The sequence below is a fragment of the Sphaerodactylus townsendi genome, linkage group LG01 (genome assembly GCF_021028975.2).
Source record: "Sphaerodactylus townsendi isolate TG3544 linkage group LG01, MPM_Stown_v2.3, whole genome shotgun sequence".
Lineage (NCBI taxonomy): Eukaryota > Metazoa > Chordata > Lepidosauria > Squamata > Sphaerodactylidae > Sphaerodactylus > Sphaerodactylus townsendi.
Window position 1 is genome coordinate 16177977 of NC_059425.1, and position 70146 is coordinate 16248122.

The 70146-nt window shown below is 46.0% G+C and overlaps 6 protein-coding genes across 6 annotated transcripts; 3 read left to right on the forward strand and 3 right to left on the reverse strand.

Annotated features, from left to right (window-relative positions):
• Window positions 1-6240: 6240 nt before the first annotated feature.
• On the forward strand, window positions 6241-9844 carry LOC125438773 (serum amyloid P-component-like). Its single transcript, XM_048507300.1, has 2 exons — window positions 6241-6470; window positions 8977-9844. The coding sequence occupies exons 1-2, from the start codon at window positions 6407-6409 to the stop codon at window positions 9609-9611; spliced, it is 699 nt and encodes a 232-aa protein (XP_048363257.1). The 5' UTR covers window positions 6241-6406; the 3' UTR covers window positions 9612-9844.
• A 16510-nt stretch (window positions 9845-26354) lies between these two features.
• Window positions 26355-29981, forward strand: LOC125439165 (C-reactive protein-like). The gene is given in 4 exon segments (XM_048508104.1): window positions 26355-26485; window positions 29183-29413; window positions 29416-29741; window positions 29743-29981. Coding segments are annotated over 4 exon segments (690 nt in total). The 5' UTR covers window positions 26355-26421; the 3' UTR covers window positions 29812-29981.
• A 7639-nt stretch (window positions 29982-37620) lies between these two features.
• On the forward strand, window positions 37621-39923 carry LOC125440807 (C-reactive protein-like). Its single transcript, XM_048510819.1, has 2 exons — window positions 37621-37706; window positions 39060-39923. Exons 1-2 carry the CDS (start codon window positions 37643-37645, stop codon window positions 39683-39685), a joined length of 690 nt encoding a protein of 229 aa, XP_048366776.1. The 5' UTR covers window positions 37621-37642; the 3' UTR covers window positions 39686-39923.
• An 8853-nt stretch (window positions 39924-48776) lies between these two features.
• Window positions 48777-50436, reverse strand: LOC125436799 (serum amyloid P-component-like). Its single transcript, XM_048504113.1, has 2 exons — window positions 50350-50436; window positions 48777-49408 (listed from the first exon to the last, which is right to left on the reverse strand). The coding sequence occupies exons 1-2, from the start codon at window positions 50411-50413 to the stop codon at window positions 48777-48779; spliced, it is 696 nt and encodes a 231-aa protein (XP_048360070.1). The 5' UTR covers window positions 50414-50436.
• A 3517-nt stretch (window positions 50437-53953) lies between these two features.
• On the reverse strand, window positions 53954-59368 carry LOC125436807 (serum amyloid P-component-like). Its single transcript, XM_048504125.1, has 2 exons — window positions 59308-59368; window positions 53954-54585 (listed from the first exon to the last, which is right to left on the reverse strand). Exons 1-2 carry the CDS (start codon window positions 59366-59368, stop codon window positions 53954-53956), a joined length of 693 nt encoding a protein of 230 aa, XP_048360082.1.
• Window positions 59369-64738: 5370 nt separating this feature from the next.
• On the reverse strand, window positions 64739-66828 carry LOC125442098 (serum amyloid P-component-like). The gene is made up of 2 exons (XM_048513243.1): window positions 66697-66828; window positions 64739-65592 (listed from the first exon to the last, which is right to left on the reverse strand). Exons 1-2 carry the CDS (start codon window positions 66758-66760, stop codon window positions 64961-64963), a joined length of 696 nt encoding a protein of 231 aa, XP_048369200.1. The 5' UTR covers window positions 66761-66828; the 3' UTR covers window positions 64739-64960.
• Between the last annotated feature and the right edge of the window lie 3318 nt (window positions 66829-70146).

A 70146-nucleotide genomic window follows, 5' to 3' on the forward strand; every position in this document is an offset into this window, starting at 1 on the left:
GGGTGTTTGTTGTGAGGGGGGAAGGGAAAGGAGATTGTAAGCCCCTTTGAGTCTCCTACAGGAGAGAAAGGAGGGATATAAATCCAAACTCCTCCTCCTCCTCCTCCTCCTCCTCCTCCTCCTCCTCTTCTTCTTCTTCTTCTTCTTCTTCTTCTTCTTCTTCTTCTTCTTCTTCTTCTTCTTCTTCTTCTTCTTCTTCTTCTTCTTCTTCTTCTTCTTCTTCTTCATGAGAAGAACTAAAGCACAATCCTTTACCTGGGAGTAAGCTCGGTTGCTGGCAATGGGGCTTGCTTCTAAACCCTCCTAGGGTCGTGATTCACCCATTCAAAGTGTTGCACGATTGCTTCAAAGCAAAGCCACCGACTACCACCAAGCTTACTCCCGAGTAATGCGCGCCTTGGAGCCAAACGTTTTTTCTAAACTAAAACCTCAGTATTCAGGTTAAATTGCCGTGTTGGCACTTTGCGATACATAAGTGGGTTTGGGGTTGCAGTTTGGGCACTCGGTCTCGAAAAGGCTCACCATCGCTGCACTATAAGAATCCTGGACTTTGCCCAGGAGTTGGGCAGTTGCTGCTGGAGGCTTGCTACTTTGGGTCTTCTGTCAAAAACTCTCCCCTCCGCTGGGCAGGGGTTGCTGCTACCCGGAATGAGGAATAAATTATTTTACTTTATTTTATAAAATTGTGTTCTGGTTTGATTAATTGTTGCCCAAGCAGCGGGCAACTGGGCATCATAGTCACCATCTATTGCAGGAAAGCCCGCGGGAGAGTCTCTGCCAAAAAAAAAACCTTTCTCGCTTTCAGTACTTTTCGGAGGGGATCTCTTCCCTCATAGTGGCTTTGAGTGGATGAGGAGCACATGCAAAAGGAAGCTCAGGCAGTCTGGTGACTGTGTGGCCTGCCTGTGTGTATGTGCATGTCTGCGCCTGTGTATCTCTGTGTCCACATGAGCGGTGAGCCGAGCAGGCAGGCGATAAGCAGGGCGAACAAGTGAGCAGGATGGGCAGGGGGCCAAAGACTCAGGTAAGTGGCCCCTGGGGCTGGAGCCCCCTCCTGCCTTCCCCCAGGTACACCATTAAGTTGGGAGTCTTAGGTCAAATCCCCACTACTGTCTTAGCCAGGTTTCAGAACACAAACGAAGCAGGTTTGAGGGACGACCTCCCCATTGCTTGTGTGGCAGATTCCATTTCTGGCGCTCATTCTCCCTGTTAATCCGTGTTCTGGCAGGACCTGGTTGCAAGTGGCATAAACCCCATTAACACGGTTCAGAGCTGATCCGAGGGGAGGGATGAGGGTTGAAACCCTGACTCGTTTCCCACCCTGGAGTGTGACGCGGAATTCAGGCAACCAATCAGCGCTGCGATGCATGCGCAGCCTTTCCTTGGTTTCGTTTTCGCTTTTGCGATCGGCCAGCAGAAGGGGATGCAAACGTTAAACAGTCAAACGCGGTAAAATTTTGAATCGTTAATGGTTTACACAGGTAACGATTAACTGTTTGCACAGTTAAACAGTTAAACGTTAAACTTTTACATGCTGGTTTTTTTGATCATGCCCCTACAATGTACGTTTCCGCAGTGGGAAAAGGTCCCGCCCCATCAAGGCACGCCAGCCAATCAGGGGAGACGGGCGAAGCGAGCTCGCCTGGTAGTGGGGATTGCTAAGAGTTCTGCAACCGGGTGTGTCTGCTGTGTGCTCGCTGCGGTGGGGAGGGAGAAATTCCGAAGAAGAGGACACGGTTTCACAATGAACAGGTTTGGATCTGCGTGCAAATTTCAAGTGGGGATTCGACCTTAGTAGGCTACAAACTGAACATGAGTTAGCAGTGTAATATGGCAGCTTAAACAGCCAATACAAATCTGGGCTGCATCAATAGGAGTAGATCAAGGGAAGTAATAGTACCGCTCTATTCTGCATTTGTCAGAACTCACCTGGAATACTGTGCTCATTTCTGGGCACTACAATTCAAGAAGGATGCTGACAAGCTGGGACAGGTCCAGAGGAGGACGACCAGTAATGGTAAAAGGTCTGGATTCCATGGCCTATCAGGAGTGGCTTAGGGAGCTAGGTAAGCTTCGTCCGGAAACAAGAAGGTGAAAGGGTGACATGATAGCCATGTTTAAATATTTGGAAGGGATGTCATGTTGAAGACGGAGCAAACTTGTTTTCTGCTACTCCCGAGACTAGGACACGGAATAATTGATTCAAAGTACAGGAAAAGAGGTTCCACCTAAACGGTAGGAAGAACTTCTTGACCGTCGGGGCTGTTCAATAGTGGACTCTGCTGCCTCGGATGGTGGTGGAGTCTCCCTCTTCAAAGGTTTCTAAACAGAGGCAGGATGGCCACTTTTCAAGGTTGCTTTGGTTGTATATTCCTGCATGGCAGAGGGTTAGACTTGATGGCCCTTGTGGTCTCTTCCAACTCTAGGATTGCATGATTCTATGATTCTAAATGGGCTTGGACGAAGTGTGGCATGAGAAGAAACAGAAAGGAAGTTTTCCCCCCTAGGTGTAGCAATCTATGCCTCAAAGGGGTAGTGTCAGATCAGGATATTAAAAATGCCCTTCTGTCTGACTGTCTAGTTAAGTCCCCCTCTGAAGTCTGAGGTTAAGAGCGTTTTCCCACTTACCTTCTGCTGGACTCTACTGTAGCCAAGTAGCGCGGGGTCCCCCGGCACTCCCCACTACAGGGGCGGCGACAACGCAGCCGCCCCGACGCTGCCACTGTCGCGCTCCCTCAGCACGCGTCATTCCTGGCGCTCTTCAAAATGGCGCCTTTTGATGACCCCGTGCAGAGCGCAGGGACGTGGGGAAGCCCGGGCGCGCATCAGAAATGACGCGCGTTGAGAGTAGCCCGCGGCATAGGGGGCTCATGGTAAGTGGGGAAACGCTCTAAGAAACACAGCAAAATCCTTCCCTTCCAACAGATCTAACCATGGCACATGTACTTGTGAGTATGCAGAAATTTTAATGTCTAGTTAGACTGTGAGTTGCTTTCGTCCAGCGCAAAGGTATGTTTCATTTGGCCGTGGCCTGGAGTAAAATCTAGGCCCAAAGTTCAGATTTGCCCAAAGTCTCTTAACTACTGGTCTGAATGTCAAATATTATTGTTGGGACTGAAATTCTGCAGAGGGTTTTCATGATTTTGGATGCCTTTCAAATTTTTGACTATGCCGTTTCTATGTGTATACAGTCACTCCCCCCACCAAAAGCAGTGTTTGAAAGTCAAACTTTAAAGTATCATACTCTTTAAAAACCACATATTCTCAGGAACTGCTGATATGATTTTTTTTTAAAAAAATCTTTCCTTACCTGATAAGAGAAACACAAGTGTATCACATGCAGCTTGCCCTTCCTGGGCTGATAAGAGATTGTAGACAGATTGTGTTATGTAAACCTCTGTGCTCAAGTGTAGAATTGGGGGGATTCCAGGCGGACCAAAGCAGCATAAAGAGTTCTGCAGAGGAAACGAACTGTTGTAGCTACCCTCTTTTGTGAAAGTCAATAGGAGCTCATTGGACACAGGGTCAGTGGTCTGGTTCAAAATTCTCATTTTGCAATCTTCAAACAGTGGCTTGGAGTGTATTGTTGAAACTTTTCATGACCTGAAACGACTGGCTGGCCAATTAGGCGTGGCAAAGTTCCTGCGACTTCAGAGAGAATTGGCCGCGGAGTCTTTGTTTCATGGCATGTTCGGCATCAAACCTGGTTCCCAGATTAGTCCGTAACTCTTAACCACAGGTGTCAAACTCGCGGCCCTCCAGATGTTATGGACTACAGTCCCCATCATTCCCTGCCAGCATGATCCTGGCAGGGGATGATGGGAACTGTAGTCCATAACATCTGGAGGGCCGCGAGTTCGACACCTATGCTCTTAACTGTCACCCTACACCGGCTCTCAGGTGGGTTTTGAACTATGATGTAATAGTTATACCAGCTCCCCACCCCACAATCTTTCTGAGCAGAACGTTCCTCATTATCCTGTTGTATGGAACTAAAGGTGGGTTTCATGATGAATATTTGTGAACCATTTGGCAATGCTTATACTGTCCATTGATGCTGGTCAGCCCATCCAGAAACTTTCCTCATTGGCTGAGCTTGCAGACCTCTCTGAATTGTATTCTTGACCTTCAAAGGTTGAAGATGGTGATGAAACACAATATATTTTTACAAGCTTAATGCTTCTTCCTCTCAGTTGCTGGAAACAAAAGAAAGATTTCACCACTCTGGTGAAATGCTCTCCTGGCTGCGGAATACGTATCGATCTTTTCCTTATTTGAACTTCCTCACCCCGGATGAAAAATGCATTCATTGTACCAGGTAACCCAAACTTCTTGCTTGGTGACACTGGCAACAGCTTTATTGTTTCTGGTATTGACGTCAAGCTAACTTCCCCAATACACAGCCAGGGGATCACTGACCTCATGAAGTGGTTCTTCCTGTGGTGTAGGAGATGTGTGGCATAGGGGGTGAAAGGTTGAGTTAGGATCCGGAAGCCCTGAGTTCAGATCCCCACTCAGCCATGAAGTTCTCTTGGACAGTCCACTTTTCTTGAGAGGATTGGACAGAATGGAAAGCCAAGAAAATGTTGCCTGGAGAGGTTGGTTGTTTGAGACACAGGAACACATGAAGCTGTCTTATTCTCAGCCAGACCCTTGGCCAATAATGTCTGCTCAGACTGGCAGCTGCTCTCCAGGCTCTCAGATGGGAAGCCTTCTCATCTCTTGATCCTTAACTAGAGGGGTTCTGGCTCCAAGCTATGAATATGAGAATGAAGTTTCTCTCTTCCATAGAGAGCTCTGGGCTATCAGTGGCACTATGGCCAGGCCATTATGAGAATGGATGGCTCCAGGCAACAGATGGAAAAATAAGAATGTTAGGAGTAGAAATGGAACCCTGCAGCTATCTCCTTGGAAAAGCGAGTGATAGAGTTAGACAGGATAAGGACATCCCCCAAAGCATGCAGGGTTCGTTCATTATTTTCAGTGGGTCTCCGAATGCCCTTCCAGCCCATTTGAAATATTTAACAATCCCCACCTATGGCCAAACCTTTTTACAAGCCAGGATGAATGTGCTCCCCTCAGCCACTTTATTTATTTATTTATTTATTTATTCATTCATTCATTCATTCATTCATTCATTCATTCATTCATTCATTCATTCATTCATTCATTCATTCTTTCGATTTCTATACCACCGCATCCCCGAGGACAGACATTGCAGAAGTGGATGGAGAGAGCTTGAGACACTGGATTGAGACACTGGATAATCCCATCTTGTTTTGCCCATTGTATAATCTATATGGAGCAAAATGCTCCATTTCCAATCCTGAGAGATTTAGGATTTGTTGATACAACTAAGTTGGTACCCTTTAAACTAAAAAGTTGAGGATCCAAGGAGCCAGGATGGAATTCTTCTCAGTGGTGATTACTTGGAAGAAAAAGAAGAATTTTTAAAGATGGAATTAAGAAAATGTATAGGGTTAGTCTCAAATTTAGAAATAAAATTGAATTTAAAATACATGGACGTATATACTAGTAGTAGTTAAGAATTAACTAACTTGAGATCTTGGGTCAAGTGAGTCCACCACTAAAGATAATGGTGGACTCTCCATTATCTTTAATGGTGGAGTGGAGTAGTGGTTAAGAGCGGGGAGACTCTAATCTGGAGAATTGGGTTTGATTTCCCACACCTCCACCTGAGCAATAGACTCTTATTTGAGGAACTGGATTTGCTTCCCTGCTCCTCCACATGGAGCCTGATGGGTGACCTTCGGCTAGTCCTGGTTCTTCATAATGTTCTCAGCCCCACCTAATTCACAAGGTGTCTGTTGTGGGGAGAAAAAGAGAGGGAGTTTGTAAGCCCCTTTGAGTCTCCTTACAGAAGAGAAGGGAGATATACATCCAAACATTTCTCCATAGTTAGAGATGACAAGGATTGAACGTGAGACTTTCTCCATGCCAACGAAACACACTACTACAGAGCTACATCTTCTCCCCTGAGGAGGAAACATGTAATAGAAAACCAGGGTATCACAGTCCCGTCCCTGTGTTCATCTGTGAAATGTCTGTGGGTTTGCATTCCTTCATCAATGACCTGAAAGAATTCTGGAAGTCCAGAGGGGAAAAGAGAGATTTGTGTTTGTGCCTGAAGGCGTTAAAAAAAATATCAATTGGCCATTGAGACCACTCAGGGATTGTGAAGAGCATTCTCAGTGATTTCCTGGGTAATTCCCCTGGGCATCGGGTGCCTGGAAATTCTTGTCCTGCCCTTTTGGACTGCAGAATAAATTCTGCGGAGAAGCTGCTGAGCTCTCGCAGTTGCAGAAGTGATTCACCCAGGAAAGAAGCCTAGATCCAGCTGAACCTGTCGAGTCCTTCCTTCCTGTGTTTTCTGCATTCACCCACCATGGCGATCCTGCACGCCCTTCTCATCATCCTTGTGGGCTCACTGGGGACTCTGGCTTTGCAAGGTAGGTGCTGGTTTGGGCTATAGGAACAAATGAAGCCCAGAAGAGCCAAAGAGGTGTAGATTGCAACGGGGTGTGTGTGGGGGCGTTGTTCCTAAGGAGGTGTACAGAAAGAACAGAGGTGGAGATTCCCTAGCATCGTGTCTAGACTCTAGGAGTAAAAATCTGCACCTGAGGGAAAGTTGTGCTTGAAAATTCCTGTTCCCCTCTGATATGAGGCTCCAGCTGATCCACTGAAATTGCCCAATCACAATCGGTACTGGTTCATCTTGTGGAGAAATGCTTTAGACCAGTGGTGGCGAACCTATGGCACGGGTGCCAGAGGTGGCACTCAGAGCCCTCTCTGTGCGCACGCGCAAACAGAGTCACCCCCCCTCACATCTAGGCTGGCATGGGCTGCTGGGCTCGATTATTAGCATTAAACCTAAGATCGAGTTTTGGGGAAGCAGTCTAGGTAACCCTGTTAAGTGCTGTTAAACCCCGCTGATTTTCATGCAAAGTACTAAAGCGCAATCCTTTACCTGGGAGTAAGCTCAGTTGCTGGCAATGGAGCTTGCTTCTGAGTAAACCCTCCTAGGGTCGTGATTCACCCGTTGGAAGAGTTGCACGGTTGCTTCAAAGCAAAGCCATCGACTACCACCGAGCTTACTCCCTAGTAACGCACGCCTTGGAGCCAACCATTTTTTTCTAAACTAAAACCTCAGTATTCAGGTTAAATTGCTGTGTTGGCACTTTGCGATAAATAAGTGGGTTTTGGGTTGCAATTTGGGCACTTGGTCTCGAAAAGGTTCACCATCACTGCTTTAGACTGTCTCAGATAAAGATGTTAGTAAGATCAGTTGAGGGGCAGCGGTCAAGGATATTGTGCGCTTCCACATTATAATATAGTCCCGAACAAATTTGAACATTATCATCCATTTCTATGTGGTGCCTTTGTCAAAACCATTGTTGTGTGCATTACTGAGCATGGTACTTTGATACAAGAGCGTGAATGCCAAACTTTATTTTTACTTTCAAGCAGATGTGGCTTTGGTCTGGTATTTTTTGCTCCTAACATTTTGCCCGCGTCTATAGTTGGCATCTTCAAAGGCGTGTCATGGCAAGATGTAATAAAAACACACATTTCACAGTGACTTGCCGCTGAAGATGGAAGCCATAAATGCGGGCAAAACACGAGGAGCAAAAACTTCTAGACCACAGCCACACAGCCTGGAAAACCCATAACAAAGTTCATTCTGGCTGTGAAAACCTGCGACATTATATCTTAATGTTATTCTGATAAATACACAAGCATGTCCCGCTTTTAAAATTTCTAGAGTACTATAGCTTTCCAACCATTTTCAGAGAACCAAACTTCTAAACATGACCAAGATTAGAGATCACATACCTGCTCCTTTTACAACTAAACTTCATTCAGGTGTATTGTTGAAGATTTTCATGGCTGGAATCACTAGGATGTTGCGGGTTTTCCGGGTTGTATGGCCATGTTCCAGTAGTCTTTTCTCCAGATTAGAGTCTTAACCTGTCCTGGACTGCCAGTCTCACAGAGCGTTGGGTTCCAGCTGATAGGAGGCACAGATGCAAGAAAGGGATGTAAGAGAGCAGTCTTACTCTGAGTCCAGAGAAAAAGTCATAGCAGGTCTGTTAAGAGGCAGTGAAGGGTCTAAGAGAGGTTAGGTCAGGCAATGACTGGGGGGGGGGGCGGCTGTAGGCAGGAGGGCACCTGGAGGAGATATTGCCCCTGGGTGCCATTTCCTTTCATACATTTCTGGTCATACACCACAGTCCCGGTTTGGCTATGGCGCCACCAGGTAGGCTGTGCAAACAAAAATAGTCTTGCAAAAAATAGCATTGCGACACTGCGTGCTATGTGTATCATGATCCCTGATTGCCTGAGACTACATCTATGGCTACCAATCTTGATCCTCCTTGATCTCAGATTGCAAATGCCTTAGCAGACCAGGTGCTCGGGAGCAGCAGCAGAAGGCCACTGCTTTCACCTCCTGCAAGTGAGCTCCCAAAGGCACCTGGTGGGCCACTGCGAGTAGCAGAGTGCTGGACTAGATGGACTCTGGTCTGATCCAGCAGGCTCGTTCTTATGTTCTTATGTTCTTACATTGTGATGAAGCAGAACCCATCACAATGAGCAAAAATGGCTCTGAAGCATCTGCACAGTACATTAACAGGCCCAAGAACAAAACAGGTTTGATGGGAGTCTTTCCATGAACATTTTGGTCCCCCTCCAAAAGCTGTCATTTGGAGCTGAAAAATGTTCACTTGCAAACACTTGTCTGTATTAAAAAGGATCCCTGATTGGCTGGCCCGTGCAAGCGGCCGCCTTGATCTGCAGTGTTCTACACTGTGTCTCTATGAACTGGAACAAAGTATCTGCCTCACACGCTTGCAAGTGCCAGACAATCGGGGATCCTTCTCAAAGGCAGTCAGCCGGTCTCAGAACCAGCTAACTTGACGATGCATGGAAACTATTATTTTCTGGCTTCTTTTACAGACCTTGAAAGGAAGATCTTGATTTTCCCAGAAGCAACCAACACAGCTCATGTTGTTTTGAGGGCTACGAGTCAGCAGTCTTTGACCAGCTTCACTGTGTGCCTCAAATCCTACACAGACCTGAGCCGTGCCTACAGCCTTTTCTCTTACGCCACCAGAAAGTCTGACAACGAGTTCCTTATCTTCAAACCCAAACCCAACCAATACAACTTGTATGTGGGGGGATCCATCGTGACCTACAGTGTAGCAGACAATCGAGTCCCCAAACCACAGTGGGAGCATATTTGCATGAGTTGGGAGTCTGCCACAGGAATAGTGCAGTTTTGGTTGAATGGGGAAAGCTTGCCCCGCAAGGGTATGAAGAAAGGTTATACTATTGGTTCTGAAGCTTCAATCATACTCGGGCAGGAGCAGGATTCCTTTGGAGGTGGCTTTGACATCAACCAATCCTTTGTAGGCGAGATTGCAGACCTGTATTTGTGGGGTCGAGTGCTTTCACCGGAAGAACTGGTCCTCGTTGGCAACGGTGGTCACCTTTCTGACTACTTGATCGATTGGCGATCCCTTAATTACGAAATCAAAGGCTATGTGGTGGTTAAGCCCTCCCTGTTTCACTCCTACAGAACCCCCATGTAACTCTGCAAAACACAGAGAACAAGGTGGGGGGAGGGGAGGATCATAATTACCATAACTAATGTTTCTGCATGGTAATGAGACGGCATTTCTAAGGCTATTTTCCTGGGAGTTAAGTCCCGCAGAATACCACAGGACTTACTTCTGAGTTGACCCGCTGTGGCTTGCTCTTTTAGTCCTCGATCTGTTTGTTCAAACACATAAACCTGTCTTCTTCAATAAAATATTTCATGTTCTCCCTGTGTTCTGCCTTTCCTTGACATCTTCAACAGTCCAGGCAGGAAGGAGAGATGTAGAATTCCTCCTGAGTCAGTCAACAGGCCAGACAGGGAAGACTGTGTTTTGTTGGTTTTGTGGTAGTCTTTCCTATGAGCAAAAACTACCAGACTAAAGTCACACAGCCTGGAAAACCCACAACACCTAGTTGATTCAGGCTGTGAAAGCCTTCGACTGTATAGAAAGGGAAGATTTTTGCCTTAGATCTCCTTAAGGCAGGGGACACATTTTGCACAAGGAGAAGGGCTGCATTTTAGAGGGCTTCCACACTTGCATATAATTACTCTGAGCTCCAAGAGACAGGTGTGATATTCCGTTGCTCCATTATCCCCATAACCCTGCAGGTTGACCATCTGTTCTCCCCAAGGTGTCCTGTACCCATCCCTGCTTAAATGAGGCAGGAGGAAATGAAGAGGGAGGGACATTGATGTCAGAATGCCCTAGGAATCCTCCAAAGCTCTATGGCAAAACTGTGGAGTTTGGGGGAGTTCCTAGAGTACCCTGACATCAATTGATACTTTTTGTTTGTTTAATTTCTAGGCTGCCCTTCTCTAGACATGTCAGGACAACTTACAACCAGAGGCGTATGGATGGGAAATGGTGCGTGGAGACAACCCCTTCTCCTAGTCCCCCCCCCCCAGCCTCTGTGCAGGCCGGAAGGGCCTGGGAAGGCTGGCACGGAGGCCGGGGGCGGGGCTCAAGGGGCGGGCTGCCCACTGCCAAGCTCCACCCCCAACCTTCATGCAGGCTAAACCCTGCTCCCACCCCCAGCCTCCGTGCAGGCTCGGTGGCAGGCTGGCAGGGCCTGGGGAGGGGCTGGGGAGGGCTGCATGGAGCCTGGGGGTGGGGCTCCACCATGGCAGGCAGCCTAGGAGGGCGCCATGGCTGCCCACCTCTGACCCCTGCTCTTTCCCTACCTCCCTGCAGTTGACTTAAAGGCATGCGCCCGGGGACATGTCCCTATAGGCCATACGCCTCTGCTTACAACCATATAATAAGTGAAAAAAAATCAATAAAACCATCACTTCAGTCCCGTTTTAAAATTTGACGGCTAAAACAACCAATGACCCCCAATACCAACATATATCCACAAGACAGTATAATGAAGGAAGCCAAGGGGAAAATGGAAGGGGAAGGAAGGGGAAAGCCTTGCTTGCCCTCAACCATAGGCCTGGTGGAACAGCAATTACAAATCTGTAAATGTCTCAGAAGACACCATATATTACAATAATACATATTGGTTCATGCATGGAGGAGAAAAGATTGGGAATGGTATGGAAGAGTCGTGAAGCGGTAGACTGACTTCTGCAACTTCAGACTGCTAGAGGTGCATTTTCAGTTTTATTTGGAGATGCCAGCAAGTGAACCTGGAACTTTTGGCATGCGAAGCAGAAGCGCTATCAGTGAGCCATGACCCTTTGCCATTTACTCAGGTCTCCTCTATTTGATTCCTCTGAGGAGTGTGAATTGCAAGAAATACTGCAAAATACTTCAAAACACAGCCCTGTGAGTCAGAAATTCCGGCCTATGAAGGGATAATTTACCACCATTAGGACAAACCACAAATAAGTACCTGTTGAAGGCGGGACTGAAGCATTTGTTTATAAGGCTCTGACAACACCATCCACTGACCATTGCTGACAATTTTATCTGAGGTACTTTGGAATTGATGAATCATTTGCTTTAGAAATATTTCCTCCATTCAACATAAATATTCATAAAGAATCCAGCTGCATGAGGCCGAGGGTCCACTATTTTCAGCTCAGTATTTTCTCTCAGTGGCCAAACAGATGCAACCAGTTGGTGGGATTCAGCCGGTTCGCACCACTTCGGCAGAACCAGTTGTTAAAATGGTGCTTGTGAACAACCAGTTGTTAAATTATTTGCATCCCACCACCGGAACCAGTTGTTAAATTATTTGAATCCCACCACTGGATGCATCCCCAGAAGGACATGGAGATCAATACCTTCCTCTATTGTGCACCCCAAGTAAATGTTAAAGTGAGATATAGTGACCTTGAACATGGAGATTCCACATAGCTAGGATGACTGATAGCCATAAGTGGAATTATGTTCCGTGGAAATCTTAATTATTAATTGAGACCTTGGCTTTTGTGGTCTCAAACAGTGTTAAGAAACGACAAGCAAATTCCCCCATCCATCTTTGCACCCACTGAAGGAAGGCCCACACACCCTTTAGTTCTAGGTCCTTGCCCCGCTCAAGGAATTTTGGGGGTTGGAGATTTGTAAATGAGGGTTGTCAATTCCATAGCGAGAAATTCCAGGGGATTTTGGATGGAGCCTAGTAAAGCGGGGTTGGGGATGAGAGGGACCTCAATGGGATATAATACCATAAAGTCCACCACTCAAAGCAGCCATTTCTTCAGGAGAACTGGAGGTTGGCATCCCTACTGCATGTTGTTATCTCTGGTTTGAGATTCCTTTGAATTACAACAGAGTGCACAGTGGCAAACCACGGGGCACAAAAGAAAGTCCTAAAGCCAGGCTGTAGTTTCCAACAAGGACTGATTGTCGTGAGTGATTGTAGGTTGGCAGTTTTTGCCCCTAACGTTTCGCTGGCATCTTCAGAGACCTGTCACAGTAAGATGCGTTTCTGTCCAACATGACATGCTCTGAAGATGCCAGTCACAGATGTGGGTGAAACGCTAGGAGCAAAAGTTACCAGACCATGGCCACCCAGCCCGGAAAACTCAAAACAGCCAAATTTTTATCCTTGAGGCAACTCCGTAACAATCTTAGGAACCCCACAGTGTAACTGTGAGCTCCTTCAGGAAATTCCAGTTCTGAGCCAGCTTTCCCCACAATCTCAGCTCTGAGACTGGTACAGTCTTTTTTTAAAGCATTCACTAAATTAGCCTGTTTTCCCAGAAGTTAGACTCCGAGTCTCACTGGAGGTAAGTGTCTGGAGATACAAACACTATCTGTCCCCGAAATGACAGTTTAACAGATTTCTTCTCCATTCCCCCTTCCCATTTGACCTCTCCGGATGTATTTCTCTCCATAGCTGAAGATGTCAGCCATAGATACAGGCAAAACGTCAGGAGCAAAAACTACCAGACTACAGCTACACAGTCCAGAAAACCCACAACAACCAGTTGATTCCAGCTATGAAAGCCTTCTATCAGTGGCGTACCGCCAAGGGGGCAGCCGTGGGTGGGCGCACGACGCACCGGACGTGCACCCCTGCAGGAGCATGGCGTGGCGGGATGGGGCAGGACAGGGGTGTGGCAGAGCGGGGGCATGATAGGGGCACGGGGCGCGACCGTGCACTGGGCCCAGTTCCTCCTTGCTCCGCCCCTGCCTTCGATAATGTAAGAAGTCTCTCTTAGAGAACTCCATTCTAGATAGGAAAATGAAGCCACAGGTTTTCTCAAAATCTAACTAGCTGGATGGAAAGATGCTGCCCGCATCTCCCCCCTCACGCTGCAAGATGGACAAGTGTGCAGGCGTGAAGAAGTGTGGTGTGAGAAGAAGCAGGAAGGAAGTTTCCCTGAGAGTAGAAATTGACACACGAGGGAGAGCAGCAGAGAAAGGGAGCCCAATGTCTTGACCCTTCTCTCTGACACTCCAGTTAAGTCCCCTTTGAGGCAGGAGACAGCGCACAGTTCTTCATTTCCAACACTGCAAACATATTGAGGAATAATTTGGACAACCATTAGGTGCCCATTCCATTCTAAGAGTTCCAGGGAGAATCTTCTGGAGTGCATCATGGCCCAAGGAATAGCAGTGGTGTGGTATCTTGAAGACTAAACACATTATCTCAGCAGCAGATTTTGAGGGTTAGGACCTGCTTGAAAGAAGGGGGATCTTGTCCATGGAAGCTCATGCAGGAACAAAAGGTTGTGAGTCTATAAGGTCCCATTAGACTCCTGTTTATTTTGCATCCTTGCAAAATGTTCTACCCACCATCAATCTGTGATTTAGTGGCCCAACACGTTATGCATTCTCGGTTCATTCCCGGTTCATTCTCAGGCATCTTTGGTTCAGTGATCTCGGTTTACAGGGTGCTGGAGAAGATCTTTCTCTGCTGAAAGCCCTGGAGAGCTCTCGGATTCACCTTGAATGAGATGGACCACTGATCTGAGTTTGTGGCCCCGTTCACATGTTACAATGAATGCATTTACATTCTGCATGTAACTCTGTTTGCAAGAAAGAGCCAACGTGCACTTGAAAAAACAAGGAGTTTCAGCAAAAAACTGTGGTATTGCAAGAAACTTACAAGGAACTGTGGTATTTCAGCAAAAACTATGGCAAAAAAATGGCTTCCACCATAGAGTTTTTGGCCAAATCCCAGAATGTCACTGAGGTAATGATGTCAGTGTATTGATGTTGTTGTTTCTGATGCACACCAGAAGAGATGTCATCGTATTACCTGCATGGGTTGCCTAGGGCTCATTCCTGCTAAGTTCCCCCCTCACCGGTTACCAAGGAGGACCTGGAAAACCTAGACTTCACCAGCCCACTCCACCCTAACTCTCCAAATATACCAGCCAACTCTACCTCCTATGGTAGTTCAGCCACCATCCAATCGTAACATCTGTCACTTACCCATCCAGCGTCCGACTTTCTTAACTTAGATTTCAAAGCGTGATAAACATATGTAAAAAAAAAAACCCCGCACATTAATTCTCAGAAATAAAACACACTCAAAATATTTCCATAGCAAAACATTGCAGTGCATTGCCTAGCTTTTCTTTTATTGATATAAATGGCTGAAAGCAGGAATTGGAAATGTATCTTGTGGGCTGTTTTATTTTATCACAAATATTTGTTTGCACATTTGATTAAATAAAGTTTATTTTGGCCTCCAGCCTAGACAACCAAACAGAACGAATTTTGTTTCCTCGTTTATGCCTGGAATTAACCCTCAGTCCTGAGGGGAAATGGTGATATCCCTCCCTCCAGTATCTCTGCTCTTCTAAGCTGATCAGATGCTGCTCAAGATTTATCAAGTTTTTAAAAGCAAACAATATCCAAAAGGGCAAGATTTCTCACAATGAAATCAATGCTTTCACTGAAGGACGGCAACGAAAGGTCTATTTGAAAAGACGGTCCCCTATTAATTCAAGAAAAGATCATAAAATGTCCTGGAGTGCACAGGTTATGAATTCACTGGTTTAAATAAAAAGTACTAAGACTAAAGACAAAAAAAATATTTATATGCACACCCATCATCCAGTAAAGCCAAAAAGGTACTCAACTAGAGTTAAATCCCGATCTAGATATTGATTGGTTTGGAAAAGGATTTAACTAGGAATGTTCCAGCTGTTTCACGGTCTTTGGACAACTGTTTGAGAATTTAATAACCCCCCTTGTAATTATACACGTGCCTGCTCATTTGAGAGTATTCACCCAGAACCATCCTGGTATGCACAGGTAATTGATTCCAGTTATCCCCTATCACTGCCAAAAGCGCGATTCACCGGTACATTGATGGTATGGCAACCTTTGGAGTGTATCCCACAGTCCGGCGATGGGTTCAGAATGCATCACGGGCTAAGACTTTTATCTTTGCGCGGGAGATGAAGCCTCTGTTCCCATGGGAAGCAGGAAGGGGGGATGGGGTGCCTGGTATTATAACCTGGTGCTTCTGGCATGGGGAAAGTGGTCATTCCACTGCCACTCGCGTACTTTGCCAGGCTTTCTAAGATGTCTTTAATAAATGCAGACTTTTACTACCAGAAGCCTTTTATTTCAAGCGCCTATGGAATTCCCTTACATTGCATGTGCAGGAATCTTAATGGTCATCTCATTGCATTCCTGTGCAGGGACCCTCTTTGTGCTCTATGCATGGAGAGGTTGAATTTTACTATGGAAGGCGCGGTAGCTGACCTCTAAAGAGGTCTTTAATCTTCCCTTCTGGATCTGGAGGAACCAGCAGGAGAACGAGCCTCGCTTTGTGGCTCTTTCCGCCCTGCGTGATCCAGCACGGAAGTCTTCCTTTACTCTCGCTTGGAACGAGGGATCGGACGCATCAATTACATGGGGACTTCCGTGGAGTCGCTTTGGGGCTTCGTCTATGGATCGAAATGCCTGTGGATCGGATTTCTACCTGTTCTCGTGTGGGATTACAAACCCTCAGATGCAACCTGTCATGGAGGAGACGGAAGCTTGACCTACCTTTCATGCGGCAACCCAGGAATCCATTGAACGCATTCTCTGGACTTCGTGATTTTGGTGATGCTCCCAAAGAACCACCGTGGGCACAGCATCGTTAGCCCGGCCCGTCAAAAGGACACCCCGGACTCAAACCTTCGAATTGGGAGGGGTATCCGTATTCTTTCCTACAATCGGACCCCCCATCCGGTCCGTCGACGGCGTATCAGCATCTGAGGTGCCTCTTTCGGGAGCCACCGCGGTAACGGGCGGCTTCACGGGTGTCTCCGAGGGCTCCGCTTCCTGATGACGAAGAGTCTCGAGAAGAAAGCCGGCATTCTATCTGGACTGGTTTCCTCTCCCACCGGAAGACTGTTATCATTGAGATGAAGAAATGGCGACTTCGAGATGCCAAAGCGCATGGCATGGAACGTGAGCAAACGCCAGCTATGGAGAGGAGTGAACGGGCACAAGTTGCAGCAAGATGGCGAAACCCTGCAGAGGGACCGGAACAGCAACGCGAAAGAAGTCCAGCTTCGAAAGTTGGACCGCGCCAAACGACGCCTCCAACGGCAACCATATGCCCGGAATCTGTCAGTCCGATGATAAAGTCCTGGAACAGTCCAGACTGGATTTTACAAGCGGCAACGCCAAAAGGCGTTTCAGGTCATGCCGCACTAAAGTGAACTCAATTGAAGCCCTTAAACGGGATCGAACTGCTTAAATTAGAATGCAGAAAGCTGCTTTGCATGCCGCACTAAGATGCATTGGACTTGCAAGGCGAGGGAGTTTGGAACTGTCCTTGGAGAGGGAACTAAGAGGCAAAGTGGCACCAGGGGCCGTCAAGTTGGAACCTATAGCTGTTGGGGACTTCGATCATGCCGGGTGAACCAGGGGCCACGCATTCCGGTCCTGCCACCCAAGCGCTTCAGCGCACCGCAGCCAGCCCCATTCCAGCTCCTGGTACCAACAGCCGCCTGCCCAACCTGCTCAGCCAGCGCAATCCACCTTCCCCAACAGGCGCTAAGAGTCACGGCGGCCAGCTTCCGCCGCCCCGCTACCAAGTCTTGCTTTTGATGGGACCGCCTCCAAACTTCCTCTACTTCATCTTGCAACTCAATGCCCATAATTTGGAAGACTATGGATGATCTATACCGGTCTCGAACGCTGAAGTATCACGGACATCGGGCTCAGTCCTAGATGCGTGGACGGCTGCAGAAACACTGGTGTCGGACAGGATCGTTTTGATTTGCAGGGATGAGGGACTCTCGACGAACAGTGCCCGTGACGATTCCTCCAAGCCTTGAGATGCGCCAGCTTTCAAGATCCAGCATACGCTCGAATGAAAGTGCTATCCGCACTCATCAAATCCAGCAAGGCAAACGGCTTGCAGGTAATTTGTCCAGGACCGGCATGGGCGGCTTGCCTCTCGACTTCCTCCTGAGGGTCTGAACGCGATGAAATCACCTAATACTTCTCGATGCTGTGGATAGCAAGCCACGGAAACGGTGCTTTTAATTCGGGTTCCTCGCATACCATTGCAGATTGGATCCAGATTTGAGTCTCGGGCGGAAAACGCCCCGTTTGAATATCACGGCTTCGTCAAGGAGTCACCCACTTCAAAACCACTCACGGGTGTCCACCAAGTCAAGCTTCCTTCCAGCCGCTCCTACCAAAACCACCTCTGAACGCCGCTGTTGCGACTTCTGGGTTGTGCTCTTTTACTGGGCGGAGGAGCCAGGTCATTCCAGCCGCCAACTGTCCCAAGAAGCAAAACCAAATCCGCCTCCAGGCCCATCGGCATCTGGGCTTCCGCCGCCTTAAACCAATTACGCAGAGTCAGGGCCGCCTCCCACTGGCCTTTCGCTCATAAAGCGGTGACCGGTTACGCACCCAGAGGAAGGGGAAGCAGCCGTTCGTCTTTCTTCAGCCCGCATGGACATGTGGGTCCACTCCCTGACAGCGGTGAGTGAAGGCAAGCGCTCCCATTACCAAGTTCAAGCATTTCCTCTGGCCAACCCCGCTTAAACACACTCTCGCGTATTATAGCCTCGTCTTGTGGGATTCCGGGTTGCTCCCATCGCTTAATACCGTCCTTAGGTGCAGAGGAGCTAGGTCTGACCGAATTCCCCTGGTTAAGCCTTATACCATTCACTCCAAATGGGATGGCAGCCCCCTCTGAAACGTAAGCGACCGCCTAATACAAAACACACAGCCGGTTCTCCTCCCAGCTATACACCGACTCATTGGGAGAAAACAGCTTTCATTTTAGGCCATAGTGGCTAAAACACTCCATAGTTTTGGGCATGCCTTTGGTTGTTACATGAACCAAAAAATTCATTTGGAAGCAGAAAGGATCCTAGAATTCACTGGACCCTCCCCATGGCCGGAGGAACACATGAATTGGGAAGAAAACCTAACGCCTCCTGACACTCCCCCCCTCTCTGGCTTCCTCCTCAGTGATTGCTCCCATTCTGCATTGACATCCCACCTGCATATCAGGATCTAGCCAGAGTTTTTCAGGAGCAGGAATGCTAACAATCCGTGCCACCCCACAGAGACACTGACTGGTAAAATTGTCCATACAACCAGGGGGGCGAACTGTCTAAGGAGTAGAATCTACCGCATGAGTCCCAATGAGGAGAAGGTTAACTTCGTGCTTTCTTAGACAAGAACCCGTTGCTTTCCGCTGCCTTCATACGGGCGGTTACCAAACACACAATAACGCCAAGCTCCCGCGTTTTTGTTTGTCAAAAGAGAAAGATGGGTTCTACGGGCTTTGCACAGATTATGTCGAGGTCTCACGCGGGGTCTCCTGTCCATCAAATATCCTTTTGCCTTTGATCAAGGACCTTAGATGCTTTTCTCGCAAAGGGACGCATTTTTACTAAATTAGACTTGAGAGAAGCTTACTACAGAGTCCAGAATTGCTGAAGGATATGGAACACCTGATCATGCTTAATACTAAAGTTTGGACAGTTTGAATATTTAATAATGCCATTCGGGTTAAGTGGGGTATCGGAGCTTTCATGGGTCTCTATCAACGGTTCTCCATGATTTTACTGTACAAAAAATAAGGAGTTGTTGTATATTTAGATGACGCTTTAATTTACTCAAGCCAAACTATAGAATAGCATGAAATAATATTGGTCCGAGAGAGTATGTTGAAACGGCTTGCTTGACATAGCTCTCTCTCTTTGCCAAACTCTCCAAATGCTGTTTTCATCAGGACCTCCAATTGACTATTATTTTCTTAAGTTAATCGATCCTCGCCTCAGGGCTTAAAATGGATCCCAAGCTAAAATTGACTTGAGTCCTCCAATGGCTATTCCGCCCCACCAACCTAAAGAACTCCCAGTCGCTTTCTTGGTTTTGTTCAATTTCTATCGTGATTTTATACCCCCAAATTGCTGAGACTGACTCTCCTCTCACAGCAGGTGACCTCTTACGCACCTGCGGTAAAGATTCACTCTCGTCCATAGCCAAGCCCGGCCCCTTTGTCTGGTCTGAGGAATGTCAAACGAAGCTCTTTTCAACTGTTAAAATCTCAAGCGCTTACTCACTCGAACCTTATCCTAAAGCACCCGACTCCAGATCTTCCGCTTGTGGTTCACGTGGACGCCTCGATAAAGCACTTCCAAGGGCAGCTCCTGTTGCAGAAAAAAAATAAAAGATGGTAGACTGGTTCCGCGGTGCTTATTTGTCTAAAAAAATTCTCTGGTGTCGAACTCAACTGGACTGTGGGAGACAAGGAGAGCTGCAGCCATCAAAGCAGCACTTCCACTTCTGGCGCCACTGGCTGGAGGGGGGGGGCTAAGCACCCTTTCAAGTTTGGTCGGATCATAAAAACTCTGGCAGCTCTTTTCCACCCCTCAAGATGTCCGCAAAACAACTCTCATGGGCCGCATTTCTTCTCGCTTCTCTTTTACAGTCCATTTTTTTCCCCTGGGAAAACCAACAAACTGGCTGATCGCTGGCTCATGCCAGCTTCTACCTCGAGAGAGGGTGGAGCTGCCTTAAGCGAGACATTCCACGCACTGTTCTTTTTTTTCCCTCCCAGTTGGGGTTGGCTGTCACCCGATCTCAAACGCCGTCGGCCCTCCACCCCGCTCCCAGTCTCTGCCTCTCGCTTTCCCACGGGAATTGAGGAGGCGGGCTGTGCACGAGCCTCCAGCTTACTGAAGGGGGACTCCACCGCGCTTTGGAGAGAATGGAGTTTGGCGGAGGGGGGACGTTATAGCAGGCCGTGCCTTCCTCCGGCATAAGCAAGTTCTTGGAAGACGTCATCATGCCCCGCCCTTGATGGGCTGGACATTTTGGCTTTTTGAAAACTCTGCACTTTAGCTCCGCCCGGTAGTTCTTCTGTGGCGCTTAATGCAAAGACATTGAGGCTATGACATTAAAGGCTGTTCGGTTTGTGCAGAAGCCAAAACCATCCCGAAAGCCCTATGGACTGCTGAAACTTCTCCGGTAGCGCTTCCCGCCTTTGGGAAGTCATCTCCATGGATTTCATTACAGATTTGTCTAAAAGCCGCGGTTGGGCAACACGGTTTATGGGTGGTGGTAGACTTATTCTCCTAAAGCAAAGCCCATTTTATTCCATGTGTTTCCATCCCTCCAGCTTCCTAAGTTGGCACGGCTGTTTATTCAACATGTTTACCGTCTCCATTCCAACTTCTCCCCTAAGGTGGTGGTCTCCCATCACGGCCCCCAATTCATCTCTCAAAGTTCTGAAAGCGTTTTTTGGGGTTGTTGGGAACGCCTCGCCGCCGCCCTACCACGCTCAAAGTGACGGCGTAGACGGAGAGAACGAACCGAACTTAGAGCAGTATTTACGCGAAAGTTACACCAACTACCACCAAGACAATTGGTGCGAGCTTATTCCGCTTGGCGGATGCATACTTACAACAATCGCGGTTCATAGTAGCACAAAGAAAACCCCTCTTGAAATTGTTGTCTGAGTCGCTCCTCCTTCGCCGCTGCCACACCTACCAAGCAGCAGCTTTGGACTCCAGAATTTCAACACGGGATTTCATCCCTAGCCGAGGGATGGAAGTCGGTCCAGACTGCTCTATACAGCAAGCAAAGGGACTCCCAAAACTGCAAGCTGATATAAACACCCGCTTCAGATTTCCGCGCAGGGCTCCTGGAATTGTATTTATCTACAAAAAAATCTCTGTGAGATAGCAGTACGATACATAAATTTCTTCCAAACTTCTGGCAAGAAGATTTGTGGGACTCTTTTCTAGATTACATTAAAGTGATTAATGATGCTCTACTGCCCGCTTAGAATTGCCTTTAACTCTCTTAGTAACATCCATCCTGTCTTCCATTCCAGCTTGCTCAAGCTGAGGCTCCCGCCTCCCATGCCTGGAGTATCGACTCCGCGAGGAGAGGCTCCCCTCCGACTATTGTTGATGGCCATGCCAAGCACTACGAGAAAATTGACAGCTTATCCTGGACTCTCGCTTTAACCGCGAACCGGCTTGTAATATTTAAGGTTTCAGTGGGATATTCCTCTGGGTATAATCAATGGGTTTATTCCGAAAAACATTGAAGCCCCGCACTCCTTATTGATGCTTTCCCACCGCTTCTTCCACACAGACAACCTGGGGGGGAAGGGGCTTTTCTTTAGGGGAGAGGCAGAGTAAAAGCGATTCAATGGTGTGTTGATGGTGAAGTAACCTTTGAGTGCATCTCCATGTCCGGGCGATGGGCCAGATGCATCGGGCGTAAGACTCTTTATCTTTATGCTGGAGATGAAGCTCTCTCTGTTCCCATGGGGAAGCAGGAAGAGAGGGATGGGGATTGCCTGGTATTATAACCTGTGCTTCATGGCGGAAGTGTCACCCTGCACCACTCGCAATTGTACTTGAGCTTTCTAAGATGTCCCTAATAAAATGGACTTTACTACTGCAAAGCTCCTTTTTTATTTCAAGGCTCATGGAATTCCTTACAATCACCCTCCGTCTCCAGCTAATTCCCCAACCAAAGTGGAGACCACTGGCTTAGGGTAACGTTTGCATCTATGGCAGGAGTGTCCAACTCTTGTGCTTCAGATGTTCATGGACTACAATTCCCATCAGCCCCTGCTGGCATGGACAATTGGCCATGCAGCAGGGGCTGATGGGAATTGTAGTCCATGAACATCTGAAGCACAAGAGTTGGACACCATTGATCTACGCTACGGGAATACCATTCATGATAATTCCCCTAGTGATCGATGCTTTTTGGAAAATAACTTGCTAGTGGTCCCTGGTCCTAAAACTATCCAGCTGTCCTCAGCTAGGGCCAGGGCCTTTTCAGCTCTGGCCCCAACCTGGTGGAACTCTCTGTCTAATGAGATCCATGCCCTCTGGGACATAGTTTAGTTGTTCCACCAGGCATGCAATTGAGGCAACAATGGTTCAGTGGATCATCTGACCTTCTTCCCGCCTCCTCCCTCTTTTCTTCCCCTCCCCTCCCTTCCCTTTTCCACTGTTTCCCCTCTTTTGATTCCTTTTCACTTCCCCCTTTTTATTCTTGTGTTAGCTCCTTAGAGGACCTGTGAATCCTTGGGTCATGCTTGGTCACCTGTTAACCACTGTTATGAACCAGCTCACCACTGAGAATAATCAGTATATTGTATATGGTAGGTATGTAATTTAGAATGCCCTCTTTTAAGCTGAATTGGTATTTATAGTTTTAAATTAGGTGTGGTTTTAACATATCTTTACATTGTAATGCACTATTGCTGGGAGCCATCCTGAGATTGACTTGATTGGGAAAGGGCAGGATATAAATAAAATAAAATGAAATGAAATACATAAGTAAAATTACCACTGTGGGAGAGATGTATTTCACTGGTACTCTGTTAATGGTCAGCAGTTAACTTCCCCGATAGACAAAAGGCTGTTCTTGGAGATTTTCTAGCTAGCTTTCAATCTGTCTGAGGAAAGTCGCTAATGGAACAAAACAGTTATTTCCCTCCTTTCATCAAGACTAACGGGAAGACTTGTAGGAATCTCTTAAAGGCTGTAAATAGTAATTTTTCCCCAGATCTGGTCAAGCTGAAGGAAGAGAACTCTGTTTGGACTTGGTGGGAATGGCAGAGAATTCTAGGAAATCCTCCTCAGAGATTGGGGAAACCCGTCCTTGTTGGGTCTCCATTAGCAGAGCCCCCAATAGGCTGAAGAAAGAAATGGAACTGCAAAAAAGCATCAGACTGAATGATTTCATGAAATCCTATCTACCTCTTAATCCATCGGCAAACAGTATTATTATTATTATTATTATTATTATTATTATTATTATTATTATTATTGTTGTTGTTGTTGTTGTTGTTGTTGTTGTTGTTGTTGTTGTTGTTGTTGTTGTTGTTGTTGTTGTTGATTTCACAGCTGCCAGATCTTTAGCTGGTTGTTGGCCTTCATTACACAATTCGAGCCTCACCCAGAGGCCTAGGAAGTTGTAATGTATCAGCGTATTATTATTATTATTATTATTATTATACAAAACAGTTACACACAGCAAGCAAGATCAATATGCTGGATTTTGTATTACATCACACGTCGGACACTTCCCAAGCATCTAGGACTGTGTGAGTGTATCGGTTTTAATAATGCGTGCAGAGCTTCCAGTAGAAAGTGGCCTTTTGCAGCTGACACATATGGTGATTTTGTCGAAGCCAATTGTTTTTAAGTGCCGCTTCAAGATCCTTTAGGCACTGCACCCAGTGTAATGCCGATCACCACTGGGACCACCTTTACTGGTTTGTGCCAGGAGTGCTTTGTAGTTCAATCCTTAAGAATCCTCAAGTGAATCGTGTAAGTTTTTCCAGTTGCTTCTCATCAATCCTGCTGTCACCAGGAATTGCAGCATCAACTATCCACACTTTCTTTTTTCCCACAATCATTGAGGTCCAGGAGTATTGTGCTCCCAAAACTTTGTCAGTCCTGAATTCGGAAGTCCCAGAGTAGGAGAACTTTTACGTGGTTCATTTTCAGTGAGCTTTTTTTCAGGTTTGTGGATTCCACCAGTTCTTTGTATCACAGGCAAGATGGTAGCGTTGTGGCACAAGTTCCAGTGATCGAATCATCTGAGCAACAGTATTATGCCTCCTGCTTGTAGTCCGTCATGCTGATCTTCTTGCAGCAGCTAGAGTATGTGATCTATTGTTTCGCTCTGCTTCCTTGCAGGAGTCTGCACTTGGGATCTGTAGTTGACTTTTCAATTCTGTGGCTTTGATGGCGTTTGTCTCAGAATTGCTTGTTCTTGGGCTGCAAGAACTAAAGCTCTCAGTCTCCTTTTTTCAAGAAGTTCCATTTGTGAGCCACAACCAGGTTTTTTCCTTGTCAATTTTGTCCTCAATTTTTTCTAGGAACTGTCCATGGAGAGCCTTCTTTTGCCAGTTTTCTCTTCTGCTTTGCAGTGTATTTTTACGATATTCACTCTTTATTATTATTATTATTATTATTATTATTATTATTATTATTATTATTATTATTATTATTATTATTATTATTATTATTATATTGATACAAAAACAGTTATACACAGCAAACAAGATCAGTATGCTGGATTTTGTATTACATCACATGTCGGACACTTCCCAAGCATCTAGGGCTGTGTGATGTATCGACGAATAATGCGTGCAGAGCCGAGTAGGGTGGCCTTTTGCAGCTGGCATATGGTGATTTTGTCAGCGCCGATTGTTTTTAAGTGCCATCTAAGGTCTTTAGGCACTGCACCCAGTGTGCCGATCACCACTGGGACCACCTTTGCTGGTTTGTGCCAGAGTCTTTGTAGTTTATTATTATTATTATTATTATTATTATTATTATTATTATTATTATTATTAATTCGATTTGATAAACCGCCCTACCCCCGGAGGGCTCAGGGTGGTGTACAACAACAAACAACAATACAATAAAACAAATCGAATAGCCCCAGTTAAAATATACAAAACCTTAAAACTATAGCAGCAGTAGCCTTCAATAAATAATTAATAATTATTCTCTGCCCTTTATGACAGTCTCAGAGCGGGTTACAATAAAGACTGTAATAAAATCCCATGTGATGCAACATAAAACCATAATACAAAGCCAACCCTAAAACCCTAAAACATTCTGGAGTAAAACTCCATACCCAACCCTCATTCTGTTGATGGAGGGGGGAGCGGTCGCCGCCCCTGCAGCTGTACAGCATTGTTTGGAGGCGGTCGCTGGTTGGTTGCAGCAGAGCAGGTTAAAACTGAATCCATCGAAGACGGAGATCCTCTGGCTTGACTGCGAGGGGGAGGGGTCACTGGCGCAGACCTCCTCCGTTTGCAGTCTGGGGGTCCACCTGGATTTGTCTCTTTCAGTGGAGACCCAGGTGACCCTTACACCCCGGACTGCGTTTTTCCATCTGTGTCAGGCCCGGTGGTTGGCCCCCTTCCTCTCCCAAGCGGACCTGGCCACGGTGATTCATGCAATGGTCACCTCCAGGTTAGACTGTTGTAACTCGCTCTATGCGGGCCTTCCCTTGCGTTTGATTCGGAAACTAAAACTGGTCCAACATGCAGCGGCATGCTTGCTCACAGGGGGCGCCTTTCGAGATCATATTCAGCCTGTGTTGCGCCAGCTGCATTGGCTCCCAGTTGAATTCTGAATCATCTTCAAGGTGTGGGTTTTGACCTTTAAGGCCTTACGCGGCCAGGGATCCTCATACCTTTGGGACCGCATTACCCCATATGTCCCTACTTGGCCTTTGCACAGCAGAGGCCAATTTGTCGGTGGTTACCGCCCTTCAATGATGCGGCTGGCCTCCACGTGGGCCAGGGCCTTTATGGCTCTGGCCCCAGCCTGGTGGAACACTCTCCCTCCAGCTGTCCGGGCCCTGCGGGATCTTGGTGAATTCCACAGGGCCTGCAAGACTGATTTGTTCCACCAGGCCTCTGGAGTGACCAGCCTCTGGCAGATACGCCCCTGACCCAAATTAAAGCAATGGTTCTTTTTCAACAGCCACCTGGGGTAAGGTGGGGTGGTGGTCTGCTGGCAATAGCAGCTTCACAGGTTGACCTATCTGCTCAGGACAGAGGCCGTTCCATGGGCCTGTAACTTGATGTTTGACAGCATAGGTAGAATTGCAAAGTGTAGCTCAGTCAACAGATTAGTCAGTGACGTCCTACCTGTGGGAACATCTACATTGGCGTACTCCCTGGAGTATGGGACGTGTTTATCTTCTGGAAACAAGTTTGCCTCTCCCCAAAGAAAGTGGACTTTCTCAGAAGGCACCCTTTTGGTCAAATAACCGACTCCTGCCCCACCCTGCTCAGCTCACGGGTATATTTTGGAAGGGCTCTGTGGCTCCCTCTTGGGAATCAGAGGAGGCTCGGGAGCCAGGCCCGATCGAGCGTCATTTTCCCATCTCCTCTCAGATCATTCTGTGGTTGACCATCATGAGGAAGATGCTTCTTTCTCTCTTGCTCCTTGCTGGTCTCTGGGGCTCTCTTGCCCAGAAAGGTGGGTGCCATTTTCAGCTGCATATGCCAGGGTGTTACCAGGATAGGTAACTGATTCACCATAAGGTTTTTTTTTAAGTGAGATTGTGCGTTTTTGAGTTTCCGTGGAAGCATGTGCAAAGGATTTGCGCCGGCCTTTTAAAGATTTTGTTTTCATTTTGAAGCTGTTTTTCATTTTCATTGTATTTGTAACATTCATTTTCATTGCCTAGTTCCATCTCTGGTTTTCTCTCATTGCAACTGTCCTCCTCCTCCTCCTCCTCTACCTCTTTCCCCCAATTTTTGTGTGGTGGGGAACTGTCTTGTCTGCTTCCACTGCCGAATAATTGCTCCAGCGTGTCACTTGGGTGGGAAGAGACCCTCTTCACTTCAGACCCTGTTCACTTCAGACTGAAAATGGCCTGGTGGGAACTATATTTCCCATGAGACCATGGGGCCCGCAAGGTCTCCTGGGAAGTGTAGTGCCCACCATATAAGAGCTCGTCTATCTAATCTGGAGGAACAGGGTTTGATTCCCAGCTCTGCCGCCTGAGCTGTGGAGGCTTATCTGGGGAATTCAGATTAGCCTGTACACTCCCACACACGCCAGCTGGGTGACCTTGGGCTAGTCACAGCTTCTCGGAGCTCTCTCAGCCCCACCTACCTCACAGGGTGTTTGTTGTGAGGGGGGAAGGGCAAGGAGATTGTCAGCCCCTTTGAGTCTCCTGCAGGAGAGAAAGGGGGATATAAATCCAAACTCTTCTTCTTCTTCTTCTTCTTCTTCTTCTTCTTCTTCTTCTTCTTCTTCTTCTTCTTCTTCTTCTTCTTCTTCTTCTTCTTCTTCTTCTTCTTCTTCTTCTTCTTCTTCTTCTTCTTCTTCTTCTTCTTCTTCTTCTTCTTCTTCTTCTTCTTCTTCTTCTTCTTCTTCTTCTTCTTCTTCTTCTTCTTCTTCTTCTTCTTCTTCTTCTTACGCCCTGCTTCAGAGCACCTGGAGAAAGGTATGATAAGGCGAATATGGGGAACTACATCCCCCAGGGTACGCCAGGGCACAGGGGAGGCCCGGATAAGAGAAGTTTTATTTTCCACTTGCCTGTTTTTGGAGCCAATGTGGGGTGATGGTGAAGAGCGGTGCAGTTTAATTTGGAAAACTGGGTTTGATTCCCTGCTCCTCCACATGAGTGGCAGACTCTTATCTGATGAACCGTTTTCCCCCACTCCTCCACATGAAGCTTGCTGGGTGAGCTTGGGTCAGATCCAGTTCTCCCAGCCCCACCTGCCTCACAAGGCGTCTGTTGTGGGGAGAGGAAGAGAAGGAGTTTGTCAGCCACCTTGAGTCTCCTTACAGGACAGAAAGGCAGGTATGAATCCCAACTCTTCTTCTTCAAGGACCTGTCCCCCAGAAGTGGAAGCTGATAAACCTGTGAGGCAAAGTTAAGCGCTGGAAACGGGATGGTGGGAACTAATTGCCAAGGAATGAAGGAGCCAACCTCTCTGGCATGGCCCCCATCCAATTTCAGCAAAAGAAGATTTTTGAGGCAGCCATTTTGGCAAAGGGTGAAGAGATGAAACATGGGCAGAGGTGGGACCCAGCAGGTTCTCACAGGTTCCCTAGAGTAGGTTACTAATTATTTGTGTGTGCCGAGAGGGGGTTACTAATGGGTGATTTTGCCACACGATTTTGCCTTAATTACGCCCCTCCTCTCAGCAGTAGCGCACAGAACTTGAAGCAGTCTAGCAGGAGGTGCACCGCGTGCGTGGCAGCCTGCGCCTGCGTGCATTTGTTTCCCGCCCAAGGACCGGCGCAGCGGCTGCATCCTTGCCACAGCCCCGCCCAGGAATGCCCCGCCCCCATCGTACCCTGTCCAGCCCCATTGGCGCTACGCCACAGTTTGAATCCCACCACCATGGGAACCTGTTACTAAAATTTTTGGATCCCACCACTGAACATGGGGTTGGATGTGACTAGGGTTGCCAATTTCAGGTTGGGAAATTCCTGGAGATTTGGTGGGGGGTGTTGAGAGACAACGGGTTTTGTGGAGGGGAGGGGCCTCTGCAGGATATAAGGCCAGAGAGCAGCTGTTTTCTCCAGAGAAACTGATTTTGTAGCCTGCAGTTCTAGGAGACCTTCTTGTACCATGTGGAGGATGGGAACCCTAGCTGAAACAAAATTCCTTTTTGGCAGAGCCATTATCTGCCACCAGTCGTTGTCCAATGGGAAATTTGGATGTTTGAGGTCAGAGGGAGCATGTGAAGAAGTCTGATCAGAGTTGGGATCCAGCAGGTTCTCACAGATTCCCGAGAGTAGGTTACTAATTATTTGTGTGTGCCAAGAGGGAGTAACTAATTGGTGATTTTGCCGCATGATTTTTGCCTTAGTTACGCCCCTCCTCTCAGCAGTAGCGCGCAGAACTTGAAGCAGCCTGCACCTGCATACATTCGTTTCATGCCCAAGGACCGGCGCAGTGACTGCGTCCTTGCCACAGCCCCGCCCAGGAATGCCCCGCCCCTGGAATGCCCAGCCATGCCCCTGTCGTGCCCCGCCCAGCCCCATTGGTGCTATGCCACAGTTTGAATCCCACCACCATGGGAACCTGTTACTAAAATTTTTGGATCCCACCACTGAGTCTGATAGAGTAAAAAACCTAACATTTTTCAACATGCCTCGTGAAGTGCCCTTCAGGGCTTTCCTGCATATCCCTAACGGCTTTCCCCTCCTCAGATCTCGAAAGGAAGGCGTTCGTTTTTCCAGAGGCATCAAAAACGGCGCATGTGGTCTTGAAGCCCACAATGCGACGTCCGTTGACCAGTTTCACTCTGTGCATGAGGTTCCACTCGGCCCTGACCTGCGGCTACAGCCTCTTCTCTTATGCCACAAAGAGAAACCCCAACGCGATCCTCCTCTTTGTGAAGAAACCCAATCGATTCGATTTTTATTTGGGCGGTAAAGCGGTGCCTTCACGGTTGCACCAAACTATGTCAACAGCCATGCTGGGAGGCACATCTGCTTGAGTTGGGAATCTTCCACTGGCTTAGTGGAGTTCTGGATCAACGGTCAACCTCTGGTCCGGAAGAGCCTGAAGAAAGGCCATGCTGTCCCCACCGAGGCATCCGTTATCCTCGGCCAAGAGCAAGATTCCTTCAGAGGTGGCTTCGACATCAAAGAATCCTTCGTTGGGGAGATCACGGACATGTGGGATCGTGTTCTGTCTCCCGATGAAGTGGGCCAGGCCTGGTATGTTGACGATTTCCCTGGAAATGTAATTAACTGGAAATCGTTAAAACTACAAAACCCAAGGTAATGTTATTGTGAAGCCCGCTCTGGCTTCGTTCTACAGAGCTCCTGGGTAGACTTTGCAAAAAAAACATAAAACGGGCAAAAGCAATTTCCTCAACGTTGCTATATGATGGTTCTGCTAATGCTGCTCATTCTGTTGATTTCAGTCGTTCTCACCAAATGAGAAAGCTTCCATGAAAACTGTTGATTCTGCATCCTCCAATAAATTTTTAAAGTTTTGGTTGCTTCGTGTCTGTCCTGAATCTACTACTAATCAAGTCCATGTGGGGGATGGTGGCCTCAAGTTCTAGCATTGTGACATTTGTCCCACGGCATTAGAGGGAACAGAGGCCGTTTTCGCACAGCCACGTACATGAACGGTCCTGGTAACACACGAACGGTCCCGGTAACGAAAGGGAAGATGGCGCCGCGGAGCACCGTTGTCCTATCGAATTACCTTCTCTGTGACCATTTGGTGCATCGCCGAGGCCAGGGGACACGCCCCCCTGCCCTGTGCGACTGCTCCAGAGTTGCAGGGCAGGGGGGCATGTCCCCAGGCCTCGGTGACGCGCCGGACGGTCACAGAGAAGGTAGGTCGATCGGGCAAAGGGGGGAGGGATGGCACCTTCCAGACACTGCCGTTCGCACGGCAGCGGCTAGAAGCCGCTGTTTTCCCCAAACCTTGCTCGGGGAGCGATGTGGCAAAATGGCGGCTTCACGCCACTGGGGAGGAGCGAGGGCGGCGCGACTGCGAAGCAGCTGCGCCCCCCATGCGGACAGCTCCCTGGGGATGGCGTTTTTGCCGTCCCCAGGGCGCTGTATTTGGCCCGTGCGGAAAGGGCCGGAGTATAAATAAAAAATGGTTCCATTGTAATCAGTGGTGGGATTCAGCCGGTTCACACCACTTCGGCAGAACCGGTTGTTAAAATGGTGCATGTAAACAACCAGTTGTTAAATTATTTGAATCCCACTACCAGAACCGGTTGTTAAATTATTTGAATCCCATCACTGGTTGTAATAACATGTTCCAAGATGCCAATGGTAGGTTTGTTTAGCCTCAGTTTGCCTTAAGGCTGTGCAGGACAGGGAAATGGATTTAACCCTTCAACCTCTACTTGGTTTTGCTTTCTTAGGGTCCAATCTGTGCTGTTCAGGCAACAGTAGCAGTCTGTCACTCAAAGGTGTCGACAGTGGTAAAAGGCTAACCTTGTCAACTCTTGAGTTGGGAAATTCCTGGGGATTTGGAGGTGGAGCTGTGGATGTTTGGGGAGGGATCTCTGTGAGGTATAATGAATAAGTTCACCCTCCCAAGCCACCATTTTCTCCAGTGGAACTGATGTATGTACTCTGAAGATTAGCTATAATTCCAGGACATCTCCAGTCCTCCTCCTCTTCCAATGTCTGAAACACAAATAGCCCAGGAACACAGTATCTAAGGTAACAGTTCTTGGGGCAGATAAGTATTGCCTATTATCTATCTAGTACATTTTAATTCCATCTGCACGTCACCTAATAGCTGACTGGTCAAACCTCTCTGAAGGTATCTGGAAATGCAGAAAGAAACTAGGAAAGTAACTGGAAGAGAAAGAATTTTCCATACATTATATGACCAACAGCAGCACTTAAGAACATAAGAACAACATAAGAACAAGCCTGCTGGATCTGACCAGAGTCCATCTAGTCCAGCACTCTGGTGCCTTTGGGAGCTCACAGGCAGGAGGTGAAAGCAATGGCCTGCTGCTGCTACTGCTGCTCCCGAGCACCTGGTCTGCTAAGGCATTTGCAATCTGAGATCAAGGAGGATCAAGATTGGTAGCCATAGATCGACTTCTCCATAAATCTGTCCAAGCCCTTTTTAAAGCTATCCAGGCTAGTGGCCATCACCACCTCCTGTGGCAGCATATTCCAAACACCAATCACGCGTTGCATAAAGAAGTGTTTCCTTTTATTAGTCCTAATTCTTCCCCCCAGCATTTTCAATGAATGCCCCCTGGTTCAATGAATGCCCCCTGGTTCTAGTATGTATTATTTACTCATGAGCTGTTACAGTGTGCCCTTCTAGCTGCTCTAACTTCTCTGGCCACATGATACACTAGTTTTACCTACCATCTGTCTAGTATATTTTAGTTCCATCTGCCTTTCACGTATTGTCTAATCAGCCCGTTAACGTTCCTGCCTCATATCATTCAACCTACAGAGCCGCTCAAAAATGTCTTCAGGGGTTTTTCCAGCATTAAAGAGAAAAATCTAAATTTAAGGTACACGAGAGGACACCAGCCAAGAGTAGCTGCATCCTTCTGTCAACCCCTAGCCGGGCTTTAGTGTCTTTAAAGAAGTGGTTCTCAACCTTCCTAATGCCACGACCCTAGGACCCTGCAATTCTAGGATCCTTTTCACAAGTGTGGCCGCCAAGCCCGGATCCCCCCCCCTCCATCCCAATTTCTGCATTTTATTCATTTTGTCTAAGTGCCGACCTTTCCGTTTGCCTTTTGTTAGCTTTGGAAAAGCTTTCAAATCTATCAAGGTCGTTTTGAATGTTATACAGTCCTCCTAAGCTGCTGGCTGTCTCTCTCAGGTTTGTGGCATCCACAGATCTGAGGGAACGTCCACTCGGTTTGAACTAGATGTGACATTTTTTTAACCTGCGGGTCCTCCTGACTTCTCATTGCCTGCACATAGTAGTTGTGTGAACCAGTTCTTTAGCACTGTAGGGGCCTGAATTGGTTTGGGCCCTTTATGCAGCCGGGAAGCTTGCGGGAGGGTTCAGCCTCCCGCTGTAACGTTCCTGGGGTCCAAAACAGAGATTAAAAGAATAAGGAGAAGTTCAACCAGTTTTAACCTAAGAAACACCTCCAACAAATTCAAACATTCTCAATTAACCAAATTGCCTACTTCAAGGTGTGACCTTAGGGAAGGTCTTCAAATTAACACACTAGATTATTATAAGGGAATATCCTGAAAGTATAAATGCTATCGCAACACCCTCATTCCATTTTGTGAGGATGAAATGGAAGAGAGGGGAACAATGTAAGCCACTTCGGGGGAAAGATGAGACATAAACGAGGTAAATATATTTTTAAATTATTGAGCCAAGACCATCATTCTTTCACTTTTCATCCACCATTGATCTCATACTCAGTTTACTTGGGCATTTGAAAAATGAGCAGCAACACAGGAGAAACATAATGGCAGTCAAGAAAGTTGAAAATCCCTTGAGACAAACTTCACCACCCTTGATGTACACATGTTCCATCTCACTGTTACCTCTGCTTTAAAAAAAAGATTTAGAGAGAGTATGGAAATCTTTACAGTCAAACTTGACACAAGCATACATACCACAGTCAGGCAGAGCTGGAGCGAGGGGAAACTGCGCCTGGGGCACTCATGCATCCTGCACCCCTGCCATGCCCTCACCATGCCCTGCCATGCCCCCATCCCCCCACCTGCTCCCACCATGCCCCGGAATGCCCTTGCCACCCCCCTGTCCTGGCACACGCCTGGGGGGTCGCACACACCCCTGGCCCCTTGGCGCTACGCCACTGCAGTCAGGAATTCTGGTACATACCCTTAATTCATCAAAAAATATATTTCCCCAGTTTGCTTTATATCTTTCCAAGCATGTTACCTTAGAGTTAGAGCAGGGAGTGTGGCCTTAGAAATAAAGTCCACACAACTGACGTTTCGGAGAGAAATAGAAGTCCTTTATTGTCAGGGAACTATGTACCACAAGAGGAGAGGCTAAAAGAACGTTCTAGCTATCTATCCAGGCCAGGATGGAGATAGATTGCTTAGACAGCATCTTGCCCTCATAGCGGGTTAGACCAAGAAGGTGGAAGGGAAGGAGGTTAATTGGAAGGAAGGAGAATCCCTGAGGATAACAGAGTCTGGGGAGGAGGGAGGGAGTATTGTAAATGCAATGGGGTTACATCTGGGTTATCACCCATCTGAGTTATCACATCTGGCATTACTGATCTCCAGGCAACAGAGATAAGTTCACCTGGAGAAAACAGCCCATTGGAAAGTGGATTCAATCAATCAATCAATCAATCAATCAATCAATCAATCAATCAATCAATCAATCAATCAATCAATCAATCAATCAATCAACTAATCAATAAGTCAATCAAACCTCTATTGGCATATTGACACCATGCCATAAAGTAAATAAAACCAGACTTAAAAATGAGACACCTGGAAATCTTGTAACCTCATAGTGATTGAAAAGGACTTTGCCACAAACCAGTATCCAAAGGTCAACGATCCAGCGGCAGCAGTGACTAACCTCAGAAAGGTTAGTATAACTAGCAAGAAGTGAATCAATTATGGACTTGTGTAAATTGACATAGAAATCACAATGGAAAAGAACACGTGGAATACATTCAATGCTTTGGTTTCCACAGGGACATCATCTCTTTTGATCAGTTCCTGGGTCTTTCTCTGAGAAGACTGCAGAGGGAAGAACATTTAATTTGGCAAGCGTAAAAACTTATTGTGAGGAAGGTGGATTCAATGGCATTATATTCCACCGAAGTCCCTCCCCTCCATGAATCCCAGTTTCCTCAGGCCCCACCCCCTAATCCCCAGGTGTTTCCCAACCCAGAGCTGGCAAACCTAAAGAATGTGTTGTTGTCACAGAATGGCACACAGCTGAAGTTTGCCACCGATGGGATTTGGCTTCCCGGAATCTATTCCACCTTCCTTTCCTCCTGCCTTAGTACTGGAACAGGCAAGGTGCCATTTTGACGGCCACCGCTCTGGTTTCAGGGCCTGACTGGAGTCAGCCTAAAGCACCCTTCCTTCCCACAGCTAATCCTCTCTTTAGTAGGGTTCCAAACCTCCAGATGGCACCTGGAGATCTGCTATTACAACTGATCTCCAGCTGACCAATTTCAGTTACCCTGGAGAAAATGGCTGCTCAGGAAAGGGGACTCTATGGCAATATACCATGATGAAGTCCTTCTTTTCACCAAACCCCACCCTCTCCTAGGCTTCATCCCTAAACTCTCCAGGTATTTCTCAAGCCAGAACTGGCAAACCTAATCTTTGGTCAAGGTGTGCCCTGACATGCGGCCGCATTTGAGGCAGTAAGAACCTAGCGTGGGCGGAGCCCTGTTGTATTTCTATAGTTGGCTAAAGTGAAAACTGAGGCAGGATTTTCTAAAACAATATGAATGACAGGAGTGTCCACTGGGACTAAGGGAGGTGCCTGAAGGATCACTGGATATATTGGGAGCCTGCAATAGGGGTGGTGATTTGATAAAACCAAATCACTTTAAACATCCCAAAAAAGTAATATTGGTTTTTTCGGGTTTTTAATTGACCAATAAGCCAAATAGCCATGGTGCCCCAAAAGCCGAACATGTTTCAGATTTTTCTGTGTGTTGAGGGAGAGCTTCAAATGAATACAGGACTCTTTTCCATCATTCAGTTGAAGCTCTCTCCACCATGGTTTCCCAGGTCTACGTGAAAAAGAAGAGCTTGCATTTATACCCCAGCTTTTTCTCCTGTATGTAGTCTCAAAAGGGCTTGCAAACTCCTTCCCTTCCTCTCCCACAACAGACACCTTGTGAGGAAGGTGGAGCTGAGGGGGTTCTGAGAGAACTGAGACTAGCCCAAGGTCACAATACCAGAAGGATGGTATCCCGGAAGGTCATCCAGAAGACTTCATGTGCAGGGAAACAAATCTAATTCACCAGAGAAAAATCTGCTGTTCATGTGGAGGAGTGGAGAATCAAACTCGGTTCTCCAGATTTCAGTCCACTGCTCTTAACCACCACATCACACTTGACCTGGGAAATGGGAGTGCAGAGCTTCAACTGAATGCTGGCCTCCAATCCAACCTTCAGCTGAAGCTATCCCCCCTGTTGGTGGACATACATTATTAGCAGAGTTTAACAGATACCGAGTATGTGTTCCTGCATTGCAGGAGGTTGGACTTGATGGCCCTTGTGGTCTCTTCCAACTCTATGATGCTATGATACCAATAAAGACCCAGATACTAGTGAGTTGCTCAGTATAAAGGTTTGTTAGCTAAAAGGGCAGAGTAACCATCAAGAAAAACAATACTGCACTGTACGTGTGCTGAGACAGCAGTAGCCAGAAGAATTCTGGCCCATCTCTTAACTCGGTAAATACTTTCAAGGAGCATATTGCTTGCTGTTTACACTTTACAACAATGTCAACAAAGTTGAGGACTATAATAAGAACAGCAGTTCCAAGGAAAAGACACATTTACTGACCTCAGACAGAGCTGCTTCCATTCCAGTTCCTAGCTCCCATATTGTCCTAAGCTGATCCTGTTTTTTGTCAGGAGTGGCACCTGCCTCCTTCCAACCTCAGACCAGGAGGCGCCAAGAGCCACATCTGGGCTAGGGGGAAATTGGTTTGGCTGGGGCGAGAGTGTGAATGCTGACTTTGTATGTAATCACCTGTTTAAATGTAATGGATCTTTTGTTCTGTATCAATGCACGTAGAAATGTAGATAACTAGGGCACCCCTGTTGGGCTCCGGATGGGACGAGGGAGGTCTGGACGCCATGGGGACAATCCGCCAGGAGGCTATCGCTGTGCCCTTGGGATTCTTGCTTTCCACAACAAAGTCTTTCACACCTCGTTGTTCCCACGTTCTCTGTACTGGAGGGAGGGGGGAGTTGGAGGAATCGGTAAGGGATAAAGGTTACTGTACAAGCCAGGATCTTTAGATTTGGCTTTCTGAAGCTGAGTGCCTGGGCCAACCCAATGAAGACTTCTGATTCCAAACTCTAGACCTAATATTGTTAGCCCCTTGAGTAGCTATTATTGACTAAGCTACGCCTACTTCTGGCTACATAGCAGCCACATTACGATTATATAAAGCATCAAGGTTATTTTTCAGCAACACAGTAGAGTTTCCTTTTAAAGGATGTCATTGAGGACTCAACTTTGATGTGGATTTTCAATAGAGGAGTAGTGAATTTAGCATTACAGCCAAGGACTTTTTGGCCAGATTATGGATAAGCTGACTAAACAGCAATTAAGGGGTTTTTTTTGTGTTGTCGAAGGCTTTCACGGCCGGAATCACTGGGGTGCTGTGTGGTTTCCGGGCTGTATGGCCGTGTTCTAGCAGCATTCTCTCCTGATGTTTCGCCTGCATCTGTGGCTGGCATCTTCAGAGGATCTGATGGAAGGAATGGAAAGCAAGTGGAGTATATATACTGTGAGGTCAAAAGGTGAGGCCATCTGAATAGAGTAGCCTGGCATGTGAGTCACAGAGAAGTCTGTAGCATGGGAGTAACAATGAAGATAGCAAGGTCAATAGGTGAATGCATCTGAATAGAAGTATCCTGGTCTTTGTTCCCTTTGATTGCTATAGTCTATAGTTGTCCTGTGTTTGTGTGGAGCTGATCAGTCACTGTCTTGATTCTAGAGTTTTTCAACACTGGCAGCCAAATTCTGTTCAGACTACACAGAGAAGCCATTGACGAACAGAATTTGGCTGCCAGTGTTGAAGAAATGTGACTAGTCCAGGGGTCTGCAGCCAATTGGCCATGCTAGCGGGGGCTGATGGGAATTGTAGTCCATGAACATCTGCAGACCCCTGGACTAGTCAAAGTTCACCCAGCAGGAATGTAGGAGTGCTGAAACACATCTGGTTCACCAGGTAAACCCCTGCCACTCAGGTGGAGAAGTGGATAATCTCCAGAATCTCCAGAATCCACCTGCCTGTAACCACAACAGGACGCTGGCTTTATTCAGTAAATAAATACTGAATAAAGTGCCTCACCCTTCTCAGTTCACGGGTATATTTTGGAAGGGCTCTTCAGCTCCCACTTCAGAATCGGCCTGTAAAGGGGACAAGACACTGAGCAACCCTCACGTCTTGGACGCTGCTCCATTTTTTACTTCGATCCCTCTGGAATTGGCCATCATGCGGAAGATGCTCCTCTCTCTCCTCCTCCTCGTCAGCCTGGTGGGCTCTCTCGCTCTGGAAGGTGGGTATCATCACAGTAGGACAAGAGCCTCCACATGCTTCAGCCGAAGCATCTAGATTTGACTCCAGTAGAACATTAGATGCCAATAATAATTTAAGGGAACGAGCGTACAAGAGATCTAGCAGACTCATAGAGATGGATTGTTGAAGGCTTTCACAGTCAGAATCAATGGGCTGTTGACAGTGTTGAGAGATTTCTGGTCCATGTGGCCGTAGTCTGGTAGGTTTTTTTGCTCCTAACATGATACCTGCATCTATACCTCATAACCACATTAGCTTTAAAAGGGGCTTGGATAGATTTATGGAGGAGAAGTCAATTTATGGCTACCAATCTTGATCCTCTTTGATCTGAGATTGCAAATGCCTTAACAGACCAGGTACTCGGGAGCAACAGCTGCAGAAGGCCATTGCTTTCACCTCCTGCATGTGAGCTCCCAAAGGCATCTGGTGGGCCACTGCGAGTAGCAGAGAACTGGACTAGATGGACTCTGGTCTGATCCAGCTGGCTTGTTCTTATGTTCTTATGGCTGGCATCTTGGGATGCATGTCAAGACAAGGTAAGATTATCTCTATGGTATGGTGTGGAGTGATTGTGTGGTGCGATACCTCTTTTGTGTATCTCACTCTTCACCCATGTGTGAAAACAGAAACCCCATGACACAATCACGGGATGCACATCTTACCACGACACGCCTCTAAAGATGCCAAGACACCTTAGCCACAAAAACTACCAGATCAGGGCTACGTATCCTGGAAAACCCTCAGCTGCCCACACAGCTTCTGAAACTGAAAGCATTTTCCTTAAACAAAATTATGCAGTTTTGAGTTTCTGTCTGGAGATGTTTGTCTTGCTGGGAATGAGCCCTCTCCTCCCCCTCCCCATTTTCATGGTTGCATTTAATCCTTCTCGTCCACCCAACAGCATGTGCTGTGTGCTATGAGGTGACTGGTTTGGTTGACTCTGCGACTGGGGGCCAGGCTAGGTTAGGCTAGTGCAGGGGTCTGCAACCTGCGGCTCTCCAGATGTTCATGAAGTACAATTCCCATCAGCCCCTGCCAGCATGGCCGATGCTGGCAGGGGCTGATGGGAATTGTAGTTCATGAACATCTGGAGAGCCGCAGGTTGCAGATCCTTGGGCTAGTGGCAGAAGAATGTGGCCAGTTAGGCAACAGGTGGGTTGGAAGAGAATCCCTCTCTTGTTGGGGGGAAGGGAAATCATTAATTCATTTGCCCTCTGAATTAATATATATTCTCAATCAGCAAGCAAATGTTTTTCACAAAAGACCCTCTGGGACATGACCTCTCTTGCAGAATGACAGTTTTGCCCAACCCTGATTCTCTTTCCCTCCGCAGATCTGGAAGGGAAGGCATTGGTTTTCCCGGAAGCATCAGACACAGCCCATGCACGCTTGAACGTCACGATCCAGCAGCCCCTGTCGAGCTTCACCCTGTGCCTAAGATACCTCACAGAAATAAAGCGCACCCAAACCCTTTTCTCTTACGCAAGCAAGAGGACTGACAACGAGATAGCTCTCGACAGATACGATCTGGGTTACCAGCTTTATACACAGGGGCTTACCTATGCAGACTTCAAGGTTCCGGAAATATTAACCAGCAACTCTCTTGGGGAGCACGTTTGCGTAAGTTGGGAGTCTGCCACAGGCTTAGCTGAGCTCTGGGTGAACTGGAGGCCCTTGGTCCGGAAGAGCTTGCAGAAAGGCCACTCCGTCATGGCTGAAGGATCCATTGTTCTTGGACAAGACCAGGATAATGTTGGAGGGGGCTTTAACATCAACGATTGCTTTGTAGGGGAGATCACAGACGTGTACATGTGGGACCGTGTTCTGTGCCCCGACGAGGTGGTCCATGCCTTTCACAACCACCCTCTTCCAGGCTACCTGATCAACTGGAGATCACTGAGTTACAGCATTAAAGGCTATACCAAGCCTGCCTTGTTGTCTGCCTGCAGAACTGGGTAGGGGTTGCAAATAACTCACTGGTCTATGAAGGTGGGGAGGGGAGAGCAAGTTAACCGAACATTTCTGCATGGTAATTCAATACATAGATTCTGCTCTACTAATCTGGGATAACAGTGTAGTAACTGTAGTCATTATAGTAGCCATTGTACTAATGCAGCATAGCTATTCCCTTGCTAATCTTTTCCTGATGAGTTTGCAAGGTGATGGAGAGTATTAAAGCATTCTTTTAAAAACAAAACTGTCAGTGAACTCTGTTTGCTCTAAGTTCCTTTCATCTTGGACAGTTTAATGCAGGGGTTACAGAGAAATTATATTAATTGCTTTTTAACGGTGCTTCAGAGTTGATTGGCCTTCTTATCTTGCTATATCGGATATAACTCTTATACCCTTGCTAATTGGCTCATTCTGCACTTGTTGATCATTTCATAGTTGGTGGAGAACCAGTCACTAGTCTAGATCGTAATCATGGGATCATGACAGAACAGATTTTGAAAAGAAATATGACCAACCTTTTTCTATAAATACACAGTGATGTCATAACCAAATCAGATTTCTCCGAAGTCTCAGAAGATGAGGTGAAGTTTCTGGGTATGTAACTTGGGCCTTTTGATAATGCCTGAACTACCGACTGAAAGCTGGTTTGCTTTTTAAAGAGGAAGAAGAGTTGGTTTTCATGCCCTGCTTTCCTCAATCTTCAAGGAGTCTCAAATCAGCTGACAAATTCTTTTCCCTTCCCTTCCTCGCAAGAGACACCTTGTGAGGTAGATGGGGCTGAGAGAGTTCTGAGAGAACTGTGACTGGCCCAAGGTCACTCAGCAGGCTTCATATGGAGGAGTGAGCAATCAAACCCAGTTCTCCAGATGAGAGTCCACAGCTCTTAACTACTCCCAACACGATGGCTACAAACTGTTATTCACTATATTGTGATTAAACAATGCTAGGAAGCTTGATCAATTTTAGCACTTATTTTTTCAGTAATTGTAAGGTTAATTTTCACAAGCTTTTATTTCTTACTGTCTTGCGTAATAAAGAGAACACTATCTTTTCTCAACACAAGTCTCTACAAGATTTCAGACTGGTTTGCTGGTTAGAGTTCAAAGAACTGTGCTCGCCCCTTACTTATTTGTATCATCACAGTTAGACTGAAAATCATCTTTTAATAGACAGAGGCTGGAGAATTCTGCTGCCAAACAGTTTGTATAAGGAGAACCTTTGGGGATTGTTCAGTCTGGATTCTCTGATTGGATGCGGGAGTGGAATCTCTCATTATGCCAATGCCCACCAATCACAGAGTGGGATGCTGGGGTTGCCCCTGGTTAACTGCATATGGATCGTATCAGCCAATCACAGCCAACCTCAGCACATCTCACACAGGTAGAGCAGTCTTCTAATGAAGCCCCAGGTGAAGCCACAGGAGGCCAGTTTTTCAAAGTGTGAGGCCTCTGGTTTTTAATTTAAACTGGGAAAGTGATCAAGACCTATATCAAAGCATGTATCCACAGAGGTATTGAAGGTCGACAGGTATATTTGTATATAATCTATATATATAAAAATGGAGCCATGCGTTTGTTGCTTAGCGCTTAACCCCGCACCTGCTGGGCCAAACGCCCTGAAAATTTCACAGACACTTATTCATTCACCCAACTGTGTTCTTACGTACCTCCCGCTGTCAGACAACACACCTGAGCCAGGTAAAACATCTTTTTCCTGGCGCACCAGGCCATGAAGCTGCCTGTGTGTAACTGTCACCCTTAGAATGTTCGTGCCCTTAGAATGTTCGCTCAGGTGGCCAGATATGAGCAGTGAAAACAGTACATAGGCAATAACTCAAGTGGAAATGTAATACATGCACACACACACACACACACACGAGGGAGAGGGGAGGGAGGGAGGGGGAGGGGTGGCATGCAAAGGAAAAGAGGGAGGGAGAGGGAAGGGACGGAGGGGGAGGCATGCAAGGGAGGGGAGGGGAGGTGGCCGGGGATGGTTCTTCTGGAGTGGAGGAAAATTGACCTGAGCAGAGAAACTGTCCTGAGGAGGGAGATTGCCACAGCAACGCATGGCCAGGTCCGCTAGTTTCAGCTAAATTCGCGTTTTGCAGACAAGAGCTAAAGCTGCTAACATATGATAGGTCAATTGGATCTGCTCAAGTCTCCACCTAGTGTTTGTCTATGATGCGTAGGAGTAGTTTGACACAAGACTTGCATCTAACATATTTGGTTTTTCACAGGTATTTACTATTTCAGCCAAATTCGCGTTTTGCAATCCTGTGCTAAAACTGTTAACATATGATAGGCCAAAGGGATCTGTTCAAGTCTCCACCTAGTTGTATATAATTCTGTTTGCTGAGTAACAAGCAGAATCTAGCTTTGTGCACAACTTTAAAATAAGAACAGTTATCTTGTTAAAGACCAGCCTTTTAACCTCAGAAATCGTAAACAAAAGACCTTTGCTTATAGTAAGAGAGAAATGGATTATATACATATAAGAATCACATGCATCAGTACATTCACAGTTCATCATTTGGTTACGATTTGGTTACCGTAACAAGCATCGCTTACAATATTTAACTTTCAGTCAGAGGCTTTTACGCAGAACACTCAACAACATCATTCCTCAGCAGAGACAGGGAGCTAACTGTTCCCAACTGTCACTTTTAGAATGTTTGTTGAGATCTCCCAGAATTCCGTGCTGCTGCATGCAAGGCTGTAAAATCCAACAGGTAGAGCATCCCAATCGCAAGATGCCATAGTCCCTCTGTACACGGCTCTGGTCTGGCTGTGTTCTGTTCCCCAAGTAAAACAATCTTTGATGCCCTGTACTTGGCCAGAACAGAGTGGGAGACTCTCAAGCAAGGTGTAACAGTTTTTTTTTTAAAAAAAGGTTTATTGCTTAGAAGAATTGAGGCCCTAACTCCTCCCAGGGTCTGACTAAGATAAGGTACTTGCTTGACTGGAACAACTTGAAGCTTGAGACTTTTATTCTTTCTTGACTTCTTCCAAGAAAGTCCACTTTGTCTGTGCTTCCAGGGGCGTAATGCCCATTGGGCAAGGTGGGCAGCTGCCCAGGGCACCACTTTGTGGGAGGGGGGGCATCAAAATGTAGGGTTCATTTTGGGATATTTTTAGTGGTTTTCCCTTTTTGGCCTGCAGGGGGTGCAGTTTTTAGGCTAGCGGCACCAAAATTTCAGCGTATCATCAGGAGACTGTCCTTATGCTATCCCCCCACGTTTGGTGAGGCTTGGTTCAAGGAGTCCAAAGTTATGGACTCCCAAAGGGGGTGCCCCCATCCCCCATTGTTTCTAATGGGAGCTAATAGGAGATGGGGGCTACAGTTTTGAGGGTCCATAACTTTGCCCCCCCTGAACCAAACTGCACCAAACCTGGGGGGGGGGTATCATTAGGGCAGTCTCCTGATGATACCATGAAAGTTTTGAGACTGTGCCTTCAGAAATGTGCCCCCCCTGCAGCCTGCAACCCCCATTGACAGCAAGGCAGAAAACTCAATGCAGAACAAAGATTCTTGGGCAAATTTCTGGGATGTTTCTGCAGGGGGTGCATTTTTGGATGTATCAGCACCAAAATTTCAGGATATCATCTGGAGACTGTCCTGATGGGACCCCCCAAGTTTGGTGCAGTTTTGGACCCTCAAAAGGGTAGTCCCCATCTCCTTAGCAAAGAATAAGGGATGGGACACCCCTTTTGAGGGTCCATAACTTTGGACCCCCTAAACCAAACTGCACCAAACTTGGGGGGTCCCATAAGGACAGTTTCCAGATTACCCTGAAATTTTGGTGCCAGTACATCCAAAAATGTGCCCCCTGCAGGAACATCCCAGAAATTTGCCCAAGAATCTTTGTTCTGCATTGAGTTTTCTGTATTGCTGTCATAAGAACATATGAACTAGCCTGCTGGATCAGACCAGAGTCCATCTAGTCCAGCACTCTGCTACTCACAGTGGCCCACCAGGTGATTGATTGATTGATTGATTGATTGATTGATTGATTGATTGATTGATTGATTGATTGATTGATTGAATCCACCTTCCAATGGGGCATTTTCTCTAGGTGAACTTATCTCTATTGCCTGGAGATCAGTAATGCCAGATGTGATAACTAGATGGGTGATAACCCAGATATGACCTCAAAGAACATAAGAACATATGAAAGAGCCTGCTGGATCAGACCAGAGTCCATCTAGTCCAGGACTCTGCTACTCGCAGTGGCCCACCAGGTGCCTTTGGGAGCTCACATGCAGGATGTGAAAGCAATGGCCTGCTGCTGCTGCTGCTGCTGCTCCCGAGCACCTGGTCTGCTAAGGCATTTGCAATCTCAGATCAAGGAGGATCAAGATTGGTAGCCATAGATCGACTTCTCCTCCAGAAATCTGTCCAAGCCCCTTTTAAAGCTATCCAGGTTAGTGGCCATCACCATCTCCTGTGGCAGCATGTTCCAAACACCAATCACACGTTGTGTGAAGAAATGTTTCCTTTTATTAGTCCTAATTCTTCCCCCCACCATTTTCAATAAATGCCCCCTGGTACTAGTATTGTGAGAAAGAGATAAAAATTTCTCTCTGTCAACATTTTCTACCCCATGCATAATTTTATAGACTTCAATCATATCCCCCCTCAGCCGTCTCATCTCCAAACTAAAGAGTCCCAAACGCTGCAGCCTCTCCTCATAAGGAAGGTGCTCCAATCCTTCAATAATCCTCGTTGCCCTTCTCTGCACTTTTTCTATCTCTTCGATATCTTTTTTGAGATGTGGCGACCAGAACTGAACACAGTATTCCAAGTGCAGTCGCTCCACGGCTTTATATAAGGGCATGACAATCCTTGCAGTTTTATTATCAACTCCTTTCCTAATGATCCCCAGCATAGAGTTTGCCTTTTTCACAGCTGCCATGCATTGAGTTGACATTCCCATGGAATTCCCATGGACACTTGTAGCGTGTATGTGAAGTTTGGATTTTTTGCCCCTATGTGCATCACTTTTCATTTTGCTACATAGAATAGAATAGAATAGAATAGAATAGAATAGAATAGAATAGAATAGAATAGAATCTTTATTGGCCAAGTGTGATTGGACACACAAGGAATTTGTCTCCGGTGCATATGCTCTCAGTGTACATAAAAGAAAAATACATTTGTCAAGAATCATAAGGTACAGCACTTAATGATTGTCATATAGGTCTAGTAAGCAATCAGGAAACAATCAGTAGTAATGAAAACATAAAATGTAAAATCATAAAATAAAATAAAATAAAATAAAATAAAATAAAATAAAATGTCAGCACAGGCTATAGTCATACAGTCATAAGTGGGAGGAGATGGGTAATAGGAATGATGAAAAAAGTAGTGCAGTAATTATATAATAAGTATATAATAAATAGTTTAACATTATCGAGGGAATTATTTGTTTAACAGAGTGATGGCATTCGGGAAAAACTGTTCTTATGTCTAGTTGTCTTGGTGTGCAGTGCTCTGTAGCAACGTTTAGAGGGTAAGAGTTGAAACAGTTTATGTCCAGGATGCGAGGGGTCAGTAAATATTTTCACAGCCCTTTTTTTGACCCGTGCAGTATACAGGTCCTCAATGGAAGGCAGGTTAGCAGCAATTGTTTTTTCTGCAGTTCTGATTATTCTCTGAAGTCTGTGTCGATCTTGTTGGGTTGCAGAACCAAACCACACAGTTATAGAGGTGCAGATGACAGACTCAATGATTCCTCTGTAGAACTGTATCAGCAGCTCCTTGGGCAGTTTGAGCTTCCTGAGTTGGCGCAGAAAGAACATTCTTTGTTGTGCTTTTTTGATGACATTTTTGATATTAGGTGACCATTTTAGGTCATGAGATATGATGGAGCCTAGAAATTTAAAGGTCTCTACTATTGATACTGTGTTGTCTAGTATTGTGAGAGGAGGTAGGATGGGAGGGTTTCTCCTGAAATCTACCACCATTTCTACGGTTTTAAGTGTGTTCAGTTCTAGATTGTTCCAGTGGCACCACGAGGCTAGTTGTTCAACCTCCCGTCTGTATGCGGTTTCATCGTTGTCTCGAATGAGACCAATCACTGTTGTATCATCTGCAAATTTCAGTATTTTAACAGTATTTATTACAGACATTGAACTGCATTTGCCATTTCTTAGCCCACTCACCTAATTTATCAAGGTCCGTTTGGAGCACTTCACAATCCTTTGCAGTTCTCACCACCCTACATAATTTGGTATCATCTGCAAATTTGGCCACCACGCTACCCACCCCTACTTCCAGGTCATTTATGAATAGGTTAACGAGCCCTGGGCAACACGTAGCAACCAATCAGATTGCTGGAAAATCGGCATGGCTGCAAAGATTCCTGTCTTAGTGTCTTTGAAACTATGCATGCGTGGGATTTTTTTTAGTAACATTTTCTGTACAGATAGACGAAAACAACGCAAATTATTTTCAGGAGCTTAACACGCTTGCAGAACGTTATGAAAGGCACCATGCGAAAAAAAAATATGAAAACTGGTCTTTTTAAAACGTCTGCAGAAAAGACCTTTGTGAGCTTTATTTTCCATCAAGTTCTTGTATTATGAGAGAAAATGTTTTCTCCACTCCATGAATAATTTTATGACTGATAAGCCCCAGACTCTTCACCTGAGCCCCTATGAGGAACATGTATGAAAATCATTACCTTTTGTTACGTGACTGGACAATATATGTGGCAGCTCAGAAGACAGAAAACAGAAGAACATCTTCTGTGTGTGCTCCATTCTGTCCACATCTTTTCGGACATGAGGCTTCCACAACTGCACAGAACACTCCACGTGCGGCCAGAACAGAACAGTGTACAGTGGGACTATGACATCTTGTGATTTGAATGTTCTACCTCTGTGGATACAGGCTTTGATTCAGGTCTCGATAACTTTCCCAATTGAAATAAAATAACAGAGGCCTCACACTTTGAAAAGCTGGCATCCAGTGGGTTCACCTGGGGGTTTCATTAGAAGACTGTTCTACCTGTGTGAGATGTGCTGAGCAGTGGTTGGCTGCTAGGGTGGTCCATAAGCAGGGGGCATCCCCAGCATTCCACTCTGTGATTGGTGGGCATTGGTGTAATGAGAGATTCCAGTCCCGCATCCAATCAGAGGGATTCCAGTCCCACATCTCATTCCAGAATGAGGGATTCCAGTCCTGCATCTCTCTCTGGGAGATCTCAACAAACATTCTAAAAGTGACAGTTGGGGACAGTTAGCGCTCTGTCTCTGCTGAGGAATGATGTTGTTAAGAGTTCTGTGTAAAAGCCTCTGACCGAAAGGTAAATATTGTAAACGATGCCTGTTATGGTAACCAAATCGTAACCAAACGATGAACTGTGAATGTATTGGTGGATGTGACGCTTTGTTCTATGTATATAGTCTATTTCTCTCTCAGCATAAGTAAAGGTCTTTTGTTTATGATTTCTGAGGTTAAAAGGCTGGTCTTTAACAAGATGTTCTTATTTTAAAGTGGTGCACAAAGCTAGATTCTGCTTGTTACTCAGCAAGCAGAATTATATACAATTATATACAAATATACCTGTCGACCTCCAATACCTCTGTGGATACATGCTTTGATCTAGGTCTTGATCACTTTCCCAATTTAAATTAAAAACCAGAGGCCTCACACTTTGAAAAACTGGCCTCCTGGGGCTTCACCTGGGGCTTCATTAGAAGACTGCTCTACCTGTGTGAGATGTGCTGTGGTTGGCTGTGATTGGCTGATACAATCCATATGCAGTTGACCAGGGTCAACCCCAGCATCCCACTCTGTGATTGGTGGGCATTGGTGTAATGAGAGATTCCAGTCCCGCATCCAATCAGAGAATCCATACTAAACAATTCCAAAAGGTTCAGTAGCAGATTTCTCCAGTATTTATCTATTAAAAGATGATTTTCTAAATTTGATAATACAAGTAAGGAGCGAGTTCAGTTCTTTGAATTCTAACGAGCAAACCAGCCTGAAATCTTGTAGAGACTTTTAACTTTTATTGTGGAGAGATATTGTTTACTTTATTATACAAGACAGTAAAAAATACAAGTGTGTGCAAATCCCTACTGCTACTGGAAAAATAAGTGCTAAAATGATCAAGCTTCCTAGCATTGCTTAATCGTATTATAATGAATAACAGTTTAGAGCCAGTGTGGTGTAGCGGTTAAGAACTACAACTCTAATCTGGAGAACCAGGTTTCTTTCCCAACTCCTACACATGAAGGCTGCTGGGTGACTTTGAGCTAAACACAGTTATCTCAGAACTCTATCAGCCCTGCCTACCTCACAAAGATACTGGTAGGTCTGTTGTGGGGAGAGGAAGGGAAGGAGTTTGTAAGCTGTTTTGAGATTCCTTAACGATTGAGAGTCAAGAAGGGTATAAAAACCAACTCTCCTTCCTCTTTAAAAAGCAAATCGGCTTTCAGCCTGTAGTTTAGGGGTCAGCAAAAAGCCCAAGTTACATATCCAGACATTTCACTTCTGAGACTTCCATCAAGAGAAATCTGGTTTGCTTATGAGGCCAGTGTGTATTTATAGAAAAAAAAATCAGTCTTATTTTTTCAACATCTGTTCTGTCACAATCACATGATTACTGTCTAGAGACGTGACTGGTTCTTCACCAACTATGAAATGATCAACAAGTGAAAATGAGCTGATTAGCAAGTGTATACGAGTTACGTCTGATATAGCAAGATAAGAAGACCAATCTCGTCTTTGAAACTCCATTGAAAATCTATCAATCTAATTTTTCTGCAACTAACTGTCCGAGATGATAGTAGCTAAGCAATTAACTATCCAAGATGAAAGTAACTTAGAGCAAACAGAGTTCACTGACAGTTTTGTTTTTAAAAGAATGGCTGAATACTCTCCAATAGCTTGTCAATTCAGCAGGAAAAAAGATTAGTGATGTAATACCTGAGCTACATTAGTACGATGGCTACTATATGGACTACAGTTACTACATTGTTAGTCCAGATTAATAGAGCAGTATCTATGTGCTGAATTAGCATGCAGGAATGTTCAATTAACTTCCTCTCCACTCCCCTGACTTCCTAGACAAGTGAGTTATTTGCCACCCCTACCCAGCTCTTTGGGCAGACAGCAGGGCAGGCTTAACAAGGGCATAGCCTCTGATGCTGTAACTCAGTGATCTCCAGTTGATCAGGTAGTCAGGAAGAGGGTAGTTGTGAAAGGCAAGGACCACCTCGTCGGGGCACAGAACACGGTCCCACATATACAAGTCTGTGATCTCCCCTACAAAGCAATAGTCGATGTCAAAGCCCCCTCCAAAGTTATCCTGGTCTTGTCCAAGAACAATGGATCCTTCAGCCATGACGGAGTGACCTTTCTGCAAGCTCTTCCGGACCAAGGGCCTCCCGTTCACCCAGAGCTCAGCTAAGCCTGTGGCAGACTCCCAACTTACGCAAACGTGCTCCCCAACCGAGTTGCTGGTTAACATGTCGGGAACCTTGAACTCTACATAGTTACCCCCCAGCATATAAAGATGGTAGGCAATATTGTTTCTGTTGAGAACAATCTCGTTGTCATTCCTTTTGCTTGCGTAAGAGAAAAAGGTTTGGCGGTGCTTTATTTCTGTGAGGTATCTTAGGCACAGGGTGAAGCTCGACAGGGGCTGCTGGATCGTGACGTTCAAGCGTGCATGGGCTGTGTCTGATGCCTCCGGGAAAACCAATGCCTTCCCTTCCAGATCTGCGGAGGGAAAGAGAATCAGGGTTGGGCAAAACTGTCATTCTGCAAGAGAGGTTATGTCCCAGAGGGTCGGTCGTGAAAAACATCTGCTTGCTGATTGAGAATATCTGTTGATTCGGAAGGCAAATGGATCAATGATTCCCCTTCCCCCCAACAAAAGAGAGAGATTCTCTTCCAACCCACCTGTTGCCTAACTGGCCACATTCTTGAATCACTAGCCTGGCCCCCAGTTGCAAAGTCAGCCAAAGCAGTCATTTTCACAGTACAGAGTACATGCTGTTGGGTGGAGGAGAAGAATTAATCGCAACCATGAAAATTGTGTGTGTGTGTGTTTGTGTGTGCTCATTCCCAGCAAGAAAAACATCTCCAAACAGAAACTCCAAACTGCATCACCTTGTTTAAGGAAAATGCTTTTGGTTTCAGAAGCTGTGTTGGCGATTGAGGGTTTTCCAGGATTGAGGGTTTTCCAGGATTGAGGGTTTTCCAGGATTGAGGGTTTTCCAGGCCTGGTCGTTTTTGCGACTAAGGTTGCACTGCATCTGGGGCTGGCATCCTCAGAGGCATGTCATAGTAAGATGTGCTTCTCTCTGTGGCATGGGGTGTCTGTTTTCTCCACTTCACAATCACTCCACATCGTGCCACAGAGAGAATCTTATCTTCTCACGACACACCTCCGAAGATGCCAGCCATAGATGCAGGCATAATGTTAGGAGCAAACACTACCAGACTACGGCCACATGGACCAGAAAGCTCTCAACAGCCAATTGATTCTGACTGTGAAAGCCTTTTCACAATTCATAACTGTATTAGTCTATGGTAGATCTTTTCTACGCTCATTCCCTTAGAATATTATTGGCACCTAATGTGCTACTGGGGTCAGATCTAGATGCTTCGGCTGAAGCATGTGGAGGATCTTGTCCCACTGTGTTGATGACACCCACCTTCCAGAGCGAGAGAGCCCACGAGGCTGAGGAGGAGGAGGAGAGAGAGGAGCATCTTCCGCATGATGGCCAGTCCCAGAGGGATCCAAGTAGAGATGGAGCAGCGCCCAAGGATTGCTCAACGTCTTGTCCCCTTCACAGGCTGATTCTGATGTGGGAGCTGAAGAGCCCTTCCAAAATATACCCGTGAACTGAGCAGGGTGAGGCAGGATGTTTATTCAATAAGGTCAATTTTAAAGAATATCCCAGATGGGATGTACCCTGGAGAGCAGCTGGCATCTGGCCGTTGGTTAGTAAAATTTCTTTGACAAAGAGATTCCGTGTAGCAGGGGTCATAAAAAATGACCGAACATTTCTGCATGTTAATTCAATACGCAGATTCTGCTCTACTAATCTGCGTTAACAATGTAGCAACTATAGTCCATATTGTAGCCACTAATGTAGTGAACTATTACCTCGCTAATCTTTTCCTGCTGAGTTTGCAAGGTAATGAAAATTATTCAAGCATTCTTTTAAAAACAAAAGTGTCAGTGAACTCTGTTTGCTCTAAGTTCCTGTCATCTTGGACAGTTGAATGCAGGGGTTACAGAAAAATTAGACTGATTGCTTTTTAATGGAGCTTCAGAGTTGAGAAACATTTATTCCCCACTCCTCCTCCTGAGTGGCAGAGACTTATATGGTGAACCAGGTGTGCATTCCTGCTGGGTGACCTCAGGTCAGTCACAGTTCTCTCAGAACTCTCTTAGCCCCACCTATCTCACAAGGTGTCTGTTGTAGGGAGAGGAGTTTGTAAGCCACCTTGAGTCTCCTTACAAGAGAGAAAAGTAGGGTATAAATCCAAATTCTTCTCTTCTTCTTCTATAGAGGGATATCTTATGATCTACAGCATGACATCTTATGATTTGGATGTTCTACCTCTGTGGATACATGCTTTGATGCAGGTCTTGATCACTTTCCCAGTTTAAATTAAAAACCAAACAGAGGCCTCCCACTTTGAAAAACTGGCCTCCTGTGGCTTCACCTGGGGTTTCATTAGAAGACTGCTCTACCTGTGTGAGATGTGCTGAGCATTGGTTGGCTGCTACATTCCTATGCAGTTGACCATGGAGCCCCAGCATCCCACTCTGTGATTGGCGGGCATTGGCGTAATGAGAGATTCCAGTCCCACATCCAATCAGAGAATCCAGACTAAACAATTCCAAAAGGTTCTCCTTATACAGACTACTAGCAGGATGCCCATGCTTCGCTACATGGTTTGTAATATGTTTGTAATCTGTTTTGATTGTATTTGGCTGTAGCGGTCTGGTTAACGTGAGGGTTGGTCGAGGAGTACTTTTTCGCAGCCTGTCTGTTAGCCTTGGGGTGACATTCAGCATACTTCCTCTCAGCCTGTCTGTGAATTTTGGGGTGACAGTCCGCATACTTCATCACAGCCTCTCTATGAATTTCGGGGTGACATTCAGCATTCAGTAGACCTGTCCATGCATTTTGAATGTTGGCATGAAATTGCTCTCTTTCACCTGGTGGGCTCCAAAAGACATCATGTGGAAGCAGCCGTTGTATTTTCGGGATGCAGAAAGGAAGTGTTCGGCAATTGGATGCTGATGAGTGAGAAGGCTGTGAAGAGGTTCAGGGTAGGGTTGAAGGGCAGGGAGCTGGACTGTACCGCCACTGCAGCACATTCCTGGGGACTCATCTCGCCACTTCAGAGCACGACACAAAGCACAGGGTGATTGGAGGCCGAGAGCAATAAACTTGTCTCCACAATAAGCAATCTGATGTCCATATGCAAAACCCGACAAATGTTTAGTAGTCCAAGGTGATAGTGTGGTTTGTAATCTGTTTTGATAGTATTTGGCTGTAGTGGTGTTGTTAACGTGAGGGTGGGTGGAGGAGTACTTTTTCACAGCCAGTCTGACATTCAGCATACTTTTTTGCAGCCTGTTTGTGAATTTTGGGGTGACATGCAGCATATTTCCTCACAGCCTGTCTGTGGACTGATGGGTTTGTTTTCAAATAGGTTCACATGCGTTGTGGAGGGCGGTGGTAGAGTGCAGTTGGTGAAGGACATGAAGCTGGCTGTGTTTAACTGTCACCCTTAGAATGTTCGTGCAGCATGTCTGTGGACTGAGGGATTGGTTTGCCCTTAGAATGTTCGCGCGGATGGCCAGAGATGAGCAATTAAAACAGTAAATAGGTAATAAATCGAGTGGAAGTGAATATTTTGGGAAATCCTTTCTTAGTGAGCACCTGGAATACGTAAGGAACAGATGTGCCAAATTTCATGTGTGTGGCTTCAGTGGTTTTTGAGTTCTGTTGATGAGTGAGTGAGTGAGTGAGTGAGTGAGTGAGTGAGTGAGTGAGTGAGTGAGTGAGTGAGTGAGTGGTATTTCGCGTTCATATATATAGATTTGGCAGCAGTATTCTCCAGCGTTGGTCTATTAAAATATGACTTTCAGTCTAAAGCTGATGATGATACAAATAAGTAAGGGGTGAGTTCAGTACTTTGAACTCTCACCAGCAAACCAGTCTGAAATCTTGTAGAGACTTTTATTGAGAAAAGATAGTGTTCTCTTTATTATGCAAGACAGTGAGAAAAACAAACATGTGAAAATTAACCCTACAATTTACAATTTATGTAAAAGGAATGCTACAATGATCAAGCTTCCTAGCATTGTTTAATCATCAACTAGTGAATAACAGTTTGTAGTCATCGTGCTGGAGGAGTTAAGAGCTGAGGACTCTAATCTGTAGAACTGGGTTTGATTGCTCACTCCTCCATATGAAGCCTGCAGAATGACCTTGGGCCAGTCACAGTTCTCTCAGAACTCTCTCAGCCCCACCTACCTCACAAGGGGTCTGTTACGGGAAGGGGAAGGGAAAGAGTTTGTCAGCTGCTTTGTGACTCCTTAAAGATAGAGAAAAGCAGGGTATAAAAACCAACTCGTCTTCCTCTTTAAAAAGCAAACCAGCTTTCAGCCTGTAGTTTAGGCATTATCAAAAGGCCCAAGTTACATAACCAGAAACTTCACCTCATCTTCTGAGACTTGAGAGAAATCTGATTTGGTTATGACATCACTGTGTATTTATAGAAAAATATATCAGTCTTATTTTCTTCAACATCTGTTCTGTCACAATCACATGATTACTATCTAGAAAAGTGACTGGTTCTTCGCCAACTATGAAATGATCCACAAGGGCAAAATTAACATGTGTATAAGAGTTACATCTGATATAGCAAGATAAGAAGGCCAATCTCAACTTTGAAGCTCCATTAGAAAGCAATTAATCTAATGTTTCTGTAACCCCTGCAATAAAAATGTCCAAGATGAAAGTAACTTAGAGCAAACAGAGCTCACTGACAGTCTTGTTTTAAAAAGAATGCTTGAATACTCTCCATTACTTTTCAAACACAGCAGGAAAAGGTTAGCGATGTAATAGGTATTGCTTCAGTCCTACAGTGGCTACTATATGGACTACAGTTAATACGTTGTTAACCCAGATTAGTGGAGCAGAATCTGTGTATTGAATTACCATGCAGAAATGTTCGGTTAACTTGCTCTCCCCTCCCCACCTTCATAGCCCAGTGAATTATTTGCCACCCCTACCCAGCTCTGTGGGCTGACAGTAGGGCAGGCTTAACAAGGGCATAGCCTCTAATGCTGTAACTCAGTGATCTCCAGTTAATCAGGTAGCCAGGAAGAAGGTAGTTGTGAAAGGCAAGGACCACCTCGTCGGGGCACAGAACACGGCCCCACATGTACACGTCTGTGACCTTCCCTACAAAGGATTGGTTGATGTCAAAGCCCCCTCCAACGTTATCCTGGTCTTGCCCGATAACCACGGATCCTTCAGCACTGACGGAGTGACCTTTCTGCAAGCTCTTCCGGACCAAGGGCCTCCCGTTCACCCAGAGCTCAGCTAAACCTGTGGCAGACTCCCAACTTACGCAAACGTGCTCCCCAATCGAGTTGCTGGTTAGTATGTCTGGAACCTTGAACTCTACATGGGTAAGCCCCTCTATATTAAGCTGGTAACCATTATTGCTTTTGTAGAGGGCGATCTCATTGTCAGTCCTCTTGCTTGCGTAAGAGAAAAGGGTTTGGAAGCCCTTTATTTCTGTGAGGTATCTTAAGCACAGGGTGAAGCTCGTCAGGGGCTGCTGGGTCGTGATATTCAAGCGTGCATGAGCTGTGTTTGATGCCTCCGGGAAGACCAACGCCTTCCTTTCCAGATCTGAGGAGGGAAAAAGAATCAGGGTTGGGCAAAACTTTCATTCTGCAATGGAGGTTATGTCCCAGAGTGTCTGTTGAGAAAAACATCTGCTTGTTGATTAAGAGTATATCTGAATTTGGAAGGCAAATGAATAAATGATTCCCTTTCCCCCCCAACAAGAGAGAGATTCTCTTCCAACCCACCTGTTGCCTAAGTGGCCACATTCTTGAGCCACTAGCCCAACTTAGCCTGGCCCCCAGTCGCAGAGTCCACCAAAGCAGTCATTTCACAGCACAGAGCACATGCTGTTGAGTGGAGGAGAAGAATTAAATGCAACCATAAAATGGAGGTGGGTGGGTCAAAGAGTGCTCAATTCTGCAAGGCAAACATCTCCAAACAGAAACTGTTGGTATTTTTTCAAGAGTTTGTCACACTTCAATCATGAAAGGGTTAACTGTCTTCCCTGAAGACTAAAAGATGGCCAATGTCACACCAATCTTTAAGAAAGGATCTAGGGGGGACCCAGGAAATTACAGGCCAGTCAGTTTGACATCTGTTCCTGGTAAATTAGTAGAATCTATCATTAAAGATAAAATTATTAAACATGTAGAAAAGCAAGACCTGCTGAGGAAGAGTCAGCATGGCTTTTGCAGAGGCAAGTCCTGTCTTACAAACTTACTAGAGTTCTTTGAGGGTGTAAACAGGCATGTGGATAAGGGGGAACCAGTGGACATTGTCTACTTGGATTTCCAAAAGGCTTTTGACAAAGTTCCTCACCAGAGACTATTGAGAAAACTCAGCAATGAAGGAATAAGAGGGGAAGTCCTCCTATGGATTAAAAACTGGTTGAGAAACAGGAAGCAAAGAGTGGGTGTAAATGGGAAATTTTCACAATGGAGAGATTTAGGGAGTGGTGTCCCCCAAGAATCCGTTTTGGGACCAGTGCTCTTTAACCTTTTCATAAATGACCTGGAAGTAGGGGTGGGTAGCATGGTGGCCAAGTTTGCAGATGATACCAAATTATGTAGGGTGATGAGAACCGCAAAGGATTGCGAAGAGCTCCAAGCGGACATTGATAAATTAGGTGAGTGGGCTAAGAAATGGCAAATGCAGTTCAATGTAGCAAAATGTAAAGTGATGCACATAGGGGCAAAAAATCCAAATTTCACATACAAGCCACAGGGGTCAGTGCTATCAGTCACAGACCAGGAAAGGGATTTAGGCGTCTTAGTTGATAGTTCCATGGGAATGTCAACTCAATGCATGGCAGCTGTGAAAAAGGCAAACTCTATGCTGGGGATAATTAGGAAAGGATAATAAAACTGCAAAGATTGTCATGCCCTTATATAAAGCAGTGGTGCGACCGCACTTGGAGTACTGTGTCCAGTTCTGGTCGCCACATCTCAAAAAGGATATGGAAGAGATGGAAAAAGTGCCGAGAAGGGCAACGAGAATGATTGAGGGATTGGAGCACCTTCCTTATGAAGAGAGACTGCAGCGTTTAGGGTTCTTTAGTTTGGAGAGGAGACGTCTGAGGGGGGATATGACTGAAGTTATAAAATTGTGCATGGGGTAGATAATGTTGACAGAGAGAAATTTTTTTCTCTTTCTCACAATACTAGAACCAGGGGACATACATTGAAAATGCTGGGGGGAAGAATAAGGACTAATAAAAGGAAACACTTCTTCATGCAATGTGTGATTGGTGTTTGGAATATGCCGCCACAGGAGGTGGTGATGGCCACTAACCTGGATAGCTTTAAAAAGGGCTTGGACAGATTTATGGAGAAGTCGATCTATGGCTACCAATCTTGATCCTCCTTGATCTCAGATTGCAAATGCCTTAGCAGACCAGGTGCTCAGGAGCAACAGCCGCAGAAGGCCATTGCTTTCACATTCTGCATGTGAGGTCCCAAAGGCACCTGGTGGGCCACTGCGAGTAGCAGAGAGCTGGACTAGATGGACTCTGGTCTGATCCAGCTGGCTTGTTCTTATGTTCTTATGTTCTTAACTGTGTGCATCTTAAGTAGTTACTGAGATCCCAGTTTTATGGCCAATCTATCGATTAACAATCGATAGATTGTTTGAGCCCTGTTGGGAAAGGGCGGTATATCAAATTTAATTAATAATAATAATAATAATAATAATAATAATAATAATAATAATAATAATAATAACAACAACAACAACAACAAGGACCTACAAATTGAAGTTGAACGATTGTGGCAGAAAAGAACAACAGTAATCCCACTAGTAGTCGGTGCTCTAGGAGGAATCCCAAGAAATCTTGAAAAACATCTGGAAAGCCTAAACTTGGACAGAACATCAGTCCACATGCTGCAGAAAGCAGCACTTCTAGGAACTGCACACATTCTACGCAAATACCTCTAATATCCTAGGTCCTTGGGAAGGACTCGATATTCAGAGATGAATTCCAGACACTTGTGCTGTGTTGTTATGTGTATAATAATAATAATAATAATAATAATAATAATAATAATAATAATAATAATAATAATAATAATAATAATAATAATAATAATAATAATAATAGATCAGGTAGTTAGACATTGTATTGTCTAACACAAACACAGGATGACTATAGACAGTAAACAATCAAAGGGAACAAAGGCCAGGCTACTTCTATTCAGATGCCCTCACCTATTGACCTTGCTATCTTCATTGTTACTCACATGCTAATGAGTGAATCCTACTCAACACATGTGAATGTAGGTTGCTAATTGCACCCTTTACTTGTTAACAGAAAATGGTTCTTTCCCCCACCCTGGACACTCCAACATTCCACTTGCTTTCCTACTATCAGATCCTCTGAAGCTGCCAGCCACAGATGCAGGCGAAACGTCAGGAGAGAATGCTGCTAGAACACGGCCATACAGCCCGGAAACCACACAGCACCCTAGTTAGACATTGCTTCCATATTAGTGGTTATGCAGTCAGAGGTTATAAAGTTAACTCTGTCTTCTTTGTTTAAGCTCAAGAGGTAGCAATATGTAACCAAGGGTAGTGCTATAGAAAGGTGTTGTTGTTTTTCCTCTATGTAACCCCCATGCTAATAGTTAGTAAACTCATTTATACTAAAGCAACTGAGAATCTGTCTTTTCTGTTACTTTGCTAATTTTTCCCTACAGAAATTCCAAACTGCTTAATTTTTTTAAAGGGAAAATGCTTTGGGTTTTAGAAGTTGAGTGGGCGGTTGAGGGTTTTCCAGTATGTGAAGCCCTGGCTAAGGTTTCGTTGCATCTGTGGGTGGCATTTGTAGAGGCACGTCAGGGTAAGATGTGCTTCTCTCTGTGCCATGGGGTGTCTGTTTTCTCCACCTCACACATGGGTGAAGAGTGAGGTAAACTATGTAGGGTGGTGAATACCACAAAGGATTGCGAAGAGCTCCAAGCGGACCTTGATAAATTAGGTGAGTGGGCTCAGAAATGGCAAATGCAGTTCAATGTAGCAAAATGTAAAGTGATGCACATAGGGGCAAAAAATCCAAACTTCACATACACGCTACAGGGGTCAGTGCTATCAGTCACAGACCAGGATAAACTCTATGCTGGGGATAATTAGGAAAGGAATTGATAATAAAACTGCAAAGATTGTCATGCCCTTATATACAGCAGTGGTGCGACCGCACTTGGAGTACTGTGTTCAGTTCTGGTCGCCACATCTCAAAAAGGATATCGAAGAGATAGAAAAAGTGCAGAGAAGTGCAACGAGGATGATTGAAGGATTGGAGCACCTTCCTTATGAGGAGAGACTGCAGCGTTTGGGACTCTTTAGTTTGGAGAGGAGACGGCTGAGCGGGGATATGACTGAAGTCTATAAAATTATGCATGGGGTAGAAAATGTTGACAGAGAGAATTTTCTCTCTCTTTCTCACAATACTAGAACCAGGGGGCATTCATTGAAAATGCTGGGGGGGAGAATTAGGACTAATAAAAGGAAACACTTCTTCACGCAACGTGTGATTGGTGTTTGGAATATGCTGCCACAGGAGGTGTTGATGGCCACTAACCTGGATAGCTTTAAAAGGGGCTTGGACAGATTTATGGAGGAGAAGTCGATCTATGGCTACCAATCTTGATCCTCCTTGATCTCAGATTGCAAATGCCTTAGCAGACCAGGTGCTCGCAGAAGGCCATTGCTTTCACCTCCTGCCTGTGAGCTCCCAAAGGCACCTGGTGGGCCACTGTGAGTAGCAGAGTGCTGGACTAGATGGATTCTGGTCTGATCCAGCAGGCTAATTCTTATGTTCTTATGTTAAACAAAACAGATATCCACCACACAATCACTCCACACCTTGCCACAGAGGGAAGCACTTGTCATGAGACGTGCCTCTGAAGATGCCACCCACAGATGCAGGCATAACGTTAGGGGCAAAAACTACCAGACTAACTGTATTAGTCCATAGTAGATCTCTTGTACACTCGTTCCCTTAAAATCTTATTGGTCTCTAAGCTGCTGCTGGAGTCAAATCTAGATGCTTCAGCTGATGCATGTTGAGGTTTTTGTCCCACTGTGATGACACCAGAGGTGGGATCCAACCAGTTCTCACCACTTCTCTAGAAGTGGTTACTAATTTTTTCTGCCGAGAAGGGGTTACTAAAGCAACCTCCCTGCCCAATAGGGACTGGAGGTGCGTGTGTGCGGCGGCGCCACTGTTTGAATCCCACCACCATCGGAACCCGTTATTGAAATTTTTGGATCCCACCACTGGATGACACCCACCTTCCAGAGCGAGAGAGCCCACGAGGCTGAGGAGGAGGAGGAGGAGGAGAGAGAGGAGCATCTTCCGCATGATGGCCAGTCCCAGAGGGATCCAAGTAGAGATGGAGCAGCGCCCAAGAAGCGAGTATTGCTCAACGTCTTGTCCCCTTCACAGGCCGATTCTGAAGTGGGAGCTGAAGAGCCCTTCCAAAATATACCCGTGAACTGAGCAGGGTGAGGCAGGATGTTTATTCAGTAAGGTCCGTTTTAAAGATTACCCCAGACTGGATGTCGCCTGGAGAGCAGCTGGAATCTCGTCTTTGGTTGGTACAATTTCTTTGACAAATTCAGAGTCGCAGGGGACATAAGAAATGGCAATAGAACTTGGACAGAGTATCCCCGATGGACAGTCTTCACAGCGGCACCATTTATTTCTCAGCAAACTCCAAAAAGGGAAGCCCAAAGGGTGTCATGTTGAATTATTTGCTGATCAATCAACTCCAGTCGGCTATTAGAAGACAACAATAACTTGGGAAGGCGCGTCCTGCTGAAGCAGACCACGGGCCTTTTCCACACAAATTTCCTAAAACTTTTGTAAAATATTTGTAAAATGTTTTCAATCCTCCCTTGTAGTCATGCCCGCGTTGCCCCAAGGAAGAGACGAGACGTGGAGATATCATCTGGTGGAGAGCGCCAGCAGCAGGAAGCGCAGGATTCCGTGATCCTAGCGACTCTGCCTTGCGCCAGTCTCCCGCATCTTTTATTAGGGTTTCATAAGGGGCGTGTAGAGGGGACGGACAGGCGGGAGAGCGGGAGGTTGGGAGAGCGGGAGAACTGGAGATCATCATGTGATGCATGATCTCATCAGTCTGCTACGTGCAGGAGGAAGCATCCGCGTCTGGGTCTAATCCTCACCTGAGGGCAAGAGCCCTTTTGTCCCTTTGTCTGGGGACACCTGGTGACTGTGAGTAAGGCATCTCATGACCTGTGACTCACGGGGGAACGGGGGTTGGGGGAGCGTGTGCGCCCAGAAGGCCGTAGCCGGCACCGGCATTCCAAGCGCGCTATCTACGGTTCTGCTGGGTTCGCGGGCCCATCCCTACACTCCCTTTCAATCAGAGAGCAGCAGTGGCGTACTGGTTAAGAGCAGGTGTGCCCCCTGGTTTGATTCCCCACTGTGCCGCTTGAGTTGAGGAGGCTTAATTGGTGAACTAGATTAGCTTGTGCACTCCAACACACACCAGCTGGGTGACCTTGGGCTAGTCACAGTTCGTGTTCTGTTGTCATGCTGAGCTGTCAGGAGGGTCTGAGCCTACCTTGCAAGGATGGCGGAGAGGGGTGGTGCTCATAGTCTCTCATTTGAAAACAATCCCAGTTATATTGGCAATAATGCTTCCAAAAAGGAAAATACAAGAAACCCTAATTGCTGTTTAGTCAGCTTAACCATAACTTGGCCACGACACTCCTCCAAATAGTCCTTGGCTGTAATGCTAAACTCACTGCTCCTCTGGTGAAAATCCACATCAAAGTTGAGTCCTCAATGACATCCTTTAAAAGGAATCTCTCCTGGGTTGCTGAAAAATAACCTTGAAGCTTTATATAATCGTAATGTGGTTGTTATGTAGCCAGAAGTAGGCGTGGCTTAGTCAACAATAGGTACTTAAGGGGCTAGTAATGTTAGGTTCTGGACCAGGCCTCTATAAGCGGTTTTGGAATTGGAAGTCTTCATTGGGTTGGCCACAGGCACTCAGCTTCAGAAAGCCAGATCGCAAGATCCTGGCTTGTACAGTAACCTTTATCCCTTACCAATTCCTCCAACTCCCCCCTCCCTCCAGTACAGGGAATGTGGGAACAACGAGGTGTGAAAGACTTTGTTTTGGAAAGCAAGTGTCCTGATGAGCTGACCCCACCCTCAGCCTTCTAGAGCAGGGGTCTGCAACTTGCAGCTCTCCAGATGTTCATGGATTACAATTCCCATCAGCCGCTGCCAGCATGGCCAAGCCATGAACATCTGGAGAGCTGCGGGTTGCAGACCCCTGCTCTAGACCTCCCTCCTCCCATCTGGAGTCCAATAGGGGTGCTTTACTTATCTACATTTCTAAGTCCATTGATACAGAACAAAAGATCCATTAATATAAGATAGGTGATTACATAGAAGGTCAGCATTCGCACTCTTGCCAGCCAAACCGATTTCCCCCTAGCCCAGATGTGCCTCTTGGCGCCTCTTGGTCTGAGCTCAGGAGGAGGCAGGTGCCACTCCTGACAAACAGTAGGATCAGCTTAGGACAATATGGAAGCTAGGAAATGGAACGGAAGCAGTTCTGTCGGAGGTCAGTACACGTGTCTTCTCCTTAGAACTGCTGTTCTTCTTATTATAGTCCTTAACTTGGTTGACATTGTTGTAAAGTGTAAACAGCAAGCCATATGCTCCTTGAAAGTATTTACTGAGTTAAGAGATAGGTCAAAATTCTTGGCAGAGTTACAGCTACTTTTGGCTACAGTTGTCTCAGCACACGTACAGTGCAATATTGTTTTTCTCCGTGGTTACCCTGCCCTTTTAGCTAACACACCTTTATACTGAGCAACACACTAGTATCTGGGTCTTTATTGGTATCATAAAATCATAGAGTTGGAAGAGACCACAAGGGCCATCAAGTCCAACCCCCTGCAATGCAGGAACATATAATCAGTATCTGTTAAACTCTGTTAATAATGTATGTCCACCAACAGGGGGGATAGCTTCAGCTGAAGGTTGGATTGGAAACCAGCATTCAATTAAAGCTCTGCCATCCCCACTGCCATTTCCCAAGGCAAGTATGATGTAGTGGTTAAGAGCAGTGGACTGTAATCTGGAGAACCGAGTTTGACTCTCCACTCCTCCACATGAGCGGTAGATTCTTCTCTGGTGAATTGGATTTGTTTCCCTGCCCATGAAGCCTGCTGGGTGACTTTCTGGTATTGTGACCTTGGGCTAGTCCCAGTTCTCTCAGAACTCTCTCAGCCCCACCTACCTCACAAGGTGTCTGTTGGGGGAGAGGAAGGGAAAGGAGTTTGCAAGCCACTTTGATCCTCCAGCAATCTGATTGGCTGCTAGGTGTTGCCCAAGCTCTAATTGGATGTATCCATTGCTCCCTGTCTCTTTCACTTCCATTGGTCGGCGCCCTTTGCTTTTCCCAGCTGTGCAATAGTTCCGGCCTCAGATGAGAGAAGACTTCTGATTGGTGGTGAGTTTCTACAGTAGACCTGACTGGTCCAACCAATACCTTGCCCTCCTTTTTCTCCAGTACAGTGCAGCACTAACAATACAAAGAATTCCCCATCCCCTATTCTTCTTTAAAATAATATATATATTTTAAAATATTATGTTAATAAATATGAGCATCTTTCCTGTCCCCACACAAGTGCCCCATTGTAGCTACCCTTGTGTGCAATGGATACATTCAATTAGAGCTTGGGGAACACTTAGCAGCCAATCAGATTGCTGGAAAAATGTCAGGGCTGCGAAGATTCCTGCCTGTGTGTTGTCGAATCTACACATGTGTGAGATTTTTTAAAAAGAAACATTGATTCCCAACTCCTCCACCTGAGTGGCAGAGGCTTATCTGGTGAACCAGATGTGTTTCCTCACTCCTGCATTCCTGCAGCGTGACCTTGGGCTAGCCACAGTTCTCTCAGAACATTCTCAGCCCCACCTACCTCACAAGGTGTCTGTTGTGGGGAGAGGAAAGGAAAGGAGTTTGTAAGCCACCTTGAGTCTTCTCTCAAGAGAGAAAAGTAGGGTATAAATCCAAACTGTTCTCTTCTTCTTCTACAGTGGGACTATGACATCTTGTGATTTGGTTGTTCTACCTCTGTTTATAAAACTGGCCTCCTGTGGCTTCACCTGGGGTTTCATTAGAAGACTGCTCTACCTGTGTGAGATGTGCTGAGCATTGGTTGGCTGCTATGGTCCATATGCAGCCACAGCACCCCGCTCTGTGATTGGTGGGCATTGGCGTAATGAGAGATTCCACTCCCGCATCCAATCAGAGAATCCAGACTAAACAATTCCCAAAGGTTCTCCTTATACAAACTGTTTGGCAGCAGAATTCTCCAGCGTCCATCTATTAAAAGATGATTTTCAGTCTAAATCTGATAATACAAATAAGTAAGGGGTGAGTTCAGTTCTTTGCACTCTAACCAGCAAACCAATTTGAACTCTTGTAGAGACTTTTATTGAGTAAAGATATTGTTCTCTTTATTATGCAAGACAGTGAGAAATACAAACATGTGAAAATTAACCCTACAATTACTGGAAAAATAAGTGCTAAAATGATCAAGCTTCCTAGCATTGCTTAATCATTAAAATGAGTAACAGTTTAGAGCCAGCATGTTGTAGTGGTTAAGAACCCCGGTTGTAATCTGGAGAACCAGGTTTGTTTTCCCACTCCTACACATGAAGTCTGCTGGCTGACTTAAAGCTAGACATTGATTCCCCACTCCTCCACCTGAGTGGCAGAGGCTTATCTGGTGAACCAGATGTGTTTACGCACTCCTGCATTCCTGCAGCGTGACCTTGGGCAAGCCACAGTTCTCTCAGAACTTTCTCAGCCCCACCTACCTCACAAGGTAGGTCCGTTGAAGGGAGAGGAAGGGAAGGAGTTTGTAGGCTGCTTTGAGATCCCTTAAAGGCTGAAAAAGTGGGGTATAAAAACCAACTCTTGTTCTTTAAAAAGCAAACCAGCTTTCAGCCTGTAGTTTAGGAAGGATCAAAAACCCCAAGTTACACACCCAGAAATCTCACCCCAAAACCTCACCTCATCTTCTGAGACTTCCATCAAGAGAAATCTGATTTGCTTATGGGGTCAGTGTGTATTTATAGAAAAAATATATCAGTCTTATTTTTTTCAACATCTATTCTGTCACAATCACATGTTTACTATCTAGTTAAGTGACTGGCTCTTCACCAACTATGAAATGATCAACAAGTGCAGAATGAGCCAATTAGCAAGGGTATAAGAGTTATAGCTGATGTAACAAAATAAGAAGGCCAATCTCAACTTTGAAGCTCCATTAAAAAGCAATTAATCTAATTTTTCTGTAATCCCTGCAATTAACTGTCCAAGATGAAAGTAACTTAGAGCAAACAGAGTTCACTGACAGTTGTGTTTTAAAAAGAATGCTTGAATACTCTCCATTACCTTGCAAACTCAGCAGGAGAAGGTTAGAAGAAGAAGAAGAAGAAGAAGAAGAAGAAGAAGAAGAAGAAGAAGAGTAGTAGTAGTAGTAGTAGTAGTAGTAGTAGTAGTAGTAGTAGTTTGGATTTATATCCCCCCTTTCTCTCCTGCAGGAGACTCAAAGGGGCTTACAATCTCCTTGCCCTTCCCCCCTCACAACAAACACCCAGTGAGGTAGGTGGGGCTGAGAGAGCTCTGAGAAGCTGTGACTAGCCCAAGGTCACCCAGCTGGCGTGTGTGGGAGTGTACAGGCTAATCTGATTTCCCCACATAAGCCTCCACAGCGATGTAATAGGTACTGCTTCAGTAGTACAATGGCTACTATATGGACTACAGTTACTACGTTGTTATTTGAGATTAGTAGAGCAGTATTTATGGACTGAATTATCCTGCAGAAATGTTCGGTTAACTTGCTCTCCCCTCTCCGCCTTCCTAGACCAGTGTGTCATTTGCCACCCCTACCCAGCTCTTTGGGCAGACAGCAAGACAGGCTTAACAAGGGCATAGCCTCTGATGCTGTAACTCAATGATCTCCAGTTAATCAGGTAGCCAGGAAGAGGGTAGTTGTGAAAGGCAAGGACCACCTCGTCGGGGCACAGAATACGGTCCCACATATACAAGTCTGTGATCTCCCCTACAAAGGATTGGTTGATATCAAAGCCCCCTCCAAAGGTATCCTGTTCTTGCCCGATAACAATGGATCCTTCAGCACTGACGGAGTGACCTTTCTGCAAGCTCTTCCGGACCAAGGGCTTCTCGTTCACCCAGAGCTCAACTAAACCTGTGGCAGACTCCCAACTTACGCAAACGTGCTCCCCAACAGAGTTACTGGTTAATATTTCCGGAACCGTGAAGTCTACTTTGGTAAGCCCCTCTATATAAAGCTCGTAGCCAATATTGTTTCTGTTGAGAAGAATCTCGTTGTCAGTCCTCTTGCTTGCGTAAGAGAAAAGGGGTTGGATGTGCTTTATTTCTGTGAGGTATCTTAGGCACAGGGTGAAGCTCGTCAGGGGCTGCTGGATCGTGGTCTTCAAGCGTGCATGGGCTGTGTCTGATGCCTCCGGGAAAACCAATGCCTTCCCTTCCAGATCTGAGGAGGGAAAGAGAATCAGGGTTGGGCAAAACTGTCATTCTGCAAGAGAGGTTATGTCCCAGAGGGTCTTTTGTGCAAAACATTTGCTTGCTGATTGAGAATATATATTAATTCAGAGGGCAAATGAATAAATGATTCCCCTTCCCCCCAACAAGAGAGAGATTCTCTTCCAACCCACCTGTTGCCTAACTGGCCACATTCTTCAGCCACTAGCCCAAGGATCTGCAACCTGTGGCTCTCCAGATGTTCATGAACTACAATTCCCATCAGCCCCTGCCAGCATCGGCCATGCTGGCATGGGCTGATGGGAATTGTAGTTCATGAACATCTGGAGAGCCGCAGGTTGCAGACCCCTGCTTAGCCTAACCTAGCCTGGCCCCCAGTCAGAGTCAACCAAACCAGTCACCTCATAGCACACAGCTCAAGCTGTTGGGTGGAGGAGGAGAATTAAATGCAACCATGAAAATCGGGGGGGGGGGGGGGCTCATTCCCAGGAAGAGGGAATCTCCAAACAGAATCTCCCAACTGCATAATCTTGTTCAAGGAAAATGCTTTGTGTTCAGAAGCTGTGCTGACTGCTGAGGGTTTTCCAGGACGCGTAGCCCTGGTCTGGTTGTTTTTGTGGCTAAGGTTTTGCTGCATCTATGACCGGCATCTTTAGAGGCATGTCATGGTAAGATGTACTCCTCTCCATCCCGTGGTGTGGAGTGGAGTGATTGTGCCATGGGGTGTTTGTTTTCACACATGGACCGAAGAGTGAGGTAAACAAAAGAGATATCCCATCACACAATCGCTCCACACTGTGCCACAGAGATGATCTTATCTTTTTTGTGACATGCCTCCAAAGATGCCTGCCATAGATGCAAGTATAATGTTTGGAGCAAAACCTACCAGACTAGAAATCTCTCAACACTGTCAACAGCTAATTGATTCTGGCTGTGAAAGCCTTTGACAATACATAACTGTATTAGTCTGCTGTAGATCTCTCATATGCTTTTCCCTTAAAATATTATTGGCATCTAATGTGCTACTGGAGTCACATCTAGATGCTTCGGCTGAAGCATGTGGAGGCTCTTGTCCCACTGTGATGATGATACCCACCTTCCAGGGCGAGAGAGCCCACGAGGCTGATGAGGAGGAGGAGAGAGAGGAGCATCTTCTGCATGATGGCCAATCCCAGAGGGATCCAAGTAGAGATGGAGCAGTGTTGGAGAAGTGAGGATTGCTCAGTGTCTTGTCTCCTTCACAGGCCGATTCTGAACTGGAAGCTGAAAAGCCCTTCCAAAATATGAACTGAGAAGGGTGAGGCAGGATATTTATGCAGCAATGTCCTGGGGTAGGTTAGGTATCTGGGAGCAGCCGGCATGTGGTCTCTGGTTACACACATTTATTTGGAGGAGAGGTTCAACGTAGCAGAAACAATAAAAATTGTAATGGAAGGGTGAGGTAGGATGTTTATTCAGTACAGTCCTGGGGTAGGTACCTGAGAGCAGCTGGCGTACGTCTCTGGTTACATAAATGCCTTTGAAAAAGGGGGTTTGACATGGCAGGAACTATAAAAATTGTAATGGAACATAAAAGAAGTATCTCCAGTCCTCACAATGGCAGAGCTGGTTTCTCACACGACACTGAAAAGGGAGATCCGAAGGGGGTCATGTTGAACTATTTGTTGATCAATCAACACCAGCTGGCTTCTAGGAGACAAGCATGAATGAGACCACCCGCCTGTCAATCACTCATGAATGAGACCACCCGCCTGTCAATATCAGTAGTCTTCTTCAACCGGTACCAGCTCTCCATCGTCTTTGGTGAGAAGGTCTTTTACATCACTTACTGACTGGTCTTTTTAACTGGAGATATCAGGGATCGAACCTGCGATCTTCTGTATACAAAGTGTGCGAACGCCTCATAAGAACATAAGAACAAGCCAGCTGGATCAGACCACAGTCCATCTAGTCCAGCTCTCTGCTACTCGCAGTGGCCCACCAGGTGCCTTTGGGAGCTCACATGCAGGATGTGAAAGCAATGGCCTTCTGCTGCTGCTGCTGCTCCTGAGCACCTGGTCTGCTAAGGCATTTGCAATCTCAGATCAAAGAGGATCAAGATTGGTAGCCATAGATCGACTTCTCCTCCATAAATCTGTCCAAGGCCCTTTTAAAGCTGTCCAGGTTAGTGGCCATCACCACCTCCACCTGTGGCAGCATATTCCAAACACCAATCACACGTTGCGTGAAGAAGTGTTTCCTTTTATTAGTCCTAATTCTTCTCCCCAGCATTTTCAATGGATGCCCCCTGGTTCTAGTATTGTGAGAAAGAGAGAAAAATGTCTCTCTGTCAACATTTTCTACCCCATGCATAATTTTGTAGACTTCAATCATATCCCCCCTCAGACGTCTCCTCTCCAAAGAGTCCCAAACGCTGCAGCCTCTCCTCACAGGGAAGGTGCTCCAATCCCTCAATCATCCTCGTTGCCCTTCTCTGCACTTTTTCTATCTCTTCAATATCCTCAAGGATGCAGTAAGTCCGGATATTTCCATACCAAAAAGTTCAAAGAAGGTTTTGACTATGTGTGTAAAATGCCTTGAAGTTACAGCCAACATAGCAGCCCCAGAGGGCTTTCTAGGCAAGAGATGTTCAGAGACTGGTTGCCATTGTCTTCTTCTGAGAAGCAATCCTGGACTTCCTTGGGGGGGTGGGAATCAGCTCAAAATGGCTGCCACGGAGGCAGGGACAATCGCAAAAAACAAAAATCACAAAAAACTTTGGAAGGTTCTAAGCCAAGATTTATTTTCATGATGGAAGCAATAGCTTGCAAACGAACACTCTCCGCACAGATGCAAAGATCTACTGGCACTTCTGAAGTCCATCTTACTCCTGGAAGTTGGAGGGAAGTTGAGATGGGCTTTTTGTTTGTGGGACGAGTTTGATTGAATGATTGACTGTTCGATTTGGAAAATGCATATAGCTCCCTTCCAGAGACCTAGTCAAAGAAGCCCATAACATAATGATAGTACAATTTAAAAACAACAACAACAGCTATCAGTACTGAAAATAGGGTTGCCAGTTGGGAAATACTGGAAATTTGGAGGGTGGGGCCTGAAAAGAGCAGGGTTTGGGGGTGGAAGGACTTCAGTGGGGTAAAATGCCCTGGAGTCCACCTTCCCAAGCAGCCATTTTGTTCCAGGTGAGCTGATCGCTGTTGCCTGAAGATCAGTTGGAATAGTGTGTGATCTCCAACCACCCCCTGGAGGTTGGCAACTCTAAATTGAAAACAAGGCAGTAAAACTCAGCCAGGAGATAGAGAAGAAGAAGAGTTGGATTTATACCCCACCTTTCTCTCCTGTAAGGAGACTCAAAGAGACTTACAAACTCCTTTCCCTTCCCCTTCACAACAAACACCCTGCGAGATAGGTGGGGCTGAGAGAGTTCAGAAGAACTGTGACTAGTCCAAGGTCACCCAGCTGGCATGTGCTGCAGTCCACAGACTAACCTGAATCCCCCAGATAAGCCTCCACAGCTCAAGCGGCAGAGCGGGGAGTCAAACCCGGTTCCTCCAGATTAGAGTACACCTGCTCTTAACCACTGCACCGCTGCTGCTCCCACTATAAACAGTTGCTGCTCCCACTATAGACAGTTGCTGGATTACAATGATCAGTGGCCGTGGAGAAAATGGCCTTCCCCTCTTTGAACATCACCCTCCCCAGGGCTCATTCCCAAATCTCTAGGAATTTTCCAGCCCTAAGCATAAAACAACATCCAGTAATACACAGGTGTCAAACTCGCGGCCCTCCAGATGTTATGGACTACAATTCCCATCACCCCCCGCCAGCATCATGCTAGCAGGGGATGATGGGACATGTAGTCCATAACACCTGGAGGGCCGCGAGTTTGACACCTATGCAGTAATATATATGTTTCTCTGCTTTATTCAAGTGTGTGTAAAATCACAGCTGACTTATGGTTACTTCCAGACGGTTTTCACAGCAAAGAACAAACAGGGATAGTTTGCCATCGCCTGCTTCTGTACAGCCACCCTGAACTTGTGTCTGTACCTTTGTAGCATAGTTTGGGCCATTTCCTAAGAAGAACAAATATTCTTCTTCACCCCTCAGATCTCCAGGTATTTCCCAATCCAGAGCTGGCAGCCTTATGTCTGCTTTTTCAACTGTTCTCAGGCCAACTGCGGCTTAAATTTTTAAAAATAAAGTACGTTCATTATTTTACACTCAGGTGTAACTGGGTAGTGAGGGCGTTAGCTGCTCCCCACAGCCCTCAAACCACATCTGGTTTTGCTTCCTTTCTTCCTCGTCACAGAGGAGTTCAAACGCCTGTTAAAGCTCATCAAAAACTCTAAAGGTGTCAGATTTTGTGTGTGTGTCAAACTCTGAAGTTAGCGGAGTGCACAAAGGCCACGGGGCCCAGCAAAGCCCATCTGATCCCATGCGTTCTAAGGACAAAATTACGCAGAACCTCTTTTATCTACGCAAAGTGATGTGCTTCATTTATTGTCGGAACTCCAGTTCTGAATAGGTTAAATATGGTTTCCGATTC

Coding starts and splice junctions, on each gene's coding strand:
- LOC125440807 (XM_048510819.1), top strand. CDS start 37,643: ATGCGGAAGATGCTCCTCTCTCTCCTCCTCCTCGTCAGCCTGGTGGGC. Junction 37,707..39,059: donor GGGCTCTCTCGCTCTGGAAG/GTGGGTATCATC, acceptor TTCCCTCCGCAG/ATCTGGAAGGGAAGGCATTG.
- LOC125436807 (XM_048504125.1), bottom strand. CDS start 59,368: ATGCTCCTCTCTCTCCTCCTCCTCCTCCTCCTCAGCCTCGTGGGCTCT. Junction 54,586..59,307: donor GGGCTCTCTCGCTCTGGAAG/GTGGGTGTCATC, acceptor TTCCCTCCTCAG/ATCTGGAAAGGAAGGCGTTG.
- LOC125436799 (XM_048504113.1), bottom strand. CDS start 50,413: ATGCGGAAGATGCTCCTCTCTCTCCTCCTCCTCCTCAGCCTCGTGGGC. Junction 49,409..50,349: donor GGGCTCTCTCGCTCTGGAAG/GTGGGTGTCATC, acceptor TTCCCTCCGCAG/ATCTGGAAGGGAAGGCATTG.
- LOC125438773 (XM_048507300.1), top strand. CDS start 6,407: ATGGCGATCCTGCACGCCCTTCTCATCATCCTTGTGGGCTCACTGGGG. Junction 6,471..8,976: donor GGGGACTCTGGCTTTGCAAG/GTAGGTGCTGGT, acceptor CTTCTTTTACAG/ACCTTGAAAGGAAGATCTTG.
- LOC125442098 (XM_048513243.1), bottom strand. CDS start 66,760: ATGCAGAAGATGCTCCTCTCTCTCCTCCTCCTCATCAGCCTCGTGGGC. Junction 65,593..66,696: donor GGGCTCTCTCGCCCTGGAAG/GTGGGTATCATC, acceptor TTCCCTCCTCAG/ATCTGGAAGGGAAGGCATTG.